This window comes from Nicotiana attenuata, unplaced genomic scaffold, assembly GCF_001879085.1.
Source record: "Nicotiana attenuata strain UT unplaced genomic scaffold, NIATTr2, whole genome shotgun sequence".
Classification (NCBI taxonomy): Eukaryota; Viridiplantae; Streptophyta; class Magnoliopsida; order Solanales; family Solanaceae; genus Nicotiana; species Nicotiana attenuata.
In genome coordinates, this window is record NW_017670817.1 from 83,110 (window position 1) to 154,676 (window position 71,567).

The 71,567-nt window shown below is 38.2% G+C and overlaps 4 protein-coding genes and 1 non-coding gene across 12 annotated transcripts; 3 read left to right on the forward strand and 2 right to left on the reverse strand.

The window, feature by feature from the left end:
• Positions 1-4,576: 4,576 nt before the first annotated feature.
• On the forward strand, positions 4,577-8,267 carry LOC109243617 (methyltransferase-like protein 23). Of its 4 annotated transcripts, none has more exons than XM_019410574.1 (7): positions 4,577-4,839; positions 4,966-5,070; positions 5,705-5,791; positions 6,544-6,594; positions 7,438-7,531; positions 7,663-7,706; positions 7,779-7,860. In XM_019410574.1, the coding sequence occupies exons 1-6, from the start codon at positions 4,708-4,710 to the stop codon at positions 7,698-7,700; spliced, it is 507 nt and encodes a 168-aa protein (XP_019266119.1). In that variant the 5' UTR covers positions 4,577-4,707; the 3' UTR covers positions 7,701-7,706; positions 7,779-7,860. The 4 variants fall into 4 exon arrangements, with proteins under 4 accessions (XP_019266119.1, XP_019266118.1, XP_019266117.1 ...); XM_019410573.1 differs by having other exon boundaries at positions 4,578-4,839; positions 7,841-7,931; XM_019410572.1 differs by having other exon boundaries at positions 4,581-4,839; positions 7,622-7,706; positions 7,779-7,948.
• Positions 8,268-15,715: 7,448 nt separating this feature from the next.
• LOC109243618 (L10-interacting MYB domain-containing protein-like) lies at positions 15,716-18,614 on the forward strand. Of its 4 annotated transcripts, none has more exons than XM_019410577.1 (4): positions 15,716-15,855; positions 16,381-16,434; positions 17,098-17,514; positions 17,807-18,614. In XM_019410577.1, exons 3-4 carry the CDS (start codon positions 17,149-17,151, stop codon positions 18,332-18,334), a joined length of 894 nt encoding a protein of 297 aa, XP_019266122.1. In that variant the 5' UTR covers positions 15,716-15,855; positions 16,381-16,434; positions 17,098-17,148; the 3' UTR covers positions 18,335-18,614. The 4 variants fall into 4 exon arrangements, with proteins under 4 accessions (XP_019266122.1, XP_019266123.1, XP_019266120.1 ...); XM_019410578.1 differs by having other exon boundaries at positions 17,149-17,514; XM_019410575.1 differs by lacking the exon at positions 16,381-16,434.
• A 1,397-nt stretch (positions 18,615-20,011) lies between these two features.
• On the forward strand, positions 20,012-20,085 carry TRNAI-AAU. The gene has a single exon. It is a non-coding gene; the product is annotated as a tRNA-Ile (tRNA).
• An 853-nt stretch (positions 20,086-20,938) lies between these two features.
• On the reverse strand, positions 20,939-27,207 carry LOC109243620 (protein EARLY-RESPONSIVE TO DEHYDRATION 7, chloroplastic-like). Its single transcript, XM_019410579.1, has 5 exons — positions 26,155-27,207; positions 24,484-24,650; positions 22,855-22,939; positions 22,235-22,473; positions 20,939-21,407 (listed from the first exon to the last, which is right to left on the reverse strand). Exons 1-4 carry the CDS (start codon positions 27,066-27,068, stop codon positions 22,272-22,274), a joined length of 1,368 nt encoding a protein of 455 aa, XP_019266124.1. The 5' UTR covers positions 27,069-27,207; the 3' UTR covers positions 20,939-21,407; positions 22,235-22,271.
• Positions 27,208-29,775: 2,568 nt separating this feature from the next.
• Positions 29,776-41,274, reverse strand: LOC109243621 (vacuolar fusion protein CCZ1 homolog). Of its 2 annotated transcripts, XM_019410580.1 has the most exons (10): positions 41,071-41,274; positions 39,942-40,138; positions 39,231-39,324; positions 38,041-38,221; positions 37,693-37,802; positions 35,925-36,020; positions 34,425-34,880; positions 31,988-32,143; positions 30,377-30,606; positions 29,776-30,050 (listed from the first exon to the last, which is right to left on the reverse strand). In XM_019410580.1, exons 2-10 carry the CDS (start codon positions 40,121-40,123, stop codon positions 30,023-30,025), a joined length of 1,533 nt encoding a protein of 510 aa, XP_019266125.1. In that variant the 5' UTR covers positions 40,124-40,138; positions 41,071-41,274; the 3' UTR covers positions 29,776-30,022. The 2 variants fall into 2 exon arrangements, with proteins under 2 accessions (XP_019266125.1, XP_019266127.1); XM_019410582.1 differs by lacking the exons at positions 38,041-38,221; positions 39,231-39,324; positions 39,942-40,138; positions 41,071-41,274 and adding an exon at positions 37,905-37,975.
• Between the last annotated feature and the right edge of the window lie 30,293 nt (positions 41,275-71,567).

The following is a 71,567-nucleotide window of genomic DNA, read 5'->3' on the forward strand; positions in this document are numbered from 1 at the left end:
TAGAGTAAAATAGATACATATATAATGCATGCTGGACTCATGGAGTCACGTTCTAAACCTTTTGGAGTGACATTAAGAACATTATGGACATCCATACCCTCAATATGAACCTTAGTAGGATTCAAGGATCATACACACTTGGTTAGAATAATTTTATAAGGAAAGAACAACATGGACAACCTTAGTTGCTAGGAGTAGATCCGTTATGATTAGCGTATTCGTTTCACTTTAGATCATGCCAAAAGAAAGAAGAGATTGCCTTAACATACCTTAACTCCATTGAGTCCTTAATACCTTCCAAGTAATTCTTCGAATAACTCAACCCAATCTATCATAGCATAAGGAGATTCAAAATTAGTGTTGAGTAAAGGCTATGTCCGCAACTTAAGCTAGTAGCTCGTTTATGTAAATTTGGGCAGCATCTCCCTTGTAACAAGGGCCTCCTCCAATACCATATACCAACAACAACAGCCAGGGAAGTCCAGCAACCTATAAATATCAATAACAAGACACCATATAACAACAACAAGTCACAACTACTTCACGACAAGCGGCAAGCTCCGATTGGAATCCGTATAACCCATATCACCCCTTATAGACTTCTTACATTAATTTAAAAGTATCATTAACATGATAATGAAGTCATTCATCAATGATTCCATCCTTATACCATATATTTATAACAAAGGAAACAATCCTCAACTCCAACTATCTTCAATTAGTAGCTTTATTCACTAGTTCATGTCTACTCCATCCATTTAACTTAATCAACATCAAGATAACCTTAAGCACATGCAAGAAGACAATACACACAACTCCTATAGTAACTTCAAGTCGAAATCCAAGTTATATTCAGCTCACAACAACCCTCAATAGCAATACAACACCATAGAAGTGACTTAAGCTAATCCAAGTACTATCTTGTAGTTTATCATCCTAACAACTTAACCAACATACAAGCAAGCTTAAGCACAATTAGTAGGCTGTTATACTCACCTTATACAGCGGCAACAACTTGGAATTTCATCCAAATACAGCCCACAACAATCCTCAATGACAACACAACCTCAAAGAGGTGTTGTTCTTCACTAGAACTAAGTTTTGATGTTGAAATATGGTGTAATCACTTTGGAATCACTTCAAACCCTTGTGGAATCTGTTTAGAAGGGTTAGGAGAAGTTTGGAGACGAAGTTGAGTTGAAAATAAGTGAAAAATAGGCGTCCAAATCGTTTATAAATTGAAGTAGGTCAACCACCGCCTAAGTGGGTCCCATTGGGAGCTGCTTGCGCGGTCTCGCGAAAATACGAATATCTCTCTACTCCGATGTCGTATTGACGAACGGTTTAATGCATTGGAAATTAGACTCGTAGATCTTCAATTTGATATGTAGATCATCCATTGATTCCAAGTATATTGGGAGAAAAGTGCATCTACATTTGACCTAAATTTCAGCACATTATGAATGCAACTTGTGATGACCTTTGCTAACTTTTGTTCCATAACTCGTTTGACTTAAAAACATAACACACGACTATCATACGACTACAATAACTCATAAATTAACCTCCTCATCATGTTAATCACCCTAGTCTCACCCCAAAAGAATATGTTGTAACATTCCAAACTTGTCGATTTTTGACGAAACTTATTTTCTTCAATTCGTTTAGCAACTAAGCTTTCCAACCCTTTTGGTACTTGTTATTCATGATATTAAATATTTGTAACCTCCAAGGTAACATGATTAACTTACTTTATTTGCTTCCAAATATAATCTCATTTTCGAGCTTACATCAATGACTTACGACGTACTCTCACGTATGAAAACTCGGGGTGTAACACTTATCCTCCACAGGGGCTACTCCTACCTTATCCATTTGAATTATATATGTAAGAACTACTAGTAATTAGGAATTTAAATCTTTCCATAACTATAATATTCTTAACATTCAGTAGAGGAAGGAATTACAATTGGGCGTTCATGACTTCTTTAGAAGTTCTTATTTTCCTAAAAAAATATTATTCCTTTGATGAAGATGAACTGATATACTGGCATTCTCTTCCAATTCCGTATCCTAACTCAGGGCAAACTATCTCTAGATGGCAAAGTGAAATGTAGATTTCAAAAATATATATAAATAATTCGTATTCTTTTATTTTCTCATAATAATAGAAAAAATTAATATTGGATAATTAAAGTGAAATGGAAAAAATAATAAATATTCTCTGATATAATAAAAAAAAGTTAATAATCTAAGCATCGAAGTTAGCCACCAAATATTTTTTGTTAACATATATATGGTTTTCTTAAAAAAACTTTAAAACTTACCATAGAGATAGTGTACATGCGTATCATAACACTAGTTGACCTATATGTCGTGTATTCATCTGCTTCTAAAGTCAAACAAGTCATAAGCCCCATTGTTTTTAAGATTAAGACATCTGAATCTGAATATACTTCTAAAAATCAAGATGTGTATTAAGATTAAAATATCTGAATTTAAATACACACCTGAATATTAAGATGTGTATTAAGATCTGAATATTAAATGATTAAGACAGTTAAATTTTTAACATCTGAATGTATAAATTTATCTTTATTTGAAAATTAATAAACATAAAAATCAAATAAAATACTAATTAATCTAATATTCTATTAATAAAATATATAGTTTTTTAAAATATGATAGTAGTTGGTGGTAATAGCTAACAGGTGAATGTCGAACAGAGAAGGTGTTTGGTGGTGATGGTTCAGGATAGTAGCTAGTGGTGATTGGTAGTGGTAACGATTTATGATTGATGATGATGGTGGTGGGTGGCCATAGTTAATAATAGCGGGTGGTGGTGGTAATTGTGATTGAGAAAGGTGGTGGTGGGGGGTGGTAGGTTATAATGATGGGCAGTGCCAGCTGTGGTTGTTGATGGCGATGGGATGGTTAGTTGTAGAGGTTGAGGTGGATGAGTGTTGATTGTGGCTGAGAATGATAGTGGTACTTATTAATAGTAGACGATCACGACAGTTAATAATGAATATGACTGATAGTATCTTAATAAAATTAAGTGTCTCTCATGTATCCTAACCATACAAACCTATTCAGACTAGTTAAGTAAGTCGCACCTATTCGTGACTGTGAAGTAAATAAAGAGGGCGTTTGGCTAAGCTTATAAGCTGGTCAAACTGGCTTATAAGCACATTTTGGCTTATTTATGCGTTTGGTAAACATCCAAAGTGCATATAAACTAAAATCAGCCATAAGTGATAAGTTAGTAACCCCCAACTTATGGCTTTTCTGCTTATAAGCACTTTTAGTTTGACCATGACTTTTACTAGTTTATCCTTAATAATATTTTTTAATTCACAAAATATTTTTCCCAAATAAATTTTCTAACTTTCTCTTCATTCCATATTAAATCAGCACTTGTACCCGAACACGTAACTGCTTATTTATTAAAGGCCAAGTGGCTTCGTGACCACTTAAACTTGTATCAGTTTGCAAAGTCGATATATGAACTTATATTTTTCCCAATTGAACACTCCAACTTGACAAAATGAGTACTAATAAACGCATCCACCAGAGCGTGTACATCAATTGCGCTGACATGCACAACACGTCATGCTAAGCTATTTATTACTTGCCATGTGTTATTTGTGGGTCCCATTTTTAAATAAAAAATCAGCAAAAAAAAAAAAAACCTGAAACATACCCATTATAAATCTGTACCCAACCGTCCCCCTTCTTTTTCGTTCACCCTCCTCCCTTCCTTTCCTTACTCTTCTTTCTTCTCCTTTCTTTTTTTCTTCATTATTCTTTATCTCTTATTTCTAAATCAAATTCACAACATTATTATGATCATGATTAGACCATAACCAAAACAAACAAACAAAAATTGGAATTTCAGAAAAAGATAACAGAAATCCATGACTTTGAAAGTGGAGGTCGCCTAATTTCATTGAAAATTTGCATTATTTTTTGCTGCTATTTTGACAAAGATGAATTCGATGATAGAACAACGACAAAGCTCAAGCTTTCTTCCGACCACCGGTGGTTAAGGCATATTGGGAGGGAAATAATGGGTGGAGACTAGCAAATGAAAGAAAAGATTATTGAAGGGGAATATGAAGGGAAAAAGAAACAGAGAAAGGTGAGGAGAAGAGAAATTAGGATGAGAAATGAAAAAAATTGGGTCGGAGTTTTGCTTGGAAGCGGAGAGAGTTGGAAGGGGAGGGGAAAAGAGAAGGGGAAGGGGAAAAGTTTTTTTTTTTTTCTTTTTTATTTTTCTTTCTTATTTATATTTTATTCTAACTCTAAGTTTTTTAAATAAAAACAATACTATTCACGCGCCTTGGCAGCGTGATTTGCATACAGTTTAGCCATATCAGCTGCACTGCTTCCACATAGGCATGGTCAACGGTCAAACGTGTTTATTAGTACCTATTTTGTTAAGTTGAAATGTTCAAATAGAAAAAATATAAGTTTATGTATCGGCTTTACAAACTGATTCAAGTTTAAGTGGCCACGAGGCCATTTGTCCTTTATTAAATAAGCTTCAGCAGTTAAAAGTATCTAATGATTATCAGCTAGTTCATATCGTCTAATCCAAACATGCTCAAAATAAAATGAGGCCACAATGTGCTATTTTACCGTTCACAAATCAGATGGGTCAAACAAGGAAAACAAAAATCAAATTGGGAGGTTCCAAACGGCGGCATGGAAGTGAACGGGGACGACGGCGAACCGACGGCGAAATCTTCAGCTGAAGAAGAAATGACTACATTTTCTCGCCACAACTTCGGAAATTCTGAAAACACCGACGACGGCTTCTCCGTCACCATCATCGAGGTCTTTCCTCTCTTTTAGTATATTTCTCTAATTTCAGCACTCTATTATATAAAAATTCAAACAACAACAACAACAGCGAAGGATAAAGAACTCCATACAGCTAACTTCTTTTTGGCATGTAAATAGAACATGAAAGAAGAGTACGGTTTATTCGTATGGCCTTGCAGTATTATTCTAGCCGAGTACATTTGGCAACAAAAATCACGCTTTACTGGCGCTTCTGTGGTTGAGGTAATGAACCTCATTTTATTGTTTTACTTATTGAAAATTTTATAACTTCGTTGCCTTTAATTTGTCTTTAGCTCGAATAAAGGAGGACGGTTGCACTAAGTAACTCTATTGTAAAACTAGTGGATTTATATTGTTGAGTTTAAGTTATACACACTGTCATTATTACTCTATCAGCTCGACCAAAGGATATTTACAGGGAAGTCTCCTTAAAATGTACAACATCAACAACCCACCCAGTGTAATCCCACAAGTGGGGTCTGGGGAGGGTAGTATGTACTCAGCGTTACCCCTAACCTGGAAGGGAAGAGAGACTGTTTCCGATATATAATTTGAAATGTGAGATATATAATTTGAAAATAAGACAGGTTACTTGACGGATGTTGTAAAATTCCTTAAACTGACGGTCTACATAACTTAAAAACTCTTATTGTTTGGTTTCTTCGATACGGACTTGGAACAGGTTTAAAGGAGCGAAATGAATATTAACGATTTATATAGCCGACTCAAACTAGTTTGGGATTGACGAGTAGCAGCAGCAGTAGTTGTTGTTTGTTTGATGCCTACTTTGCGTACTGTGCTTTAGATTTAGTTTGATTAGTGTTATATTTACTTCCTTTTGTTCATCATATTACAGCTTGGGGCAGGGACCTCGTTGCCTGGGCTGGTTGCTGCAAAAGTGGGTGCAGATGTAACTCTCACCGATGATTCAAGCAGAGTGGAGGTGTGATTTTTTTTTTTTTTTTTGAGTAGTTTTCTAATACACACCAGATTGAGAATTCATTATTTGATCATAGTCGCGGAGACAGTGCTCAAACCCGGTTACTAAACCATGGATATATTACATATCTATATTACTGGTATGCTAATTGGATTCAAGAACTGAGCATAGAATTGATGTGCAAAGAAGTTTGTGCAGCAGGAATTGAGTATTAGGAATTATTGATAACAAAGAAGTGCCTGGCCTTTTCTTTTCTCTTCTTTATTTTGCTTAGCTATTTCTTACCTTGGAGCATCCGTGTATCTTTGAGGCCATTATTGTCATAAAAAATATGTTGTCCTCACAACAATTCTGGTTACAACAACAACAACAACAATGCCTCAGTCCCAAACACGTTAGGGACAACCGTGCTGGTAACTCAAAGTAATATGCTTACAGAAACTGTTGGATTGTTCTGGGTTTTAACTTGTAGGTTTTGTCCAAGGATGCTATTTGGAAATAGAGCTGCCATTGACCCTGTTCTCCCACACTCATCTGCTGCTTCAATATTATTAAACAACAATCTGAACTTGCAATGGTGACTGATGTAATTGAATGACTAAGCTATAGATGTTAGTAGGTAAGCTAGGAAGCACCTACCCTGAATAAGAACGTCTCAAAATTTTGTGGGAATTATTAATCAGCACCTTGAGCTTCCAAAATTGCACCAAAATACTTATCAGTTTTACTATAACTGCATCTTTGTGGAACTACAGGTGCTCACTCATATGAGAAGACAATGCGACTTAAATGATATCAAGTGCAAGGTAATCCACACGCTTTTGTTTGCTATATGCAACTTGTCATTCCACATGACACATTTTGTGTAGAAGGGTAAAACTGTGTGAGTTTTACTTGAGTATCTAAGAGCGTGTAGAATGCCTTGGACAAAGGCGGCTCAACGATATTTGTGACCTAAAGCCGAAAGTTAAGAAAAGGCCTTAAATTTATTGTGATAAAATTATATATATATTTAATCTTTATTTGGTTTTTTTCTTTTTTCTTTTGTAATAATGGTTTACGGATCATCTTGTACGTATTTTGGCCCTTCAGTCGGCTACCTGCTAGCTCACACCATTGAAGACATCTAGTAACTCCACTCACCAAGGCTTCAAAGATCTTTTTATAAGAAACATCCACCTTTAAGATACAATTTTATAAGTTCCCAACTACTAAGAGATGTTAAAATAATTTAATATATTTGAAATAGTTTAAGTTTATTTGAAATTGAAAAAAAGACTTGATCTACTCTTTATAAGATAATCTACTTTAAAAGATATTACAAGAGACTTTGTTTTTATTTGTTTTATTATCATTGTTGTCATCAAACTGTTTTTTTGTCCATATTGCATATTTATTATGATTTTTTTTTTTATCTGAATAACCTCTATTTTTCTTCTCCTAAATAGTATCCAAAAAGCATAAAAACTTAAATCTGGTATTTCATAATATGAAAAATTTGGGCCTCTTGGAACATTGATAGTTTTATGCATTTCTCCTCCAATAGGCTTTATGAAGGTCTTGATTTTGCGTGTCATATCTATTTGAAGTCTTCCATTTTCACATTGCTCGTACTGTTGTTGAAGTGTTTTTTTTATTTTATCTTCTAGATACGTGGACTTACATGGGGTGTGTGGGATGCACAAACCTTCTCTCTGTGCCCAAACATTATCCTTGGAGCTGATGTCCTATATGACAGTTGTGGTAGGTTTATTTCTTTATATATCTTGTACTTTCCTTCTTTTCTGGATCTGCCAACTGAAGTTGAAATGTCTATCTTGCATGCTTACCAAGCCTTTGATGATCTCTTTGCAACTGTGACATTTTTACTCCAGAATTGCCCGTCATCCGTCTTTATTACTACATATCATAACAGAAGGTATGTTTCTGTCCTCTCTTCTCACTTTTGATTCAGCTAAGGATTATTTTCTTGTGTAATTTGCTCATTCAGATGTAGAGATGATCCAACTCCTGAGGGAAATGTTTCCTCTGACTGCTTTAAACCATGTGTAGTGGGCATCACCTAATTGGATTCTTGATGGTGAAATGGGGCCTGAAGTGTGTTAAGCTTCTTGATGGGTTCTCATTCATGCCATCACACAAGACGTCTAGTTTGAGTGGTAACATTCAATTGGCTGAGATTATTTTGGACACAGCAAACAGAGACGATACAAAATTGATGTGACTGAACTCAAGTGTGATGGTGCCAAATACTAGGTCCTGCTTACATATTTTACTTCTTCCATTGTAAGTGATCTAAAATTTGTCAACTATATAGCACTCTTTAGAAATCTTTCCTGCAGTCTTTTTCTCGTTTTTATTTTCTAAAGCATTCCATAGGTTGTAATCGTTCAGGTTTCGATGTAAATAACTTGTGATCAACTAATCATCACCTGCACATCAATAGAAGTGACCAGTGCATTTGTGTCCTCTTTATATATGCTTTCTGTGTGCTTTTTCCGGGGGGAAGGGAACTTACTATCACCACTGCATCTCTCGCATCAAACGCTAAAATATCTGAACATGAGACTATGCTGTGGCAAAGAGCTTCAACTGCTTCCTTCACATTATCAATGACATAGAATGCATGCAAAGAAGCATTAGAGGGACCATCTTTTTCTGCCAAGTTCTTTCCCTTGGAGTTCAGCATAACAGAAGCATCATAAACCTTCAAGAAGGTTCATGGGTTAAAATGAAGAATTTGCTTAGCAATGGGAGGGAAAAGTGTGAGAAAGTGTAACTATTATATGGATGGTTATGACTAAACAAGGTTTTTAGTTGTATACCCGAATGAAAATATCATGAAATGCATCCTAAGACAAGGCACAGTTTTCTCCATCTTTGACGGTGTATTCGGCCTGAGAACATGTTTTAGAGTAGTAATTTGAACTAAGGGCATTCCCTTGACTCTTTAGGGTAGATGGCAAAACAAGTAATGAGCTCAACTATGCAACAAAATACGCCATCGGCGCTATATGCCTACTACTACTAGGAACTCTAGACCAAAGTTGTGTAATTGCTTTGGAATTTGTTGATAAAATATGGTTGGTGAAAATAGTGAATTTGGTTGCATGCATGTTTGCTATTAAGGTTGTGGAGAGCTTTTCAAGCTTCTATTGTGAATAGATTAGATATATCATGTTACTTTTGTCTGCTCGCCTTTATGCCTAATGAACCTTGCCAAAAGATAATGATATAAACCAGGCATGTCATTTTTATCTCCTCCTTTCCTGTTTGTTGATGTCGACGAGAGACTGACATAGACTTTGAGAAGTAAAACTGACCACACCTAAGTATGAGGCTGTTGAGGATCTGAAAAAGAGGATTCACTTTCTGAAATTCCGAGTGACATGTTCCTCCTTCAGAAAGCTAGAATGATCGAAGTCTCCTTTAGGTTTAGCCGAAGAGATCGAAACGAAACCATATGCCTCTAACTCAGTTCATTCCCTATATGGTAAAGGTAGGTATCCCTGTACCCCTTTTTTGGTTCAACCAAGGTAGGCTCGTGCCGGGGTTCACTCGTGAAAGGAAGTGGTAAAGTAAAAACAATCTTTGAGACTGGAACAAAAATACTACTACTAAATTTAAGAGTTTTTTCAATAAAGGCAAACATCATTTTATTCTTGATGCCGCCCAAAGTAGCAGAAATTCATACGACACCATCTGTTAAAATGATTACACTCAATAAGAGGTGATAACACTGATGCCAGGCAAATTCTTATCAGAGTAATCAACAAGATTGACAGATCAATGGTACTGGACAGTTCAAGTAATTAACAATTACTATTAGTTTGGAGTGCTTCTCACTATGTTTATGTGCAAATTTTAACGAGTGAACAGCAAGCACTCAGTAACCAAGAAAACCACAAACTGTTCGTTTGTGTGTTAAGGCGGTTAAGCTTCAGAGCCAAGGATGTCGCTTAGCTCGATGTTCAAATCCTACTCGAGAACAAAAAATTATTGCGTGATATTTTTTATCTTGATAGACAAAGTTATTAGAGATACCTGTGATAGTTAGAGGTGATAAGCATCTGATGAAATAGTTGAGTGTTCGCAAGCTTACCATCCTTAAAAAACAAGGTGGTTAACCTTCATATAGCAATACCCTTATGCATGTAATAATGGTTCGTAATCCAAGTCTACTTTTTCGTTAGTTACCATTTTTGTCTCACCCGCCTGAGTATAGTACCAGTATTACAGTTGAGAAAACACAGAGGGAGATGTAGGGCTCGGTTTGTCTTGTAGGAGATGGAATAGAATTGTTTCAAATCTATTTACATCTCGAGTTTCCAGAAACATAACACATTTGTCCGAGTCCAGGCTTCCACTGGGTGCGTTGTGATTCGTAGCTTGAGAAAGGGTCTAATAATTCAGCTAAGTGGTTAACCAAAAGGGAACTTAACACTTGGCCTTTTCAATAGCCCGTTTGGCTAAGCTGCAAAAATCAGCTTATTTTGAGAATTGTTTTTCTCAAAAGTACTTTTTGGTGAGAAACTGTTTGTGATTGACTAATTAATTCGAAAAGCATTTCTAAGCAGCAATTAGTGTTTGACCAAGCTTTTAAAAACTGTTTGTAAGTGTATTTTTCTCAAAAGTACTTTTGGAGAGAAACTACCTTTTTCTGCTTCTCCAAAACTGCTTCTGTTGCTCCTCAGAAGCATTTTTTTTTTCTTCCAAAAGCTTGGCCAAACACTTTAACCGTGAAAAAAACACTTTAACTATGAAGAAAAAAAAACATTGTTTTTGAAAAAAAGTGCTTCTAGGATTGGAGAAGGTTGGCCAAACAGGCTATAAATCAAGTAGTAATAGACATTTTTATTTATGCAACAGAAAAAAAAAAAGATGGAATATTATTGTAATTGTTTCTGCTACTTCTGGCTATTTGATTGCTCCATCTCTACTACCAAAATTGAGGAGCGTATCGTTGAACTTGCACAAACTAGTACTCCTTTCAAAAGGAATGGTGGAATTCGGAATATGAGGATTTACACCTCTAATTTTTTGTTTGAATCAGATATCAATTATTGTTAAGTTTCTCGAAATAAAGATTATAAATTTTTAATTATAATAATGTTGTAGTTAATGTTTCTAAACTCGTACGAAAAGGAGCAAGTGTTTCACTTACCTATAGGGAAAACCGTGGATTACAACAATTCTACTTCTTTATTTTGCCTTTTCAATTTATAGAAAACATATCTTTACTAGAAAATTCCATTTTACAATTGACTAATTAAGCTTATCAATGATATTAGTGTTAATTTGATGAAGGTTTTATATTTAATAAAAGCAAGTACAATACGAATTGATCTTATAACCTCGATCCATTTCAATTATATTTTAAAGGGTGAACAAAAGTTTCATGGATACATGTCTATCTTCGTCTAAAAGTTTGTCCAATTATAAATAACAAAATTTACTCAAACGTACTTCATATATTCACACGCAAATGAACATCAATGAGATTATAAAATGAAAGAGGATGACTTCACCATATTAACTTGCATCCTACCAAGACAATGACTGAAAAACTCATTATTAATTTTTTCATTACACATAACAAATGTTCTACTGTTGCAACGATCATGTTGGTCGTTTTGAGAGTATTAACCCATATTCACCATTTACTGCTTTTCCCGTATCTATTTCAGCTTATGTGACTTGCCGGGAGATTTTGTTTTGGTTTTTGGAGTGTTTTTGGACACTTAGTCCCTAAACGGAAGCTTAAGTCTTAGGATTTTTTGCCGTAGTTGGAACTGTATGAAGACGACTCCGAAATACAGTTCCGTCAATTCTGTTAGCTCCGTTGGGTAGTTTTGGACTTAGAGGCATGTCCGGATTGTGTTTTGGAGGTTTGTAGCTGATTTACGCTTGAAATGGCAAAAGTCGAATTTTTGGAGATTTTGACCGGTAGTGGACTTTTTGATATCGGGGTCAGATTCCGATTCCGAAAGTTGGAGTAGGCCCATAATGATGAATATGACTTGTCTGCAAAATTTGGGGTCAATCGGACGTGGTTTGATAGGTTACGTCATCTGTTGTAGAAATTTAAAGTTTCAAGTTCATTAAGTTTGAATCGAGAGATGATTCGTGTTTTAGCATTATTTGATGTGATTTGAGGGCTTGACTAAGTTCGTAAGATATTTTAGAACTTGTTGGTATATTTGGTTGAGGTCCCAAGGGCCTCAGATTGATTTATGCTTAACGGATTGATATTTGGACTTAGGCAATGGTTGAGATTTGCTGGTTTCTGGTGTTTTCGCACATGCGGAGGGTTGACCGCAGGTGCGGACTCGCACGTGCGGGAGGAAGAGCGCAGATGCGATTTTGGTCAAGTTGGTCTATGGGCACAGGTGCGAGAGGGGAGCCGCATCTGCGCATCCTCAGATGCGGAGGAAGGATCGCGGGAGCGAGAATGGGCGGCTTGGGCAGGGTTGCAGATGCGGAAGGCCATCCGCAGAAGCGTGCCCGCAGGTGCATGCCTTGTCCGCAAAAGCGAAGTTCTGGGCCTTAAGTCGTTTCCGTACCTACGAGGGAAATTCTGCAGGTGCGGCATTGCAGGTGCGGCTGCTGGTCCGCAGATGCAGGATCGCTGGGCAGAAAAGATCAAGTTCGAGGGTTTGATTCCCATTTTCAATTTTGGGATTTGAAAGCTCGGTGTGAGGCGATTTTTTTAGGTTCTTCAAAGAAATTGTTGGGGTAAGTGATTCTAACCCGGATTGGACTATATTCCATGAATCTATTACTATTTTTATCATCTAATTAGGGATTTGAGTTGAAAATTTGGGGGGAAATGGAGGAAACTTCCTAGACTGAAATTTTGAGTTTTGAAAGGCGGTTTAAGGTCGGATTCGAGTAATTCTTGTATGGTTGGACTCGTGAGTGAATGAATGTTCATATTTTATGACTTTTACCCGATTCCAAGACGTGGACCCGGAGAGACTTTTTAGGGTGATTTTTGAATTTCTTGTTGAAGTCTCAGTTTCATTAATTAGATTAGTCTATTATAGTTGTATTTATGATATGTAACTACATTTGGCTAGATTTGGGCCACTCGGAGTAGGATAATCGAGGAAAGAGCATTCTTACGGATTGATTTGAGCTTGGTTCGTGGTAAGTAGCTTGCCTAACCTTGTGTGGGAGAACTCCCCTTACGATTTGGTACTATTGTGATATGTGAGCGCCGTGTATGTGAAGTGACGAGTGCGTACACGGGCTATTATTATACAACTTCATTTTTCACTAAGTAATAATCCGTCTCACTTTAATTGAGTTATACTAGCATGTGTAATTATCATGTTTAGCCTAGAATAACATGTCTACGTGTCTTAAATGCTTACCTGAACTCTGTGCAGCATGCTTAGTGGATATCTTGTTTCTTCTTTGACTTGTATTTAGTGTACACTGTAGGATTTCGTGTTATAGCTCTTATCTCCATTGTTTGAGCTGCATATTTACTTTTGGGACTACGAAACGGCATTCCGAGAGATCCTCCTGCATATTTACTTTGGGACTACGGGATGGTATTCCGGGAGATCCCCCTACACATTTACTTTTGGGAATACGAGACGGTATCTCGGGAGATCCCCTGTTATTGTTCTGTACATTGTACTGTATTTTTTCTGTGATTTCCTTTTCGTTACATTTCAGCCTTTTATTATATTACGATATTTCCTTCTGCCTTATTATATATATATAAACCAGTAGGGCCCTGACCTCCTCACTACTCGACCGAGATTAGGCTTTGCAATTACTGAGTGCCGTTGTGGTGTACTCATGGTACTCTTCTGCACATATTTTCGTGTGCAGATCCAGGTACGTCATTTCAGTCTCGCTATTAGTTGTGCATCTGCTGCTGTTACAGTGACTTTGAGGTACATCTGCCGTGTCCGCAGACCTAGGAGTCCCCCTCTATCTTTTGTGTAGTCCTTCCTCTATTACTTCTAAGCATTTATGTATAGAACTTTTAGTAAATTCGTAGGAGCTTGTGACTTATGATGTTTTTGGGTCTTGGGAAGATTTTGTATGTATTCTTTTTTAGAGTTGTTCTTGTATATGCCGAGCGGCATTTCTATCCATTACTTCATTATTGTTGATGTTAGTCGTTTAGATTTATGTTTTCGTTTTTGCTGTTCTTTTTTCGCAATATTAGACTTACCTAGTCGTAGAGACTAGGTATCGTCACGACGTCTTACGGAGGGTAAACTGGATCGTGACAACTGTTCAAGAGAGAAACATTAAACATATTGATACCGTGAAATGCATTTATCAAAAAATTATAGTAAGAGCAACATTATGATTTGTCAAAGTGGCACACATACTCCAGGATATTCGGGAGGATCCATTAGGAGGATCAATTAGCAAAATATGTTGAACACGGGAATATTAGAAGATCATAATTACAAAAGCGCTTTCATATCAGGAATTTAAAAGATTTGCTCAAGTCCAGTTATCCAAACACAGTAAAAACAACACAAAATAGTAGTAGCAATTACACCTTAAAATTTAAATGAAATATAGTATTAAAGAGAATTAAGCCCTAAGGTGTCTTTATATACCTACGAGTAAAATTATAATTTTGATAGGGCTTATTTGGTTATAGGTTAAACCATTAATAAGCTTGGGCAAACCGAGAGCTGGACCGATGGAAATCCAATAGTCTAATAATACTAAATCGGGGGAAAAAAATTAAAAATAGTCAAATTTACAACTGGTAATTGAAAAATAGCCGCAGTTTCAAAAGTAATCAAATTTAGCCATTTTTTCAGGTAAAGGTATAATCTGAACAAAAACACCCTTAAAAATTCGAAAAAATTCCAGCATAATATGCTGGAGTTCGAATTTTTTACATATGCTTCCAGTATAATGCTGGAATTTCATAGTGTGTTGGAATTCCAATATAATATGCGGAAAGTTTAAATGGAGAGCTCTATAGTTCAACATTTTATGCTAATTATTTCTGTGATGGAATTATAACATAATATACTAGAAACTTATGTGGTAGAACTCCATAATCCAACATATAATGCTGGAAGCAATGACAGATCTACGTAGATAGGTTTGGGTGCTTCAGCACCCATTACATTTGGAATACTACATTATTTATTTATATAGAGATACTAATGAAACACACAAATTTATTTTTGAGCACCCATCTCTCTTCATGAACTTCTCATTAAAAGTAGTTGAGCACATAATTTAAAAATTCTGAATTCGTCACTGGCCGAAAGTATTCATGTTTCAGTAAAACAGTGACTATTTTTTAATAACTTTACTAATGCTGGTTGTTTTTTTATTATCAATCCAAAAATTAAACTAGCTAGACCATGCTATTTTCACTACTAAATCACTACTGAATTATTAACCTAATAACCCATTAAGGGGTCGTTTGGTATGAGGTATAAGAAGGCATAAGGGTGGTATAAAAATTTAATACCACCTTAATACTCTCTTTGGTTAGGAAACCAGGTATAAGTTATCTCGGTGTTAATTTTAACACTGGGATAACTTATACCTTATAGAAGGTGGGGTAATTAGCACCGGTATAACTTATACCTTCTTCTTAGAAATTATCCAATTGTCATTTTTAATACAACATACCAAACAATGAATAAACAAGAATCTCAGCATAATTAATTCCAGCTTAACTTATCCCAATATAACTTATACCGGCATAACTTATACCGATATAAATCATATTCCAACCAAACGACCCTTAAGTTTTTTCGGTTCGGACTAAAGATTTTACCCGATATATGCCCAGCCCCTACAGGCTAAGTGACCAAAGTGGTGAACGTCGTAAAAACGTAGTAACCTCCGCCCATTTTTCACTACCGTCAAAAGTTTAGGGTATAAGTGCAAATTCATAAACGTTTGCGGGCTCTTAAACAAAACCGCTAAATATTTTCTCGAACCCGCACAAGGAGAAAAGGCAATGCCCTGTTTGGATGCCCAAAATTCTCGTTTAGGGAGAAATCAGTTCTTTACTGTAACCTAAGTGCGACAATTTTACAGCACCAGTTTCCTCAGAGGTAATTTTTTTTCTTTTTCTGTTTCAATAAATTATAATTACTATCATTCGCCTGCATTATTCATATAAAATATACAAAATCTTTCGCCAATTTCTAGGGTTGTCTTTATCGCCAATTATGGCCCTGCCATTGACGTTTAATTTGATTTTGAACCAACAAGGGTCTTGTTGTATAAACTGGCAACATTCACTGCAATAGGATCAAACCCACAAGCTGTTTAAATTCTAGAATTGTTAAGGCCTAATTAAAATGGAATAAGGTTTCTTTGATTTTGTTAACTTTTGGTGCGAGATCAGAGGGGTAAGGCGAGATTTGAACCATGTATCCAAGTGGCCAGAGTGAAGTTGTACTCATTGGTCTTTTTGAATGAAATAGATACATATTTATGCATGTATTACTTCTTTTTATTTTTTTAATGTCTAATGTGTCAGAATTACCAGATGGAAATTGTTGAAAAAGGTCAACATTACCCTGGGACTACAAATTGTTGTGGTAGGCTTAAGAGCTAATTGGTTTATTTTGCAGCTGTATATACATGAAAAATTAAAACTTGGAGGCAGAGAAGTGGGATAATACTGGGTATGTTGTTGTTGTTTTTTGGTTAACTAAAGGAGAGCATTTTCTCCTTTCAAGTAAAGTTACCTGTTGTATCTCAATTCTGATGCCTTTTGGATAACTGTTATACGAGTCCTACTTCTGAATTCTGTGTAGTTTGCATTAGAGGCGGAGTTAGAAATTTATATAAGGGGATTCAAAATGTTATTAGAATGAAACAGTTGGGATTCAAACTTGTGACTTTAAAGCCTTTTTAACCCGCTTTACCACTACACTAGAATTTTCCCGGGGATTCAACAATTTGTATATAACCAAAAAAATTTATTTTTACCCTACTTGCTCAGTATAATACTGGGTATGTTGTTGTTGTTGTTGCTCTGTATAATTTTTCGGCGAAGGGAAGTGAATCTCATTCCCTCTTACTAGCTCCGCCCCCGGTTTGGATTACTCTGTGAATAACCCCTGGGTAAATACTAAATAGTCAATGCAAGTGTCTTTGGTGATACCTCTTAATATCTATGAAGACAAAAAGCCTTTCTCTTGTGATAGAAGTTCGAAAGTTACTACGTAGGATTTTTGAACCGCTCTTTCAAGCTTATAAAGCTATACGAAAGAAAATGTAAATATTCATGCAGTCATATGCTTGAATTTCTGTGATCTGTGATCTGATCTTACTTGTCATTTTAGGTATAATACTGCTGTAACTTGTCCACATTGTATTTTTACTCAATCAAATAGATGGCTGGGAGTGGGAGGTCTACTCGTTCCAAAACACAGCAATCTATGCAGCAGCGGGAATCCCAGTGTAGAGCAAAGTGGACCACATCTCTTACCAAGACAATGCTGGAGGTAATGGTCGACCAAGTTCATGAAGGGCATATGCAAAACAAGTCTTTTAGTAAGAAGGGATGGAAATGCATTTGTGATGAGTTCCATAAAAGAACTGGTCTTACATGGGAGAAGGAGCAATTAAAGTATCGATATGCTGCACTAAGAAAGCAGTTTGCTACTATGAAGTTGCTACTTGATCATAGTAATTTCAAATGGGAGGAAATTACAGGTTTAGTAACAGCAACAGATGAAGCTTGGGACAAGTACATCAAGGTTTGTATTCCCGCGTTGTCTATTTTGAACAAAAACACCTTTAGCCGCTAGGACACATTTGTCATTTGTGTTTGCAAGTTGAAATCTCCTTTTCAATTTAGTTTTCTTTTATCTCCTAACGCACAGGTTGTGAATAAGACTTTCTTTTCCAATGCCTGTGTGATCTATGGATGGATCACTGTTTACCTTAGCAAAATTTTTCATGTCAAGGGCTTGTAATTTCTTAGTAGAGTCAGATGTTGTTCTTCAGAAATCATCCGTCACAAAACTCTCCTTGACATGTACTAATCAGGATAATCCAGATGCAGAGACCATAAGGAGCACAGGCTGCCCATTTTACAAGGAACTGAGCGTGATATTTGCTGATTCTGGAAGTAAAGGGACTTATAATGGATCTACTAGACACAAGGACTGTCTCCCTGGTTCAACACTGTCTCAGGAAGAGTGGTCATATTCAGAGTCTGAAGAAGGTCCCGATACCAATGAGCAAGAAATTCTTCACTCTGTGAGCTCACCTACTGATATAGTATGTCGAAAGAGAGGGCGTAAGGGGGTTGATGGTGCTATTGCAAAAGCTATATCTGAGATGGCTGCTGCTTCAAGACTTAGAGCATCTGCTATGAACAAGTGCAACGAAAATTTCAGCATAACCGACTGTATTAGAGCTTTGGATGAATTGGAAGGTGTCGATGACCAAGTATATTATGCTGCTTTGGATCTCTTCTACAATCGTGCTGCTAGGGAGTTGTTCTTATCTCTCAAACTTGAGAAGCGGCTGACATGGTTGGTTGGCAAATTGTCCCGGTCCTCCCTAAGTTAAAAGGACAAGTCCGACTAATCTTGTTATATATTCAAGTAGCAATATCCTATCTCAAGTGATTCATTTATTATTGGTTTTTACAAAGGTGGAAGCTTCATCTCTCTCTCTCTCTTTCTCCTTTTTTTCTTTTTTGATAACTAGGAGTAATACTAGATTTCAAAGAGTTGAAACTTGCTGTAGGAGGAAAGCATTTTGTTAAAAATTAAGCCCACTCATTATGCATTTAGATGCAAAGGTGGATATTGTTTCTATTCATCATAAGGCAGGACTTGCAGTTGGAGTTGCCGTTGCAGCAACAGTTGTGACATTTAGACTCTGTGTGGTGCGGACTCTCTAAAATGCTGTAGCTCCCGTGTCGGATCCTTCAAAAATACACTACTTTTAAATGATCCGACACGCACGCGACAATGTTTCTGGAGAGTCCGACCAACATAGCATTTAGTTACTTGTATGAAGTCAAAAGGAGAGCACGTAAACATCAGCAATATGAGTGAGTTCCAGATGTTCTGGTGAAAATGAATAGCTCCGTGGTTCAAAAGGCATCTAGTTGTTATGGATGATCCAACATACTGCTGGTCTTTCTTCACGTTTCATCAAATCCTGAGCAGTTGCAACTGTATTATGAAAAAAAAAACAAATCCTGATTAAACAAGTACTAGATCATAAAAGAAAAGATCCAAGATTTATATATGAGGGATTCAGCCTTTAACCCATTGTGCTTTTAAAATTATGGCTACATAATTCAATCAAAATATTTGTTGGATTTTTCACATTTATATCTATGCTCTATAGTCCATCCGCCTCTGGCAAAGGTACACTCCACCTTCCATGGCAAAGCCTATACTGAAGTAGAACAGAAGTATTGCTTGCTTGAGCCAAGGCATCTTCCTCGGTGTAATTCCAGTATTGCAAGACAGCGAAAAAGAAGAGTCCATTCAATCAGGAGAAAGACTCATCAGAGAAAAATCTCATGACATAACAGGTCAAATCCCAACGGAGACATAAAAGGTGTGATTTTTTTCATCTGTCAAAGCCAGAGTTACTTAGTACTTGTGGGAGGTAGCAGCTAACCGATAGAATTAGTCAAGTTCGCACAAGTTGGCCCAGACACCATCATTAAAAAAAAGTGTAAATTTATTGGATGTTTTGTGCTATAGAGGCAAAAGTTGAATTTATATCCTTTTGAATTCCAAAGGCACCAAATCAATTACTGCTCCTATGGACATTAGTACTACCTAGCACCCATATATGTACTACTTTCCCCTCCTTGAGAACGTATGGAACTAAAGGAGAACAAGTTTACGCTAACATGTATACTAACTTGAAAATGGAATTAGATTAAAGTTAAAATAATCCATAATGTTAGTTAGGCTCGTGGACTCAAAGACAAGGTGCTGTCTTGAAAAATCTTTAACTATTCATCATGGCTAGAATCTTGGTTTCTTTGAATACTTTTTGAGAATCAACTTTAACGTTGATTTTTCTACAGCAGTTTTTTATTCAATAAGGTAAATCTATGACTAACGTAGATGGCATCTGAATTAGGTTTAGAATTAAATTTTACGAAAATATTTTCATAAAAGTTCACGAAAAGAAAATTAAATTAGGAGTAAAAAGAGAATACTTAATCCGGAACTATTTTAATTAGATTCAAACACACAGGGTAAGTAGCATCAAGGCCCATTAGCTCAGTTGGTTAGAGCGTCGTGCTAATAACGCGAAGGTCGCAGGTTCGAGACCTGCATGGGCCAATATTTTATTTTCCTTCATATTTAACCTGCTTTCTGCCCTTTTGCAGCAGTAAACTAAGCTTTTATAGCTGTAAAAATCGAATAGATACGAGTCAGCGACATATGTGTTACACGGTTTTTTCTGAACAGATACAGAGCTTTTAAGCATTTTGCTTCATCTCTCTGATCTTCTTTTGCCTTTATAATTGCTTCACAACCATCCATCAATCTTTGGTATCTAAAAAAACATAATTTATGCAGCCAAAATATTTCTCTAAGTTTAAAAAGATAAATTAAGTGGTAAGAACTACAACCAAATTAAATATTATTACTAGTTTCACTCACAAATCTTCAACTTTTACAAACGTCTCTTCCATGTAAAATTCATATTTAAAAGCAGCTTCACTTCCACGGATTCTTTTCAACTCAAATATCATCCAAACACCTACTGAAATCACACATGTTTGTTTGTCTTTCCACAGAGATTATGTCGTTGGGTGCATGACCCGTTGACATCAGGGCGATTTTCCTAATCGTGTGCTGGTAAAAGAAGAAGAACTGCTACAGCTTTTTATGCATCTTAAAAAGTACTTATCTCACTAATTCTAACTAGTCTGGTATGATCAAGAAAAAACTTGTTAAACGAATGTATGAATGAGGTGTATATTATTTTATAGCGCCATTAGAAGCTTAGCTGATGGTGCAATCGAAAAGAAAAAATAAACGGTCCATCAATTGATTAACTATATCTCAATCACAAACTAGTAAATATTCACTGTTTCAACCCTTCGTAACGATTTTGCAATATAGGAACCTACCCATTTCAATATTGAATATAATTATCTTTTAGGACAAACTATAGGTTCTCTTAGACTAGAGATTCTTGAAGTCACTCATTTATTTACATTGCCATACAAGTATATAACAAGACTAAGAACATGCCTAACAAACTCCATATCTAATGTAAATGTAATAATTAATCAAATTTTAATCCCAACTGGTTGGTATCAAGTTCATGAGGAATTGAAACAAAATAAAAAGAGTATTCTTTCACACATTTTACAGCAGACTCCCACTTGTACACACATAGACAGACACAAAAATAATATGATGAGGACGGCCCCAATTGCCTGTTATCTCAATGTTTTCTTCTAATGCCCAATCTCCATTGCTAAGAGCTGCTCGTCTCCACTCTCCACCACTCACAACTTCCCAAATCTTTTTACAATTATCAGCTTGCTGATCAGAGCCACAGCCAAGTTGAGCCTTCCCATGGGCCACCACAACATACTGCTTCACAAGTAGAAAGGAATACCGCGTTGCTACCAATACTTCACACGAATCTGGGGCCGAAATATGCACAGAAAAGCAAAGATAGCAAGTAAGATCTAAATGGTGTCTATTTCATATATTAAATTTCAAACAAAATGCATTTTGGCATGCACTTCCAGATTTTGCTTCATATCTACATATCAAGCAAAGAGACTACATGAAGTAATTAAGAACACATTGAAATCAAAACAGAGCTTTCCTTATAACATCAAATATAAATCTACACCAGAGGACCTGGAATAGGACCTCTCACTAGCACAGGTACTAAGTAACTCTGCCCATCAAGGCTTAGAAAGATGCGAAGAAATCAAACAGTAGGCCATACCCTTAAGTAACCTCGTAAATCCATCTATTGCTTAGTTTTCTTTAATTATACTCCGAATCTACCCCGGTATCAATATTTTCCTTACTCCCTATGAACAATTTAATGTGTACATTCCTTTCCTATTGAATCGACATGAGTGTATCATCCTTGACAATACTATCATCATTAACAAATCTGAACTACTAACAAGCACAATACAAAAGTGTGCAGAAAGAATCAAAAGCTTGAGGATTCTCTGAGCAACAAAAGAGTAGCATGATTGCAACCCACTAACATTGTGATTTAACCTAATGATGGAAGCTATTGCTCAAACAAAATGCAAAAATTGCCTGCCAGCACTACCCACTATAAGAAATAGTACTTAAAACCAGAGGGTAGAAGGTAGAGATGGAGAACTTGGGTGGACAATTTAATCTACAACAGTATATCTACAATAAAGACCTATATTTCTTATCATGATTAATAACTTAAATAAAGCTGAAATATGTAAGAGTGGGTTCTAATTGGCAGCACCTCCACTGGAGAAGTCAACAACAATAATCAGCAGTGACTACTTGGAACTCTTAGCCTTCTTATCAGCTTTAGCAGCCGCAGCAGCAGCTTTAGCAGCAGATTTGGCTAAGGTAGTAGGCTTCAAGGCACTCTTGGGGTTCAGTGCCTTTCTGATCTTAAACACAGCCCAGGCAGTTCCAAAAGCATGCCCTGCAGCATCAAGCCCTTCACCGGTTGCCTTAGCTGCTTCTTCTCCATACCTACAAAAGGCAAATTCACTTTTAATTTATATCTGAATAATTAGAGCTGCATGTCTTCATTTTAGTGTGTTACCCCGCTGACATAGTGTATTAGCACTTAGTTGAGTGACAAAATGAATGAAAAGTATTGCAATGAAAAGATGGAGGTCAATTACCATATGAAAGTCCTAGTTTTCATTCCTAGTAAACATCAAAAAAAAGCATATGTAGCCAAGATAACTGATCATACACTCTATCATAAATGTTTGCAAAGTTAAAGTAGGAAAAAGGGAAAGGAGAGCTTTTTCTTTGATACACCTTTTTTACCCATTTGGACAATTATCCAGTTTTCTTCGGCAAGTTTTTCAGGTATTGGAGAACTGTACAACAACTGAGCTTCACCTGTGAGAAACAAATTCAGTCGTGACAGTGCTAGATGTAGACATCACATTCTTTCCAGCTACTTCAACAGCATCACATATTCTGCCTATTAACAACAACATCGGCATTAGACTTCTGCCAAATTTAATCATTAATTTTAAACAAAACAAATAAATTGCATCTACTTGTGCCAAATACAAATTGCATTGCTGTGAGAAGTAGCACAAATACTTATGAAGTTGAAACCACCATCTATCATCTTAAGAGTGCACAGTATACATATTGTATTCTAACTGTAACACCAGCCAGATGCATAAAGTTAATGTTCCATGTCCCCCTTGTGCCACTTGGACTCCCGTGTGAGAGGGAGGAAGCAGGAGCAACCATCTAAAAGCTAGGGTTACAACTAGCACTTCACTCAAACATAAAACAATTACTCAAAGTTGTCCGTTTGACAGCCCAAGTGAAACTGACTCAATCCTTTTTCAACGCAGAAAAGTGCTTCGACCAAGCTCGTCATCATATCATAAATTGACTACCGCTTCCTCACCTACTGGTAATCAACTCATTCTTGCCATGGAGGACAAAGAAAGAAAACATCAGAATCCAGAGACATATAAAGAACTGAAGTCCCCCTTATAGCAATGAATTATACTGCAGTCTCCTCCATTCAAAACATTGCATACTACCCCATTGTGCACGGTGGTAGCTTTTACTTAATTCCTGTAGCATGCAATGGTAATACTTTTCTGATATAGGAAGATTGATATTACGTCTGAATTGAATGATTAGGTGAGAAAGGAAAGGACGGGAATCAGAGAGATAAAAATTTTAAGTTCTGATAGATTTTAGAAAGAGAATTAAAGGAGAGATGGGAACGGCAAGGTAATGAAATAAAGATTGAATCTCATTTCCACCTATATTTAAACAGAAAAAGTAGGAAACTATACCTGTTTTATTCAAGTTTTTGTAATCTAAAAGGGGAACTTGGCATCATGAATAAAAGGGTATTTTTATAATGTCAAATTATGCCATAATAAACCCAAAACAAAACTTGTGTCATTCTCTTTTCTCCTACCTCCTTCCCTTTCCCTCTGCATAGTTCTCTTAGCTTATCAAAAGCAAAAGAAAAAAGAGAGGTGGCAGGAGGTTCTCTTCTCTTAATCCAAACATATCGATCAAGAATAGCTTAAGGCAGAATCAAATACATAAACTGGAATTCTTACCCTTTTCTCTCTACTCTATACCCGTGTATTAGGATTAGCAATTGCCTGATTAAACTCCTAATGGGACACAAGTGGTTAGATGTCCAAAATAGTTCAGGTGTGCATTGATAAACGGTGCCAAGTTCAGGGAGTCCCGAGGTATTATGCCTTTATATTAAAGACAATTGATGAAGACCTATACATATTTATTCTATTCCTGTCAGAATTGTCCTTGCCGCCATGAATCCTACACTGTTTAAAAATGACGTCTTAGCTAATCCATGTGTCTGTGATAATATGGGTATTATATCGCTGCGATTGAACTTTTATCTGACCTGAAGCAGTAGGGAGAAAAGATAGAAAAGCAAATAGCAGAACCTACGACATACAGATTCCAGAAGATATCAAAATGAGTCAGAAAGAGAGAGAAAGATATTTGACTTACTAAATCCATCAAGAGTAGCAAGAACCATTTCCCCAGGCAGGAGGCTAAAGAACTTTTTTCCTGCTTTGGTATTTGCAACTGACCTGGTAACGAATCCTGAAACCTTCACAGCTCCAGAAAGGACTCCAACCGCCACTTTCTCAGTCATCTTTGTTACTCTCTTAACCCTGAAAAACACAGCCGAACAAATAAGTCGCAAATATTACACCAACTATTCACATGAGTATTCCTTATCTTCTTAAAGAGATGTATTTGTCCATCAGCAAGTGATAGATTAAAAAAAAAAAGAACCCAGGTTTATGATATATTCCATTTCCCAAGAGTGGAAACGATGGGAAAAGGCAGGATTTTGAGTCACTTATTTCTGTATTTCTCTATCAAAGAAAGTCTCACATGGCAGCTTCTCACGCTAAAGTTTTAGTTATAGCAGGTTTCAAAATTTATAGGAATTTTACGTCGCAAGCTTCATTATTGGTAATAGAAACTAGATACACTCAGGTGAATCAAAATTATTTTGGTCCGTACATGCTCTTTAAGGATGCTTAACATATTCAAACCGATTAACAGTTTTAAGACATTTGTAGCCAAAATAGTTAAGAAAATCATAAAGTTTCATAGTCCAACAGCTCACCGGGATTAGCAAAATCACTATAACACCGAGAACATTTCCTGTCATATATCCTGGCAAGTGTAGATAATTACATCCCGTTTCTTTAGAGTCATAACTTTTTTTATTTTTTTTGACAAGGACATCCCCTTTCTTTAGAGTCATAATTGATTACCTTGTAATGAGTAAAAATATAAATTTCACTCCAACTGCCCTAATATCAAACAAACCATCTCTACCTTCTATATCCTCTCATTCAATGGAAGTTCATCACAAGAAAACAAAAGAGAAAGCCTTATGTGCACAAAAGAAGAGGCTAAATTTTTCTAGTTCAACACTTCCACACCTTTCACTGACTCAACATATCTTCAAAATATTAAAGGCGTCATGCATTAATGTCGACAAACCATCTCTACCTTCTATATCCTCTCATTCAATGGAAGTTCATCACAAGAAAACAAAAGAGAAAGCCTTGTGTGCACAAAAGAAGAGGCTAAATTTTTCTAGTTCAACACTTCCACACCTTTCACTGACTCACCCTATCTTTAAAATACTAAAGGCATCATGCATTAATGTTGGGCAGTAAGAAATATCCTCTACTTCAACTTTCCTGCTTTCCCATGTGAAGAGGGGGAAAAAGCACTTCCCTTCACATTTAAACTTCATAGTCCATTTTATTAGTTCCTCATTTATGTAACACCCTTTCCTTGTTAGTCTGTCTAAAAAATGATGACACCTCTCTATTTAGAAAGAATTCAACTTTACAATTTTCATTTTACTCTTGATAAGATGATTTATCGAGACAAATGTCATGACTTGTTTTAGACCACAAGTTTCACATGTCTTTCTTTCTTAAAATATGTGTGCCTAGTCAAAGATCATCAGATAAAATGGGATGGAGGGAGTAGCCCATTTAAGAATTCAACAGGTAGTCAGTCTCACTAGTCACTATACTTGATCTTACTTTGCAAAATATTCAAGAACTCACAAGATTGCTAATCAAAACGATAACCAACAATTGCAAAACAAAGATATTTAGCTGACAATCAAGCAAAAGACCATACCTTTTAATCCTCTTCAATGTCTCAGGACTAACCTCAGTTTTCGAACCTGTCTTAAACCTATTCTTCAATACCTCATTCCCCCACTTCAATCTATCAGCAGTCACATCTCCACACCACAAAATCCCCTTTATCAAGTGTCCTGACCCCGAAGCCACGTACTTTGCCGCCGAGGCATTATACTCCTCCACATTAGGCGCCAATGTGGTCCAATATGCCGCGCATCGCTCTTCCAACACTTCCTTCTTCTTCTCCGACTTCAAATCCGCCGGAGACAACTCCTTCGCCACCGGTCCGCCCAACACCTCCGCGGCCTTCTCCTCCACTTTCTGCACCGCAAAGATGCTATAATTTTCCAAAATGCCATCCAGCTGCTTTAGTAATTTCTCCTGACCTTCGTAAGCAATCGTCAAACCATAATTCAACGATTCATTCGCCAAGTCATTAGCCGATGATTCCTTATCCGATTCGTCATCTTTAGGAGCTTGAAATGAGAAAAAGTAGCGCGAATCGTCGAGTTTTACTGCGGCAAGGTCCTTAGTCAACGGCCACTGGATGTCGTTTCCGACACGAACGAGGACAGCGACGACACTGTTGTCTTGCCGGAGACGATGAACGGATAAGTCGCCGGCGGCGAGTTCGACGGAGTAGTGTGTGTCGATCAAATGGAGAATGGAACCGGGGATAGTGAGTAGGGTTTCTTCGAGGGTTTCAAGAGGGGCAGAAGGTGAATAATGCTGCTCGTTAGGGGTACTTTGGTCATTTTCAGGAAAGAGGTTTTCTACGAGGTCGTTCATGTCAATGGTCGGGTAAAGATTTTGACGGGAGGAGGAGGAAGGGGGAAAAGGGGTATTTTGGTCAATGACTACTTGGGGATACATTGGAGTTCGAGAAGTATTAGGGTTTAGAGAAGCCATTGGAGAAGAGATCAGTGATCAAAGTAAAGCTGAAAATGGAGGAGTAGAGTAGAGTAGAGTAGAGAAGATGAGAGATGAAGGTGAGACTTCAGAGAGAAGAAGAAAAGGTAATAATAGGCCAAACGCGTAAAAATACGCGTAAAATGGTTAGTTTGGATATTAAATTCTGTTAACCGTCTTGGGAATTTCCCGCGTAAGTACCCATAAGTGTACTACTGCTTTTCGATTGGATAAAAATATATTTTATTTGAAAAAAAAAAAAAACATAAATTTTAAGTGGTGCAAAAATATGCTATATAACATTTTGCTTCCTTTTAAGTAACTTGATTAGGCATGCGAAATTTCTTCTTGATCCCACTTATAGATTTCTCGTTTGTTAATTTGGAGGGAGACAAGGATATCTAGTCTTAACAATTAGTCAAATGAAAGTCAAAGAAATCAAACAATTTATGTCTTAATCAACAACCTGATTGTGTTGTTATACTCTTATGATTTTTAAATTTCAAAATTTAAAGTATAAAATAATGTTTGTAATTAATTGACAGGGAACAAATCCAAAGGTTGTGGACCTTGTAATAGGAAAAATAGGATCCCTGCATCCTTAAATAAATGTCTTGACTCTTGAATTCGAGTCCTATGAATAAAAGAATTTCTGGTTAAGAGTGCTTCCTCATTAATGACCTTTGCACGATGCGAATCTGAATTATTCCGACTTACAAAGTAAATATCATACACCGGGTGGGAAGCTAAAATAATATTGTAATAAATAAAAATGAAAAAAAAAGAGATAGAAAAGGTTCTGCCTGAGTTTGCCTTAGTTAACATACTCTTGTCGCACATGAAAGTTATGAAGGGATGATTTTTTTTTTCTTTAAGATTTTTTTGTGAAGAAAAATAAACTTAGGGAAAACACCAAAGCAGTTGTCCACTAGACAAATTATTCTAGTTCTTGTGTAGAAAATAAGAGAAAAAACTCCATTAAAATCTTAGAAGAAAAGTTTCTTCTCCAATTGGTACAGACTCACTGATTCATCTTCAACATTCCAACTAGCTCATCTTCTTCGTCTGATGAGTCCTGTCTTGGTATAACATTGTTTCCTTGATTGGGTTATCTAATGAAGGAAAATTGTAGCTAGGAGGCTAATATGGCGAGCAGCTTCAACAGGAACTAGTATATATCTAAATTTTTATCCAAAAAGAGAACACGTGTATCTATACAAATTTCCATGAAAAACAATAGGGTCGTCAGGTTTAGATCTAAGTTATACAGAAATTGTAATGCAAGGATTAATAATGTAGGAATAAGTAATGCAAGAATTATAATGAAAGAGCGCTTAGGTCATTACATTAATAATTGGATATAGTATATAACTTCCAACTTTTGTTTGGTTTAAAACTGCACAAGGGTTTGAAAAAGGGTCTTTGGAGACTCTCAAGGGCAGTTTTGTCATTTGAATGCTTTATCCATGTATCATTAATCAGTGTTTTAAAAGGCGTGGGCGTAAGGCGAGACATTTTATATATGAGAACTAGGGGTGTACATAGGTCAGGTTGGTTCGGATTTTGTAATTACCAAACCAAACCAATTGTGTCGGGTTATTACATCTAAAGACCAAACCAAACCAATAAAACTCGGGTTTTTCAATCTCGGTTTTTCTCGGGTTTTCGGGTTATTCGGATTTTTCGGGTTTTTTTCCGGTAAAATCTTCGTAACACAAAACATATGACATGTGCTCAAAATATTTCTTTAATCCTAGTAAGATACAACTATATAAGGTATTTTCCAAGAAAATAATACAAAATATGAGATGCGTCATGGCATTATCCTAAAATATTCAACAATAAAGACAATAAAATTATGTAATATAAATATTGCTAATTATAAAAATAAACATAATCTAAAAGTACTAGGTCATACTAAAATAAGTAGACTAATAAGGGAGTATTAATTACATGACTAAACGCTAAAGAAAAAATAAAAATAAGTTATGCACTTCTATCTAAATTATCGCAAAATAAAAAATAGATATTCAATACATTGTCGTTGGTAGTATTGAGTTGAATATCTTTTGTTAGCATTAATATTGATTTGATTTTGGTTTGGGCTTTTGTTAGCATTATTTAAGTTACTAATATTAATGGCTATAAACTTATTTGAACATTCAAAAGTTCTAAGTCCAACCTTGAAATAACACATTAAAAGATAAAATTATGAAAAAGTTTAAGAAATATTTATAAATTACAACACAATAAGTATATTTATATATTAAATCTATCTAAAATTTGTATATATGTAATATCGGGTTGGTTTGGTTTGACTTTCTTTAGTTAAAACCAAACCAAACTAATTATGGTCGGATTTTTTTCTCCAACACCAAACCAAATCAAACCAAACCATAGTCGGATTTTTTTCTCGGTTTGACTCAGATTATCGGGTTGGTGCGGTTTATCGGTTTCCTTTGTACACCCCTAATGAGAACATTAAGCATAAACAACATTGGGAGTGACTGACCTCAAATATTTCACCACTTCGTTCGACAGGCACCTTTTATTTTATTTCATTTCGAACTTCAAAAATTAAACAAATACAGAACTAAAATACTTGTGCTTCTGTTTCCTTTTTATGTGGTGGGGAGCGACAGGGGGTAAAGAACGATGAGAGGGGAGCAGATTTCAATTGTAAGAGGATAATATTAAATATATAATATAATCTCCAAATTGGTGCTTGAAATTACAGGGAGAAAAAATGCATACACTATACAAGTGATTTAGATTTTCAAAGTGGAAGAGGAGAGGATCAAGTTTTTATTTATTTATAAACAGTACAAACATATTTGAAATAACAACAACATAAGATATGTAGAACATATTTGAATTAACAACAACATAAGATATGTAGCTATGTCTTTTGTATGAATCCTGTGTCTCGGCAATACCAAAAACTAGTTTCCCTGTTACAAAGAAAAAGCGCCACTGCAATACCTGCATAGTTTAAGAAAGTTAACATGAGACGAACACTATTCCAAAGGAAGTTTTAAAGACTCGTAAGATCGTCCATAGAAAGTGAGATTAGTAACTGAAAAATAAGCCAGGTTACTGACTACAAGTTAAGATATTGACTTTTACATTGTCAATGTATGCAAGTTAAATCCTATTGGAAAATGATGAAAACAAGGAATTAAAGGAGGACATGTTGAGGCACATGTAGGGTTCAAAACACCTTATGATGCAGTTAAGTAGTTGGTGGTTAGACGTGAAAATTTTCAGTAAAAATGCTCAATCTTAGACCTTCCTTGGGCAATTTTTACCTGTCACTGAACTTTTCAACAGCTTCAGAGGCATAAAGAAGGGTCTCATTGGCTTTCTCAAGTACCATGTAGAGTTCCTTCCCTCGCGTCAACCGGGAAATCACCCAAGCACCATTTTTTGCTCTAATACAAATTTCTTGGTCTTTCTCACTGTCTGAGCCATCACATTTAGCTCTGCTCTTTTCTAAGTCAACCTCTTCTCGGAGCTTATTCATTGCAACTAAAGAATCCTGTATGCATTATCAGATTATTCAGAGCAACAGTCAAATCTAGTTATTACAGTACACAAACTTGATTACCATGGCTAAATCGTTCTATGAGAAAAGAATATTACCAGTTAATGACTACCTTATCAAACAAATGTTCACGAACTTAACAAGAAAACTGGTCACAAGGTAAATATATTTAAAGTAAAACTGGCCCTCATGCAATAAGGTAAACATCAGAGAATTTTATTTAACACTCGTGTTTGGTATGAAGGAAAATGCTTCTTGAAAAATGTTTTCTTGGAAACTGGCCCTCATGCAATAAGGTTCACTCATTTTGTTGAAGTGAAAGAAAATACTTTTTCTATCACAAGGAAAACATTTTCCAAAACATTCAAACCAACCAAACATGGGAAAATTGAAAAATATTTTAAATATTTTCCTTCGTACCACACACACCCTTAGAAGCAGTGTGCTATCAAATCACCTTCGACAAAAGATTGATTGACATGGGGCTTAATAGGTCACCTAGTGCAAGTATCCTAGGTGCAGACTCAGTATATCTTTAAAAGAAACTACTAAATAAAACTTGCTTGTCAATAAATAAATGAGAATTTTCAAAATAACAACCAACCAACCATCCAAATACATGAAACTGTGTACCAAATAAATTCAAAATTGTTAATGTCTAATTGACAAATTTATTATAGCACCCGTTTTTTTTTTCTTTCTAGTTTTCAGTTTTACTTGCTTGTGGCAGAGGGCTCACATTAAGGGTGCAAGATAGCCAAACACCTCACTGTGAGCCATATGCAAAAACTCTAAGCATCATGGTAACCACAACAAGCACCTCACCGCCAAAGGAAGCTAAGAACAAGAAGTCTCCAACATATCAAATTATTTGGATATAACATATCCAAAGAAACATATTCCATGAAACTATATTAATTTTACTTTGCCTTGGCACCAATATTTAATTTTGTATAAAGGTTTCTGATTGCAAGCAACAAAAAGATGCCAACTTGGTCAAACTTCGTCAGCTATACCCCCACAATTGCAACTCCAATAAAAATCTTATCTTCGCAAATACAATAATAATGAGGTTCTAAAAGCTTTCATCTTCTCTGATGTCCTGCTGCATCTGTTAGTAGCAAGTGTGTTGGAGTACCCATATAATGTGACTAAGTGTAATTGAAGTTGAGGAGCAAGAGCAGCCGCACTTAGAGAGACGAATTAATCTTTAAAATCTTTACTATTTTCACATGGCTGTTAAATAGGCACATATATTGGAACTTCCACTATATTCAAAAAAGCAAAGCAAGCATTACAATAGGTGGATTCTCGAATGAAATGAAAGCTTTGAGTCTTTGACAACCAAAAGAAGGAAAAAAGGAAGTTATCTAACCTTTGTAAGAGTTGTTACTTTTCCAGGCGGAGATGCCCGAGAGATGCATCTATCACCGTCTACAAGTAAGTAGCGGTAACCACTCACATGATATGCATTCTCACCACCCCATCCTCTGGATAGTTTCTCTTCAACTTTGAATATCTTGGGTGATGCCTGAAATTAACAAGATATGTAATGAACTGACCAAGATAATAATTTTATATATCATATTATGCTCACCAGAGAAAGGCTATTAATCTCAAAATGAAAATGGAAGGGAAAAACCACAGAGAACACACGAAACATGATCTTGATAAAAGCACCATAACTAATATTTATTTGATTCATTTTCGCTTGAGGTCGTATATTTGTTGCATCAATTCATTGTCTCTTCTACTAGTGCCCACTCGACTTATGAGGAGTCAAATCAAACACTAGCTTGGCTAATACAACACAAACCACTTAGAGCCACCATTTTAAGTCTTTGAAGAAGTCTTGTAAAACCTAAAGCAACAATATACAGATTGTTTAGTGTATTTGTCAACTAAAAAACACATAACCACCACGGAAACCCAGGATCTACAAGGTGAGCTTGTTACTGAGGATTTGTTCAGGCTAGAATGCAATTAAGTTAATGCTAGTAAAAAAGTTTGTCAACAAAATAAAAGGTACACATGAGGATTAAACAGCTTATTCCCTTCCTGGTCAAGAGAATTCACGGGGGAAAAAGCATGAGATACAGAATGTCTATGATTGACTCTAGCTTTTGTACAGCAAAGAATTTTGTTAACCAATCTTAATCACATCAGAACGATTTAGTCGTTGGTAGCTTCTAATTTTGCCAAGGAAGAACATATTACAAATCTCCTTTCATTTGTATTTGCAGTAAGAATGACATCAACGTGTGAGTCTCAACCTATAACAAAGCGCAAGATTTCATATAATGAAACAAAAATGAAGAATCGGTGAGATGATTTAGTGTCCGTGACAACTAAAACTTCTGCGAGATAAACTGGCCTGGGAGTTGCTGTAGATTGCCATGAAGGAAAACTTTCTATTCTCCTGCCAATATAAACAAAAAAAAGAGTTCCCTTTTCCTGCTCACAAAAGACTGGCATTTCCCATTTCTTTGTTCATCCCGGCTGTAACAAGACAATAAACATTTATTTCCTTGATTGACTATGCTGCAGCAAGATAAATTAGGGTTTAACCCATTTCCTTGCCAGCAACTACTCCAACATCCTCCTTCCCACCGTTGTTAACCCTCTACCCTTGTAGATATCTTCTGGCCCAACAAAAGCGAGAAAATAGAGACACCTTCCTCCTTATATAGGAAGCGTGAGGCATAAAAGGTCCAAGCTGCTAACTGGCCCACCATAGCGACTTTACGCCAGTGTTGTCAAAGGCTCATTTAAGGCGTGCTTAAGCCCTGAAGCTCAGAAAAGTTCAAGAAGGGCGCTTTACCTCGCTTAAGTTGTGCTTCGGAGTAAGGCAAGCAGTAAGGCGTGGAACTCATAGCCCATGAGTTCTCTGTTGAATCAAGCGGTAGTAAACAACAAGTATAACCGAAAATATGTGTATTAGCTGCTAAGGGAAGCATTATGAATGAATTTGTTACTTTGTTCTTGAATTACATATATATTTTTATCTTTTTTCCGTCATTGCGCCTTTTTTTACTAAAGCCCACAATTTAAGTATGCTTTGAGCTTAAAGCCTCAAGAGACCTAGAGCCCTTTTTAGAGCTTTCGCCTTTGACAACACTGCTTTATGCAATCACTACGCACAAGCATCATTGTTAACATTTACCAAATGCAGAAATCAGCAAGAACCAGGCAGATACGAATATTTTTCTTAACCCTTATCTGCAGCCAATGCAAAATTAAGTGGGCATTTGGACACAAGAATTGTAAAATTCCAAAAAAAAGTGAATTTTTTTTCAAGTAAAAATGGTATTTGAAAATTAGAGTTGTGTTTGGACATGAATACAATTTTGGGTTGTTTTTGAATTTTTGTGAGTGATATGAGTGAAAATTTTGAAAAACAGCTTTTTCGAGTTTTTCAAATTTTCGAAAAATTCCAAAATTCATCTTCAAGTGAAAATTGAAAATTTTATGGCGAAACATTGTTTTCGAAAAAAGTGAAATTTTTTCGAAAGAAAATGAAAAAATTCTAATGTCCAAACGGGCTCTAAGACGTGATGTTATAGTTTTATCTCACCGAGGTCTCTCTTTCAATGTTTCAGAATAGGTCATAGAAAAGCTTTACATTATGGAGCTAATCGTAGATCCTTTGCAAACCCTACTGTGATAAGTTCCATTTTACATAGAAGATGCCCTAACAAAGAGGTCCTCATTAGGAGGTTAGGGTAGATCAAGAGAAGAGCCCACGTTTAACAAGAACCAACGTATATTTCAACAAAAACAAGAATATGTTTTCATTTGTTGTATCGACTTACATTCTCCAGAATTTGCTGCTTCACCACCGACAACCCTTGCTCCCCATTGTGTACAGATGTGACGGGAAAGAAAAGTATTATGGTGAGGCTCCTATGCTGAAAAGCACAAAGATACATCCTCTCCTCTGTTTGCTTAAGCCAAATTGTTGGACTGCTGGGACTCAAGCTGCCAACTTCTGTGCCCCAGATATCAGTAACAAGGAAACCATCCTTCCCTTTGGACCATTTGTCATGCTGTAAGGGCCTAACAACCTGATAGTTACGAACTCCAACGGGAGAAGTATCCCGTGAGCTGTAGTGCCGGTCCAGAACAGAGGTAGAGCTTGCCAATAATGAACCAGAAGCATTAGAAGTAGTGCTTCCTTTACGTAAATAGGACCAGGAGCCAGCACCAGCAGACAGAGCATTTGGGGTCAACCTCATGACAGTATAGGTGAATAGGTTAATCAAGTCATCCTGAAAAGGCGAATAGTAATCGTTCATGGTTGGAGCAAGACATGACCATTAACATCAAAGGTTCCCCATAGATAGTTTGTCAATGCAGATAATATTCGTTTTATTCAGATCTTTCTTTAGTTTTGAACGACTACTGCTTCTATAACAAAATTACTAAAGATAAACCGGCCACCGGGCTTAACCGAACCAGGACGGGCCTAGTTAAGTTGGGCCTGGCCAGGCTTGAACTGGCCCAAACTGGTTTCGACTTAGCCGGGCAGGGCCGGTTGAAAATTCTTGGGTTTGAGAACAGCCCAGGACCAGGACCACCAACCAATTATACCGATTCTTGGTGGGTCACCCCAGTCCAGCCGGGACTTTTACCTCTTACAATTGCATTTATTTAAATGGAATTTTAAGAATAATTATTTTGAAGCATGTAAAATATAACGTTTTAAATTTTAAAAAAAAATGTAAATTTAACATTGTGTTTGTTTGTTTGTTTAATACTTTGTTAATTACAACAAGAATATAGTGGAGGAAACCATGTAATCCCAATCTAATATATTATTCAAATATACTCATAGTTTGTTCATGTTCAGATATATAAGTTCTTTTGAGTTTGAATCATTGTCGACCACTTGAATTCTTACTTAGCTTTGACCCAATCTTTTAAGAGAACAACCACCTCTGAAGTATTTCCTGAGAGTAAGTTCATTTGGCCCCGACTAGAAGTATAATCAGATGCAATGGTATAAACTAGAACCATTAATTTCAGTTTTTTCCTACTAATTAGGGCCGGTCGGATTAGGAAGTTGGTCCCTATTCGAGCCACTTCATGAGCTAGAATCCTGAACTGGCCCAAACCCAATGTTTAGGCCTGGACTAGCCCAGCCCCAGTTAACCTAACTGGGCCTATTTTTTGTGGGCCAGTTTCCTCTCCAGTTGCCAGGTCTAACTAAAGACAATATAAAGATGGAAAGTACAAGTGAACCAGAGAGAGAGAGAGAGAGAGAGAGAGAGAGAGAGAGAGAGAGAGAGAGAGAGATAGAGAGAGAAGCCTACAGGAGAAAGAGTTGTGGAAACCAGCAGGTCCTGGAACATGATCAGTGAGTAGCACTGTGTGCAGCCGGCACATGATTCTAGCACTCTTACTAGTGACTGAATGCCAAAAAATGCAAGAAATTGTGGTTAGAATGATAATATCTTCACCAAAAGATTATGGCATCTACACAATAACATCAGCCTTATTAACAAAATTCTACCTTCAGGCATTGGATTTCATACCACATGTCAATCAAGAGGGGACATAAAAATAGAGTTCAAATCATCAGTCTGGCCATATATTAAGTAACACCCTTTCTGTAATTCCTTACGGTACATATACTCGCATGTTTTTGTTATAGTTGGTCAAAAAGATTTTGGGAGAAGATATATTGGTACTAAAAGCACAATCTTCAAATTAATTCGCAAGCATTTCCGCCCCTAATGCAACAAGTAAAAGTCGGAGCAGAAGTGTGACAATATAAGAAGAATCTATCCAAGATTAAACATGAATACTCATTATCAGAATATAGATTAAAGAATAAAAAATGAAATTAATGAAATAATAATGGCGTGTATTAGCTAATTTCACTCTTACGACAAATACCCAGCTTGATTTAATATTGCTTCATGACTCAGAGATCCCATTTTACACGTTATAAATTGATTTTTGAACTGGGCGCCATTATCCCTCGGGGATCTCTCGGTCATACAGAAAAAAAAAAAAAAAAAAAAAAAAAGGAGAAGAAAACAAGAAATGGGAAGAGTGGAAAAAACATGAAAATGTCCAAAGATTTACCATCTAAGATTAAACCAAATTACATCCGATTGTCTATTCTACTGTAATGTAGTATACCAGCTGTAGGCAACATCCTTTAAGCAACTCAAGATGAGAGTTTAATATTGAAACAGTCATCTTATTGAGAGAGAGAGAGAGAGAGAGAGAGAGGGAGGGGGGGGGGCAGCCCGGTGCACTAAGCTCTCGCTATGTACGGGGTCCGGGGAAGGGCTGGACCACAAAGGTCTATTATACGCAGCTAAACTACAGTTGTTTAACTCTAAAGCTGCTATTAGCTAAAGTTTTACCTTCGGAGTTCTAAACATTTATAATGCTAATGAGGCTATAGTCTATATGATATTGGTGGAGGATAAAAGACTCGGTTTCAAGTCCACCAGATGTTTGATATGCTGATAACTTTGAATTTTTGGGTAACTATTCCTCCAACTACATATGGGCAACCAAATTCTTCTTTTATTCCTCAAACGTAAATTCCATTACAACAATGAAGATCAATGGCAATCAAGTATGGACAGGTAAAAGCGTAAAAGTAGTGAACAAACATGTTAAGTGTAAACCTGAATGCTTGGGTTAATAATCTTTACTTTGACCAAGACACTTGATCTTTATTCAGCAAATGAAACAGTACAAAGTGTTTCACATAAGTACGTCAGGACAGATTTCTAAAAAGATAATAGCTGGGATTTTGCTTCTTTATTTTTTTGGGACATTTAGATGCCATGAACTTTTGGCAGAAGCTACCATGTGAAAAGAGTGAGGTATGGTGTCTTTGTCAAAGAAGCCAAAACTTGATCCTATCTAGGGCAACGCAAAGCAACAGTGCAAACCCCATCCATTTTGCCAACAAGACGAGCACGAAGACACACAGATCTGAGCAACATAATGGATAAATCCAGCAAAACAAATAAATCCAAAGTTTTATCTTTTCATCTCCAGTTTGCCCTGGGCTTCAACAAACTGAGTGTATGCAATAAACTGCCAACAACGAACCTGAACTTCAAGTGCTGCTTCCCTCCCAATAGTCAACATCTGTACTTTTCCACGCTCCTTCAGACAGTCACGGAAATTTGGCAAGTGAAGCTTCTTGCCAGAAAGAAAATCTGCCACAGGGAAAAATTAATAAGTGAAGCATTCAAAAGGCTGTTTAATGCTCAAATTGCACAAACTAATGGAATTATTAGATACAGAAGCTATAGTATTACCCCAGCAGCACAAATCCAATGAAAGCCGCTTTTCAAATGCTGGCGATTATGACTTGCAATGAAATAATTTGAACAGGAATATCTTCTTATAAAAGAGATGAAATGCAAATTTTCAAGGTACGTAATAAAGCCTCACCACTTAAATAATCCATAACAAAATAATACAAATGCGTCCTGGTAAGCCCTCCACTCGGTTCTCTATCGAGTAATGCTCTGATGGACCCATGAAACATCACAAAGAGAGAGTGAACTTCTTTAAGAACATTTCGTAAAGCATCAGTCCGCCATATGGCTTCTGACTCACTTTTCTCCACCACCTAAACATGGTATACCACCAGAAACTAATAAATAACATAAAAGTTACAAAGCATAACAAATTTCTTCTGCAATGGCAATAAAGACGTGAGGAAATTTGAGTTAGTCCGAGAAATTTCTGTATCTGAACTTTCTTGTTCCCATTAAGTCATACTCAGCTTTTAACCAACAAGAAATGATAGTCATGCTTAATCATCCTATCTTCTCCAGTAAAATTTTATTCAAAAAATTTTCGGGAAATCTATCTAAGAGCCAACTGCATATACAAACCATAGTAGTATTATATTAAGCACCCTACAGAATTTGAGATATTATACTCATCAAAAGCATAGAAATATAGATACAAATCCATAAAGCACTATGTGTATCTCAAGGTTGTTGGTGCCTATGTCCAACATGAGATCCATGTTACTCCAATGTTTGAACCACATGCCTGAGCATGCCACGAAGTAGGGACCCGCCTATGGTTCGTTAGTGCAGTTCGCCAACTATGATATTTAACAGTTCATTTAGACTTCAAACAGCAATATTATGGAAGGAAATTTCCTGAGCTACCACTTGTCTTTTCATTTTTCCTAACCTAGTCCTCAACCTTCTATGCTTCAGTTCACCGCAGGTGGTAGTCCTGGAATTGTTCATTGAACTAAAACTATTCAAGTATGGGCAAAAAAAATCCAAGAAGCAAGTAAGGATGTAGCATCAGATTTAAAACATCTGTGAGTTACGTATCCACTTATATACAGCAACAATTACATCAGTGAGCTTATATCAAGCCTCTATATTGATCATCCTTTCAAATTTAGCAGGTAGAAGGACAGACCAGCATTGTACTATCTCCCAAATCAGTACAGATAATAAGTGATCACCACACATTATTATCTAATCCGATTAGTGGCAGAATTATCCTCCATACAGTTCACCAAAGAATTAAAATTCAACCACGTCATCAAGTGCCAGGTAAAGTTTATTGGTTGAAGCAGAAAAATGATATATAAGTGCAAGAAATCATACCATCACCATCCAAATATCACGCTCTGCCTCATAGAAAACATGTGAGTGCATCTCTGCGTCAATAACCTCACACGGAGCCTCTGGGGAGAATATTCTGCAAAAAAAAAAAGTATAGAGGATATTACCATATGACTTGAAAGATCCATGAATCGTAAAAATGCAAGAAGTTGACAACAACATCCAGATGGCACAGTAATACGTATCAAAGATTACCTATCTTTCAGAAAAAGAAGATAAATGGAGGATGAACGAAATCTTAGCCTTAAAAATTAACATTTCCACGAAGAATCCCATTGCTCTTCATTAAGAACAACAACTTCAATCTAGGAACAAGCTTCAAGCTCTTATTTCTTTACCTCTTTAATGCCTCTAATATGAGAATGCACAAACATGAGCTCAACTATCTATCAACCTAATGATATGACTGAAGAATCCTTTGGGTAAGAATGAATGTCTATTGATAAAAAGATATGAACAGAGGGAAAGATCTTCCTCAAACTAAGAACTAAAAGCTCTATCCAAGAATACAGACTTCAATAGCATTGCAGATCAGTTATCAAGACAGCGTGAAAGAAGTAATGTGAAAGTTTAAAAATCATAGCAACCAATCTGGTTATCCCATATTTAAGAAAGAGCTTTAAAAAGAATCACATGAATTTCTACTCATTAATAGATACAGGTGCAGATATGTGAGTGCCAGTCACAACACACCTGGTGAATGTTATGAGCCCTTCACTAAGCCCTATCACAGAGAGTTGGGTGGGGAAAGGCAAATCAGCAGGAAAGAAAAATAAAATCTTGTCCAACTCCTGCCCTTCATGTTGTCCCCTTCTCAAGTCAAATATGCACAATTTCATAGCTTCATTGACAGAGCTTGCCGCCGACATGCCCATTTTTCCGCTCCCTTCCTATCACCAAGATATCAAGTTTCCAAATCAAAACTAGACTAGGTTCACAAATATGACACATCTAATATAGCATACAAGATTTTAATTATCTAAATACATCACGCATGCATGACTTATCAAAAGTCTTATTGAAGAAGAACAACAAAAGTATTTCTAATACAAATTGTCTCTTTCTTCTTCTCTTATCCTTCCATTTTCTTTCTTCTTTTTACCGGTGGAAAAATTAGTTTCTAGTACAGCTAACAATATGATTGCCACAAAAACAAAAAAAACAATAATTTTACATGCAATCAATAAAGCCACAAAACATTTCATAAAACACTAAATTTACATTCAGTTTGTTTGCTTAATGCTTATCTGAAACTCACAGGATTTTGTGCAGTCTGCTATTAAAAACCAGAACAACCATCAGAGACAAAAAAAAAAAAAACAAGAAGCCCCGAGAAATCTCACAAGTGTGGTAGATGATTTCTTGTCATCTGCATAAGCATTGGTGGGCAGTTACCCAGTGGGATAGTCGAGGTGTGGGCAAGCTGGCCCGAACACCACAATTATTCAAAAAAAACTTTTACGATCAGATGAATCATTTTGTTTTCTCATCATAAGAAACAGCAAAACACACAGTAAAAAAACGTTCTTTGAGTTGTTTATATAATGCATTTTGTGCTTAATTCAGTAGAAAGTCATTACTAGGGTACTATACTATATCAATGAGCAGCATCAAATGTGCTCTTTTCTCCATGATCTCCAAAATTAGTAAGTTAATACAACATTAACAAACATGAATGACTGCTCTATCCGTTCACAAATTGATCCTTTGTTACTGTAGAGTTAGGGATATACAAACCTAAAATTAGCATTACAAAAGAATCTGAATTAGTATTAGGGTTTTTTATTTTTTCCTCACTGAGTTCGATTTAGGAGATACTTACAGAGGGTCTTGCCGGAGCCGGACCGCCGAGCTGTTGTGTTGGGTCACGCCGGAGCCGGACTTGGGGTTTATAGTAGGGGAGAAAGGAATTAAACAAAAATACAACAACAATTTTACATCATCACTTTAGAATTCTTAAAAATGTAGATTTAATAAGAAAAAGTAAATATTGTCAGTTCTTTCTCATTTTCAGATGAAATAGAGAACTATAATTGTAATATTAAAATCAAATAATTAGAAATAGATGAAAGTTCAAATTAATTCTTAAAAAATTGACGACTTGGTTTTAAATTTTAGAAAGACATTTGATAGAAGGTTTAAAAGTTCTAGAAGGTATTCCAATTAATTTGATTGTCTTGCTTTCAAATAAACATTTGAGATAATAAATATGGTGAAGAAATAGTTGTACAATTTTTAATTTGAGAAATCAAAATCATAATTTTATTGTAGCTTGAATTCATGACTACATCGTTTTGTCATGGTAACTAAGTGTAGCTATCGTTCGAGACAACTATTGTTACGATTATTATAAATTATGTTCATTTAGATATAAAAGTATTTGTGATTAAAAGTTTATAATTGTTCGGTTATATGGCAAGAATTTATGATTAGTTACAAAAACGATAAACTTGTGGTTATATTTTTTTTAATGACAAATATGTAACTATTAGATAATTTAGGTTGAGATTCGTCGAAAAAATCTTGTTATTATATATTTAAATGAACATTTTCTCATATGGCTTTAGTTGGTAATTTTTTCACATGAGAATTTAAGTGGAGTTTTCTTGATACATATTTATATAGGACAATTGCGTTAAAAGTCATTTTGTTAACGTTATTAGCAAATGCTTTTTTTTTCCTCCAATTTGATTTGAAGCTATAATTTTTATGTCGTGATATAAGTCACTAAAAGAACTGAAAATTACCACCATATTCACCAATAAACTAGATTGGTTGATAATTTAGCAATATATTACCAATATTCTTTTTTCATGCATTACCAATAGATTAATAACTATTTATTTGACAAATTTAGCAATGATCACTAATAGGTTATTAGATTAGCTTTGATTATTCACCCCTTCACCAATATCTTTCGGTATTTTTTTGTATAAATATAACGTTTAAGTACAACAAAAGTTGGTTATCTCTCAGCAGATAATATAATGTTAGTATCAAACACCATCATATAAATGGAATAAGGATGAACCAAATTATCCATCACATAAGGCCATAACAATGTGCAAATTTTTTCATTTCACATTGAAGCTCAAAGCAAAAATAAAAGAAAAGATTAAAAGAGAAAGAAGGAAAGAAAAGTTATAGTTGGATGTTTTAATAGTTGCAATCTTAGTATTACACTTGATCCCTCATATATTTGCTAAAACACAATAAGATATTAGAAGACCCATTGTAGCCAAAGCGGGCGTTAAGGTTTTTGTGGGGTTTAGGTTTTAGACTTGCTTGATAGGACTATTGGCTTGACAGGACTGTATCTCTGTAAAACTTCCATGTAGCTCCATCGAAACGATCCTGTAACAACTATAGTGGTGTACATTTCTATCCAAATTTATATTTGATTTCCGCTATGCTCCTCTATAGTATTAAGTATGTAACAAAAAATTCAAGTTCATGCATATATAGGGACAAAAATTGCATATTAGGGTTCATCCAGTAATATGTTTCTCATCCATACCTAGCCCCTCAAAAATTCAACTTCAAAAGGCGCAGCCACAAACACTGTCACAACAAGAAATAAAGATGAACCTTTTAGGAAAAAATAAAACATAATGAGAAATCTAACGTATGAATTACTAAGGAAAAACTTACTTATCTACATGAATGCTATCACTCCAGGAAAGCCCTTGTGGCATGGGATAAATTATGCCTGCCTAGATCTGCTGGGAACTCAATATTATTGACATCTTCAAGTCGAATAAAGCTGCTTTGTGCAAACTACTATGGGCAGTAGCATTAAAAGAGGACAGATTATGGATACATGGTATTTACATCAAGGCACAAGATCTAATGCACATGAAGACACCACAACAAGCTAGCTGGCTGGTTAAAAATATTTTTGAAGCAAGGCAATGGCTAGCTGAAGCAGGAGATCCTATCACAACGTTAGAAGGAATGGTTGACAAAGGTAGATTCAGCATTAAGAAAGCTTACAAATCTCTTATGCCTCAGTATGAAAAGGTCTCATGGAAAAGTCTGATGTTAGCTAGAGGCTTACTACCTAAGTACCAATTTATATTATGGTTAGCTGTCCAAAAATGATTATCCACAATAGACAGACTAAAGAGATGGGGGGAGGGGGGTGTAGGTTTCTCAGAACAGTGTGCAATGTGAGACTGATTCTATTGAAGATCTTCAACATCTGTTCTTCTCTTGTCCATATTCAAACAACATGTGAATGATCCTAACAAGATGGACAGGGATAATAAGACCAATGGCAACTAGGATGGGGAGGTGACATGGCACTCCAGGAAAGTTAACAATTGCACACCAATTGCAAGTATCCTGGACTCTTATTTGCAGCAACAGTCTACCATATCTGGGCAGAAAGAAATAGATGCAGGTTTACCAACCAGAAACTGAAAAGCAAACAGCTCATCGGAGAGATCATACTACAACTGCATATGAAAGGGCAGAAGATACACAAGTGGAAGAAAGAGTTAGCACAATTAAATAGTTACCCTGTATAGCTCAAGTGGAATTAGTGAGTATAGTTCAAGTGAAATTAGTGAATACATAGTGAAATAGCGGTTCTAATTGTAATTGAGGAATGACTCTATAGACCAGGCGAGTCATCTTGTACATATTGAGTTACTTGGTTAAATAAAATTTTGCAGTTTAACAAAAAAAAAAACTTAAAATTGGTTCATATTTTGTACAAAGAAACTAAATATTTCTAGTAGACTTCCGTATTCCATTACTCGGCCTTCTTCAGCTGTTTTTTTGTAATCTGCCCAGTTAATGCCTTAAAAAACATGATAAATAGGTTAAGCTTTGGTTTATCTTTCTGGTGGATCTAGACATTTACAGGCATTTTACATTTGCATGTTTGATATGTGAAAAATGATTGACACATTTCTAACTTATCTTTCCATCTCTTTCGGCAAGTGAAGTATGTCATCAATTCTACTTTCACCTGCTTTGTACTAGCCAGTATTTTGTGTACTTCGGGGCGCTGACTAGCCCTGCTCAACGCCCTACACCCTTCTCTTGAGCGCTTCATTGAGCATTTCTCTTGAGTGCACACATGTAAACAAATGTGTTGTCTTCCTTGAGTAAAGTCCATAGTTCTTGAGCATTTTGGTTTGGATGTATATCTTCTCGCCTCTCTCGTTAGTTTGCTTCCTGCTCACAACAAAGTCTAGTCTGAAGTTTACCGGTGCCTCTCCTTCATTTTCTTGAATTCCTACGACAAAATCCCCAAGTTATAAATCTTAACCTGCATTGCTACATAATAACTTTGATGCAGGAGAACCTGCAATGTGGAGATTGAGATTACCTCCTTGTAAACAGTCAACTGCTTGTTGGAACACACAAGAAAAGCCAAGCCAAACTATTGAACTGCATAAAATCAAAGCCATATTTAAGGAAGTAATAAGAAAACACAAAATAATGCCGCTAAAAGTCGAGTCATATGACTCCGTCAAGAAATTCTGCTAGCAGCAGTGTAATTTGAAAAAGAGGCAAGTGCATAATCTAGAATAGTGGATTTAGAATGAGGTGTGCTCTTTTTATAAATATACAATTAATTTTTTTCTGCATAAGCATATTCATCTGTAACACATGTATCACTTAGTATTTCTCCATTACATTCATCTCTAGTTCCACTTTTATCCTAATTGCTCGTGAATAGATAAAATACTCAATGAAGCCTTTTCCTTCCTCAATGCGTTCATGAAACCAATAATGAAAGATGACGGGATACTAATGGTTTCTCTGGTGTACCTTATAATCCTTATGCTTCTCAAAGAACATTTTCCGCAAGGAATCCACGGAAAGGAGCAATGCCAGTTCTAGTGGCAAGCTGCAAGATGAAAAGATCAAAGTCTAATTATACTATGCTTAGCCATTTTGAAGGGGAGCAAAGTTCCCTGATGGTGACAACAAATGTGATGACTCGAAAGGTCATCTTGTGTTTTAGAACTCAATTCTGCGCTTTTAAGCCTTAAAATCTCATTTTTACCCTCCTCTATTTGCATCCGGGCGTGTTTTCCGAAAGCTTTTATGGTAAATGTTGTTGAAAATAAGAAATTTTTCCTAAAATCCAAATTTTTTGATTTTTTTTTTCATTTTTTTTCATTTTTCATTTTTTTGTTTTTTGTTTTTTTTTTTTAAAAAAAATTACTACACTAAGAACTAGTACTATAACTAAGCTAACATAGCACAGAAAATCACCCAGACAATCTCCTCACTCCACACTTAAAATTGTGCAATGTCCTCAATGCACACTAAAAATAACAAGAGGGTAAAAGAGACTCCCTGGTAGGCCAAAGGCCGAAGTATTAGCAGCTCACGGGATACTCAGACTTCTCCCAGGTACGATCCTTTGTGCGGTCACCCCACACTTATTTCAACCACATAGCTCACTTTTGTACACTTCCAGTGGCTTTTCTTCTATGCTCATAATCCTACAAAAAATGCTACATAGATAGAAAAATAAAGTAAACAAAAATAAATAAAAATAAAAGAAAGCAGTAAAGCTAGGTTGCCTCCCAACAAGCGCCTAATTTAAAGTCGCGGCACGACTTGAACCAATTTTTGTCTCCACCTTGAACTTATGAATTGTACCCCTAACATGGCATCCAGTCTGTGGCTATGCACCTTTGGTGGGGCTATAAAGATAACCAGGCCAAGTAATAAATTTTTCACTCTGCACCTCTCGGCCTTTAGATGAGGAATGTAATTTTTGCTTTTTGGCACAACAAATTCAAGAATATAGGCGCTCTCATCCTCGCTCTTTGACCCCTTCATTGGCTCAGATGGCTCGATTACTATCTTACTATCTAAACACAATGTGGAAAAATGATTGGAATGAGGTCTAATGCGCTCTAACTCATGAATTTTACTACTATTTGCATCCCTATATTTACACACACTCAAGTCTCTCAAAGTAATGTTATCTACTCCCTCACATGACTCTAAATCACTCTTCTCAACATTGGCATCCTCAAGAAAAATATGGTCTAATGATTGATATTCTCGTTTTAGCTCCTCAATTTGGTCTAAAAGATTTTTTCAGCTTCACACAACTCATTATTAAATTGTTGGGCATTACACGCATCAACCTTTGCACTCAAATCTGCATCTAAGTTATGCACAGCCAAGCTAAATTTATCAATTTTATGTGCAAGATCATCTCTCTCCTTAGACCAATCATTCACCAACGTTGTTAGAAGACAACGTCGTTCCTCATATTCCCTTAATCGTGAATATTCCCCCAATACCAACCCTTACTCCCATATTCAAATTCAGACCTCCCAGAGTTCAGGACATGACAAGCCCAAAAAGACGGGCCATAAAAGTCTTCCGTCAACCAAGCGTCTTCATTAATAACCTTACCTCCGGTTATTTCATCCCCAGATGTCATGTTGAGAGAACTATGAACACAATAAGAGAAAAATTAAATTGTTATAAAAATAAAATATTTACAAAAAGAGAAGGAATAAAAAAAAAACTTGTAAAGATACAAGTAAAAGTCTAATCTAGAAAAATAATTAATTTCTAAGTCCCCGGCAACGGCGCCAAAAACTTGTTGCGACCAAACGCACACGCAAGTATACGTGATCGTCAAGTAATAAAGTAGTGAGTAGAGTATCGTTCCCACGAGGACTTGTGATTAACTATTAACTAAATTAGACTATCCTAATTATCTATACAAGAATTAAACCTAGACGTATTTGGTTCTATACTAATTAAATAAAGAAATATAAATAATGAACTTTAAACAGAGGAAGAGCAGATTTTTATGATATCAATGTAAAGAAAACGATCTAGGGTTATGGGCTATTTAACATTTCTATTATATTCTTCAATTGAATTATCTAATTAATTTATCTAGTTTATTGGTTGACAGGGTTAATACTGCTCATAAGAATCTGTCGAGTTCTTACTCGCCTATTCAAGCTAACCTAACGCCTATATGTCTATGGAGTTAGAATCAACAAGAACGCATTTATAATTCCTGTAAATCAACCAAGCAAGGCAATTTGGTATATGTCTATCCTAACCGCGAATCCATTCCCCGATGCCCAGGTATATGCAATCTAGAATTCCCACTTTCGAGTTCAATTCAAGATTCGTAGATAGTATTCAATTGGTGATCAAGCAATCAAATAATTAAGCGCAGGATTGAATAAATAAACTAATACGATAAATCAAGAAATCAAAATCAATATTCGAATAGCAACTGTCATGAAAGAACTACAACCCTAGAACGTTAAGTTTAGCTCCACATAGACATGGTAACCAAACAACAAATCATACAAAGAAACATAAAAAGACTAAGTTGGTGGAAGAAAAGATGAAACCCGGCCTCCACGGCGGCTCTGTGCTTGTGTTTTCCTCTAAAAAACGTCCTCCTCCTTCAAAATACCGTTTTCCATGTATATAAACCAAGTAGGGTTGGAACCAAACAATTATACCTTCTCCAATGTGAAAAAGGACACTTTTTCCGGGATTGACTAGCGCGATCGCGCTAGTGGCCCAGTGTTCTGCCTGACGAGCGCGACCTGAGCGCAATCGCGCTATTGACGCGCATTTTTCACCCTGTTTCGTTTCGAATTTAGAAAAACGTCAAACATGAAAGTTGTAGCCCTTTGAGTTAGCTTTCCAACCATATATTGTGGAGCCCAAATGGAGTTTTGAGCAAAAAATTATATCTATTTTACTAGACAGTGTGCAATATGCCTACTGGAGTCTTCGTTTGTTCTAACTATCATCCGTTGACCCCAAAACACGATCCCGGCTTAATTCCTTGAACTTTTACTCAGACTTCAAAGCTCCAAATCACTTGAATTCATTCCATAACATCTATATAGCTCGAAATCACTCCTACAAGGCATAAAACACACCATTAGTGCAAAACACTAGCGATTAAAGCTCAAACTCAATAAAAGTGCAGTAAATTGGAGTGTAATAATCGACTAAAATACGTAATTATAGCCTATCATCATCTTGTATGTTCATGTAAATGTCCATCTTGAGCCCTAAGATGCAGGCTTCATATTCGGCCATGTTGTTGGTGCACGGGAACCTGAGCTTAGCTGACACCGGATAATGTTGACCGGTTTCTGACACCAGGACTGCTCCTATGCCAACTCTTTTGAAATTAGCTGCTCCGTCGAAAAACATTCTCCAGTCATCATAGGATTCTGCAATGTCTTCTCCTATGAATGATACCTCTTCGTCAGGAAAATGCGTCTTAAGGGGCTCGTATTCTCCATCCACGGGGTTTTCAGCAAGGTGATCTGCTAGTGCCTGTCCCTTGATTGATTTCTGAGTCACGTAGACAATGTCAAATTCACTCAACAGGATTTTCCATTTGGCCAGCTTGCCAGTGGGCATGGGCTTCTGAAAGATGTACTTTAGAGGATCCATCCTTGATATGAGGTATGTAGTATAGGCACAGAAGTAGTGCCTCAGCTTCTGGGCCACCCAAGTCAGAGCACAACAGGTACGCTCTAACAGAGAATACCGGGCTTCGTACGGAGTGAACTTCTTGCTGAGATAATAAATGGCCTGCTCTTTCCTCCCCGTTTCATCATGCTGCCCCAGGACGCAACCGAAGGAACCATCTAATACTGTAATGTAGAGTAGTAAAGGTCTACCCGGCTCGGGCGGGACCAATACTAGTGGAGTTGATAGGTATTCCTTAATTCTGTCGAAAGATTTTTGGCAGTCATCAGTCCATTTAGTAGCGGCGTCCTTCTTTAACATCTTAAAGATTGGCTCACAGATAACTGTAGATTGTGCTATGAACCGACTGATGTAGTTGAGTCTCCCCAAGAAACTCATCATGTCCTTCTTGTTCTTTGGCGGTGGCAATTCTTGGATAGCTTTGACCTTTGATGGATCCAGTTCTATTCCCCGGCGACTCACAATGAACCCAAGTAATTTTCCAGCAGGAACCCCAAACGCACACTTTGCGGGATTCAGTTTCAGGTTGTACCTCCGCAGTCTATTGAAGAATTTCCTCAAATCTTCCATGTGATTAGTGGCCTTCTTGGACTTGATGATAACGTCATCTACGTACACCTCGATCTCCTTGTGTATCATATCATGAAAAATGGTAGTCATAGCCCTCATGTAGGTGGCCCTTGCATTCTTTAACCCAAACGGCATCATCTTGTAGCAGTACATTCCCCACAGCGTGATGAAAGCCGTTTTCTCAGCATCCTCTTCATCCATCCAGATCTGATGGTAACCGGCGAAACAATCCACAAACGATTGCAATTCATGCTTGGCGCAATTGTCGATCAGGATGTGTATATTTGGCAAGGGGAAGTCGTCTTTCGGACTGGCCCGGTTGAGATCCCGGTAGTCGACACAGACTCTAACCTTTCCGTCCTTCTTTGGTACTGGCACGATGTTAGCTAACCATGTCGGATACTCAACTACCCTGAGAACTTTAGCTTTGACCTGCTTGGTGACTTCTTCCTTGATTTTCAAACTCATATCAGGTTTGAACTTTCTGAGCTTCTGTTTTACTGGTGGACATGTCGGATCAGTTGGCAGTTTGTGTGCCACAATAGATGTACTCAGACCAGTCATGTCATCATACGACCAGGCGAATATGTCCTCATATTCTCTTAGAAATTCTGTGTATTCCCTCTTTTCTGATGACGATAAGTGAACGTTGATTCGTGTTTCTTTGACATTCTCTTCATCCCCCAGGTTAACAATCTCAGTCTCGTCCAGGTTGGACTTCGGCCTGTTTTCAAAATTCTCGACTTCCTTAACAATCTCTTCTGGTATGTCATCTTCCTCTGAGTCTATGTCTGTTTGTTGCGTTGTCTCATTGCATGTCAAAGTCATTGGTTCATCAAGACAAGTAATAGTAATGTTGTATAAGTAAAGTAATGAGAGAAAATAATAAGATGTTGATTTATAGGGAAAATCGAAATGCTTTGACAAATTCCATAACTGTTTTGAACATTTGAAGATCTTATTGCAGGAATTTTAAAATGCGAAAGAAAAATTTGATTGACAAAAAAATAAAAGATAGTGCATGATGCTTGTTCTTGCTACCTCGAGGCTCGCCGGGCTCTGGTGGTTCTGATGGTCCAGTTATTGAGGCGTGCTCCTTTGCTTATAGCCTGTATGGAAGGGCCTTCCTCCCCCTCCTCCTCGAAAATGACACAACAATCCATATCATTGTCTTCCAGGAACAAATTCCTCACTGCTGCCAGTGCTTTCTCTTCTTCTGACCCATAGATAACTTCGGCCGGTTGGAAAGTGTGTTCCAAGCGTGGTATTGGCTGCTCCAATGATAGTAAGGACCGCACCATGGTGGCGACCAGTCGTTGAATTCTTTCCAGGTATACTCATATCCCAGACCGAAGGTGGTGCCATGCTTCTTTAGTTTTATAGGCTTAGCGATTCCTTGGAGGTTCTTGCCAAGCCCCTTGCCAGGTTCGTATCCGCTCCAGTTCAATATGCTTTTAATTTTGTTGTCCCACCATTTGTCTTTATCAATGGCGTTGACCCGCTCGATGTGGTGATAAGTCTCCCCGCCTATCTTTCTTCTGCCTCCTATTGCCGGGATGGTTTGGCGACTGTATATGGGATTGCTACCGTCGCCGTGAATGATCACCTCTTGGTGATTCCACTCAAACTTCACTGCCTGATGTAGCGTTGACGCTACGGCCCCAGCGGCATGAATCCATGGTCGTCCCAATAACAGATTGTATGATGTCAGCACGTCTATTACTTGAAAGTCAACATCAAACCAAGTAGGCCCCATTTGCAAACACAGGCTAATTTCCCCAATGGTGGACCTTGGGGAACCATCGAAATCTTTGACGTTGATGGCCCTGTCCTTGATCTCATGCAGTCCCTTTCCCAATGTCCTGAGTGTTACCAACGGACAAATGTTGAGACTGGACCCTCCATCAATCAGGATTCTGGTGATAAAGTAATCTTCGCATTGCACGGTGATGTGCAACGCCTTGTTGTGACTCAACCCTTCTGGTGGCAGCTCATCTTCATGAAAAGTGATCTTGTGACTTTCCAATACCTGGCCTACCATGTTAGCCATCTCCCTGCCAGTGATGTTGCTCGGTACATACGCCTCACTCAGCACCTTTAACAGGGCATTCTTGTGTGCATCGGAGCTCTGTAGCAAAGCAAGGATAGAAATTTGCGTCGGTGTTTTGTTCAACTGATCAATGACCGAGTATTCCTTGGCTTGTATCTTTCTCCAGAGATCGTCGGGCCCGGTTTCAGTGATGGTTGGTCGACTAGAGGCCTGCTTACTTGACTCAGCCAAATGTTCCGGGGTATAAACCCTACCAGTTCTCGTCATACCCTGTGCCGCAACAGCTTCTCCGAACATGACCTTGCCTTTTCTTCTTGCCTCGGCTGTGTAGTCCCAAGGTATGGCTTTTGTATGGAATGGTGTTACGGCCGACATTGCCACTGGAATTGGCGTGGCTATCTTTACCTTAGGCGGTAAAACTGCAACTTCGAAGGGTGTAGGTGCATTTGCTGGTGACATAAATTCAACCTCAATCGGCGCTGGCGTCTTTGTAGAGGATGGTGCTTCAAACTCAAGTGGCATGGACATATTCACCTCGGCGATCCCAGAGGGCTGAATCTGGACTACAATCGGATTAAGGGTGACTATTGGCTTCTTTGGATCGTCACCTTCTGTGATCAAACCGATCGATCCCTTGGGGTCACAATCGTCCTCTATTTCAATCATGTGGACGCCTCCACCCTTGTGATCTGGCAGCAAGTTATTGCGGACATTCGGAGCAGGCTCCTTTGCCACAATGATCTTGTTATCAATTAAAGTCTGGATCTTATCTTTCAGAGGATGGCATTCGTCAATGGTGTGTCCTTTCATGCCGGAATGGTAAGCACAGTATTTATTTGGATTAACCTACTGAGAAGGGTTCTCAGGAGCAGTAGGGATAGGGGTGACGTAACCAGCAGCTTTGAGTCTTTCATAAAACTGGTCAATAGGTTCAGCAATAACTGTGTATTATTTCGAAGGCCTTCGGTCAAAGTTTGGTCGAGGTCTAGGGAAGTTTTGGCGTGCGGGAGGGGATTGATAGTGGGATGGTTGAGCATTGTAGGCTTGGTAAACATGTGCGGGTTGGGAATATCTGGGTGAAGTAGGCTGATATGTGGGGGGTGGAGGTAATTGATAAGTGGGTGGTGGAGTTTGGTAAGAGGGTGAGGGTGCTTGGTAGTTTGGGGTAGGCTTATATGTGAGTGGAGGCATTGGGTAGGTTTGGCATTTGACGGGACATTTGGTTCTTTGTGCCACCATTATGGCTCCTACGTCCCTTTTCTTGGACACACCGCCTGACTGTAAGGCCTTGTTTGTAGCTTGTAAAGCGTCGAAATTAGTAACCATACCGCTTTTGATGCCCTCTTCGATCCTTTCTCCCAGCTTGATAATGTCAGAAAATTTGCGGCCCTCGATCATCATCAACTTCTCATAATGCTATGGGTCTTGAGCCCGAACGAAGAATTTGTTCATTTGTTCTTCTTCTAAGGCAGGTGTAACCTTAGCAGCTTCGGACCTCCAGCGAGTAGCATACTCTTCTGTGGGCTTCTTCTTTAGATTTTGAATATAGAACACATCTGGCGCATTCTCCGTGTTGAACCTGAACCTGTCCATAAAGTCGGACGCCATGCTTACCCAGTTCGGCCATTTCTTTGGATCCTGGCTAATGTACCAAGACAAAGCATCTCCCTTCAAGCTCCTCATGAAAAGCTTCATGCGGATTTTCTCGTCTTTTCCTACTCCAACCAGCTTGTCACAGTATGTTCTCAAATGGATCCTTGGATCCCCTGTACCATTAAACATCTCGAACTTAGGAGGTTTGTACCCCTCAGGCAGTTCGACATCGGGCTGTATACAAAGATCATTGTAGTTCAGCCCTTCAATTCCCTTACTTCCTTCAACGCCCTGGATCCGGCTAGTCAATTTCTTAAGTTCTTCAGCTAGGTTCCTGATAAGCAAATCTTTATCATCAGACTCGGGTGTGCCTGAGATGGGTTGGGTGGAGAGTGGCATGGTCTCCACATAGATAGGGGTGTTATGGTGGGTGTGGCAGTGATCATTTGTGGAGTTTTGTGGTTCTGGGATGAGCAGAGGAAGTATGGCAGGTGTTGCAGTGGTGGTGAGGAGCTGGGTGGTTCTGTTGCTTTGGGAGATTATGTGGAGGTGTGGGGTTCTGAGCATTTGGGAAATTGATATCTGGAGTAGTGAGGGAAAATGACAGATTTGCCAAATTCCGGACTTGATCAAGTTCTTCCTGAAATTTTAGCAGCTTTTGCTCCAGTTGGGAGGCATTCTCCTTGGGGACCAAAGTACCATGACCGTGAGTAACCTCTACCCGTTCAGTTGAGTTTTCCTTTTTGGCGTTGTTCAAATCTTCCATCTTTCCTTTGTTCTTGTTTTTCACGGGGCTGAGAGGAGGAGTGGGTGGAGGGCCGTTGGATCTTGTGGAATAGGATGATGTTGCCAGAGTGCTCGAACTAACCTTTGAGGAGGGGAATAATCAAAGACAAAAATAAAACAAAAAGGTAACCAATTAGTGAGGTTCATGAAAGGTCGATGCAATATTTAAACACATAATGCAGGAATATAAATCGCGTCCTAATTTGGGTAGGCCTAGCGACAGATTGATTTGGAGAACTTGGAATGCTAAATGCCTCATTTTATTGATAGAAAAATAAGACGAATCCCAAATTGACGCTAAATAACCGGAAAATAAAGTCACTAATGGCCATTGGCCTTATTACATTTTAAATAGCGAAAAAATAAAGTCCTATCTACTTGGTCCCTGAAGGACCCTCCCCAGACTCGGCATCCCTGGCTTCATCAAATAACTTCCCCAGCTCGCGAAGTCCCAGCAATAGGTAGGCCCTGGCTAGATGTCCGCCTTCGTTTCCCTCAGCATTCTGACAGTCTTCGACCCTTTTGAGAAACCTTCTTTCCAGTTCCACTATGCCTCGCTCCAGGTATCCCAATCGCTTGTTGGCATTGATGGCCATGTCCTTCCATTCCTCAATTAACTTTTGATTGGCTTCTTGTATTTCACGGTGCTCACTTTCGCACTCCCGGATTCTTTTGCATAGCTGATTGTATTTAACCTGCGCCTCAGCCTTTTCATCTATGATCCTGTGACCCCGAAGAAACCCAAGTTGACTCAGAACACTTTGATTATCCTCCAACCAGCCGGTATAGTAGGGAGTACAACTGGCATGGTATCTATCTAGTTCAATGGTATCTTTCCCCATGACGACCTTGCAGTGCCACATATGCTGAGCTTGGCACTTGTAAGGACTATCGTCAGCCTGGAAATCAGCCCGGAAGTGACTCATCTTGTCGACCCTGGGTACAACCTGCTTCCTACCAGCTTGCCTCATAACTCGGAGAGGGACGTAAAGGTACGTTCCTCTCAGACCGATCAATATCAGAAAAGGTGCGTCTCAGGATCGGGCGATGAACTCTTCAGTCAGAAACCATTCGAACATCCATTGTACTTGCTCCTCTGTAATTATCAAATAGTTCGAACCATCCTTTGGCATCCTCTGGCTGAGCAAACATATCAGGGATATAATTCATTCACTTTGGGTGATGGAAAGCGATATGATCGTCCCAATCTCTTCGTTGAATGCCTTGTCGGTATTCACCCTTTTGTAGGTGCTCCACGAGCCACAGCTGAAGTAACAAATTGCAACCCTCGAAGTGACTAGCTCCCCGTTGACATTTCTCTAGGGCTCGGTATATTTCTGCGACGATCATGGGAACAATGCTGAATGGTTGCCCTCCAATTCCTTCCATTAAGGTTTTAGTGACCATGGCTAGTCGGGTGTGGACTCTTGCTTTCTTCATTGGAAACACAACCCCAGAAAACAGAACACGAATACAAAGACCCTTCGATAGATATGTCCCAATGAGGTAATGGCAAACTCATCAGGATAGGTACGGTAGGATTTGCTGTGAACGTACCTCTCGTACAAATAATCAAAGGGGATTAGGATTCTTTGAGGCATGTCAGTTCTGGATTCTTCTTCAGACCCATCATTTTGAGGAAACCCATGCCCTTGCGGTTCTCAGGCATCAATAAACCTGGAGTCTCCCATACCAAGCCGGCTAATCCTCCTATTTCTTCTAGTAAGGGTGTCATCTTAATCTCCCCGAAGCGGAAGACGGACCTTTCACAATCCCAAAAGAGAGTAGCAGCTTCGATAATCTTGTTGTCTGGTTGGATTTCCAGGAGGGAGGGTAGATTCCCTAGATATTTTCGGACAAGAGTCTGGTCACTGGAATGAAGATTTTTCCACCATCTTAGCAGTCTCGGATGGATGTTAGTAACCATGCCGAATCTGGGGATTTCGTGCCTCATTATCTGCAAGAAAATAAGGTTAGGCCCTTTCCCCCACCGGACTCGACTATTTACCATCAATAATTGGCATAAAAGCATTTAGTTCTCCAAATAAATGCACAGAACGTGATAATGTCCGTTTGGGTTTCAGGGGAACCCAGTGGACTTTGGACAAGGCTATCTTAAAGAGTCATTATGTGGACAACATAACTGACTCGGCTAGGTTTGACCATAATGCATGCCCAGTTAAATAGAGTGAGGTTTCTATGGGGTTTTAGACTGGTACCCTTGAGCGGACAACTCAAGGGGGAAAGGGACGGAACCGTCGACTACACCGTTGATCGACTGGTTTTACCGCAAATATGTCGTTTCCGGATTTAGGGGGTGATAATATCGGAAGAGCGCAACCACTCATTATAAGCGTTGCTATAGGATTTTGTTTGGCACGAGTGGAATATGATATTGAGCATGATTATGCAACAGTTAAAGGCATGTAGTCATGTATTTGTATGTTAAGAAAGCAGTAAATACAACAGTTTTCATAATTTAAAGCAGTAGTAAAGGAAAGCAGTAAAGAAAAGAAAAAAAGGAGACAAGTCAGTTTTGCAATCGAAAAGAAAATTGAATGCTTAAAAGAAATAAACAAGTAATTGTGCGTGAAGAAACATAAATTCACAATAAAGGTCTGAAATGGTAAAAGCCTAAAAATCCCCAGCAGAGTCGCCATGCTGTCGCGCCCCCTTTTTCTCGCGAAATCGGGTTTATGACTTTTGGGAGGACAACTCATTCCTTTTGGGAATTGGGTTTGATTTAAAGAGTCGCCACCTAATGATTAGGGTGCATTAGGACACCAAGGAGATTTGATTTGAGTAACCAGAGATTGGGTAAGGGCTTGAAAAATTCTAAGGGGAAGGTGTTAGGCACCCCTCAGAATCCACTAGTGTGGTTCCCGGCCAGACTATTATTGTGAATTTGGGTACAATTATCATATAGACAAATAGGGCTCAAATAAGAGGGGATTTTATCATATAAAGGTTTGAAAGTAAACAAGGTTTGAAAGAATAATTAAGAAAAATGATTTTTTTTAAAATAAAGAGTTAAAATGCTGAAAAGAAAGAAATAAAGGGAGAAGGGTCCTAGGTTTATTAATAATATGGATCACCCCACACAATGCCCGGTAATCACTCCTCAGTGAGGGGCTACACGTGACATTATCGCGTACTCATCATATCCATATCTACCCTTCCCACCCCGTTAAGGTATTAAAGCGCGGAATGGTCTCGTTTACCTATTGCATGCTACTACCTGTCCCAATCCTATCAGTCCCGGAGGTATGAGGACTACTAATCCTAAAGGGAAGGGATGTAGGGCTTATTTGTGGTTTCAAAGGCAAAAATTCTAAGGCGACATACAAAACATGTATAACAAGTTTTGGGGGAAAACACATAACAAGCAGAGGCTCAGATATACCTCCTTGAACAAAGAAACACGTAATTAGCATGACTTACACATACTAGTTAAGGTCTGATTAAGTATTGAACTTGCAAGAGCTTAAAGGTTGAGGCAGACTGATTTATTACACAATTCAGATAAGAAGCCCGAATCAGGCCTGCCAGCTGGTTGTATTTATTAACAGAACTGATTTAATTTGTAACTTTACCCTAAGACTTGCCTAAGTGTTGGACAAGGATCCTATAGGCATGGTATCTATTGAATTCAGAAAGCAACAAAATAACAGGGTTTAAAGTAAACTGGACACATACTGATTAAAAGAGGAGTCAGATTGTTAAAAGAAATGCCAGTTTTTAACGAAGATTATTAGTTCTACAACTGACAGTACCCGTTGTTACTGATTTTAGTTCCATATGTGAATAAAGTGATTCAGATTCGATTAGGAGTTCCTATAGACATGCTTTCTATGCCTAGTTGATTTTGAACATGGTATAAAATGCAGAAGACTCATTTTAAACTTATGAACATGATATCTAGGTGCTGAATTTTGTTTAAGACCTATGAATATGACATCTAAGTGCAGAAATTGTTTAAGACCTATGAACATGATATCTAAGTGCAGAAATTGTTTAAGACCTATGAACATGATATCTAAATGCAGAAATTGTTTAAGACCTATGAACATGATATCTAAGTGCGATTGAACGTACAGATTTAGATAATCCTGTAAGCATGATTTCTATATGAATGTAGTAGTCCTATGATCATGATTTCTATGTGAATAATGGATATACAGAATTTAGAAGGACCTATAGGCATATTTTCTATATGCATATGCAGAATTCAGATTTCCAGATACTTATGGACATGATTTCTAGATGAAAATGGATATACAAGATTCAAAAGGACCTATAGGCATATTTTCTAGATGCATATGTAGAATTCGGATTTCCAGATACTTATGGACATGATTCAGAAGGACCTATAGGCATGATTTCTATATGCATGCAGATTTAAATACCTATAGGCATGATATCTACCCTTTTTTCATACATAGTTACCCGTCCCTTTTCACTAACCATCCCCAAGAGTTATTACAAATTATTACAGCCCGGAATAAGGTAAAAAAATTAAATAAATAAAAGTACAACCAAGGAGAGCCTGATTCAGACTTCATGTCTGAAATATGAGGTAAATCAACTCCAAGAGATCATGATCCAAAGCCTTTCTCCCNACCTATAGACATGATTTCTACCCTTTGCATGCAGAGTTACCCACCCTTTTTCACTAGCCAGCCCCAAGCGTTTATTATAGCTTATTACAAACCAGAATGAATAAAAATTACATAAAAAAAATAGTAAAATAAAAGTACAACCAAAGGAGAGCCTGATTCAGACTTCATGTCTGAAATATGAGGTAAACCAACTCCAAGAGATCATGATCCAAAGTCTTTCTCTCATTTGAGTGTGTCAAAGTTCCTTAAGAGCCTCGAAGGGACTCCGGGCAATGCTCACACCCAAATGTATTATCAGGTCAGGGACAAGTGCAGTGTGGAAGGGCCAGCCCTCGAGTGTCCAAGTTCAGAGGGAGCTCAAAGGGTCCCAAGTCAAGGCTCACAAGAGGGGGGGGGGGCCAACGTTAAAATCTAAGAGAGAGTGCAAGTGAAGAACATAATTTTAAGGAATAAAGGAGAGGAAACAACCACAAACATGTGCGCAAAAGGGGTTCAGGGAATAGGGGAGTTGCAAAGAGCCTATGCTTAGGCTAGNATTGTTTAAGACCTATGAACATGATATCTAAGTGCGATTGAACGTACAGATTTAGATAATCCTGTAAGCATGATTTCTATATGAATGTAGTAGTCCTATGATCATGATTTCTATGTGAATAATGGATATACAGAATTTAGAAGGACCTATAGGCATATTTTCTATATGCATATGCAGAATTCAGATTTCCAGATACTTATGGACATGATTTCTAGATGAAAATGGATATACAAGATTCAAAAGGACCTATAGGCATATTTTCTAGATGCATATGTAGAATTCGGATTTCCAGATACTTATGGACATGATTCAGAAGGACCTATAGGCATGATTTCTATATGCATGCAGATTTAAATACCTATAGGCATGATATCTACCCTTTTTTCATACATAGTTACCCGTCCCTTTTCACTAACCATCCCCAAGAGTTATTACAAATTATTACAGCCCGGAATAAGGTAAAAAAAATTAAATAAATAAAAGTACAACCAAGGAGAGCCTGATTCAGACTTCATGTCTGAAATATGAGGTAAATCAACTCCAAGAGATCATGATCCAAAGCCTTTCTCCCATTTGAGTGTGTCAAAGTTCCCTAAGAGCCTCAAAAGGGACTCCGGGCAATGCTCACACCCACATGTATTATTAGATTGGGGATGAGTGCAGTGTGGAAGGGCCAGCCCTCAAGTGTCCAAGTTCAGAGGGAACTAAAAGGGTCCCAAGGCAAGGCTCACAAGAGGGGGGCAGAACTTAAAGGCTAAGAAGGTGTGCGCAAGTGCAGAACAGAATGCCAAAGGGGAAAGGGAGAGGGAACAACTACAAGTAAGCACACATAAGGGGTTCAGGGGAGAGAGGAGATTGTAAAGAGCCTATTGCTTAGGCAAAGGCAGACATTAGGCATGCCCAGCAATGGAGAGTGCTAGCACACCTATAAGCCTGCTAGAACACATACTATTAGAGGCTAGGATCCCAGGGGATCAAGTCTGATTCATGGACAATAACTTACAGTATTGCCATGCATCAAACCATAGCTTAAACACATATGGGGTAGGGGTTTTGGATTCATAGTAGAACTGACAGAAAGAAATCAGTATGCTAGAGTAAGTGTTGAACTATACAGAAACAGTAAGTAGACATGGATATAAAGATAATAAATAAACACATTGTTGTGGTGCTGAAACTTAAATCAGGACATACCAGTTTCAAAGAAACAAATAGAGAGAAAGCAAGCAAAAGGTCTTGTAACCGGCCACAGTATAAGCAAACAAGAGAAAATAATTTTTTAGTGTGAGTATAAGTTCAGAAAGACTATGAGGGATGGGTCCTGTGTTAATGAAAGAGTCGTGTACTTATAGTGTGAAAAACAGGCAGAAATAAGGTAAGAAAACAATTAAGAAACTGGGTATCAATTAAAATCAATCAGTACAAGACTTCCTTTAATTAAGGAATTCAAACTTAAACGGTAATGAGCAAAAAAGTTATTTAAGGGAAGAGATCAAACAAACATCTTGTGCCAAGTAGGCAATTAGGGGTAGGTACATAAGAAATTACTTAAGGGCAGAGTTTTGAAATACACGGTTACATAAATAAGGTAAGAAAATCAATTAGTAGACAGTAAATCAAGGATCAGAGATTTTGTAATCACTGGTCCATGAATGAACCAAGTCAGAAAAGCTGAGGAAAGTTTTTATCTTAAAACGAGTCACAGGGAAATCAGCAAACAAGGAAAAAATTCAATCAAACTTATACAAAAGGAAGTCTGAAATTAATCAAAATTGAAATCCATTTTAGAGGGAAGTCCAGCACATATAAAGAGCACACAAACATGCTAAGCTGAATTTAGGGCAAAGAAAGAAAATGTCATGTCATTGCAAAATCAGTAGGTAATAGGCTGTAGGATCATGGTAGTCACATAGGTCAGCAATGTAGAAGAGAGATAGTATCAAATAGCATACAAAAGGTCAAGTGTAAAGACCTTAGAAGAGCTTAGTGGAGAATCAGAATTGCTTAAAGAAACAGAGGTTGAAACAAAGATTTCAAGACTCAGTTGAGCAGCAGATGAAACAAATTCAGAAACTTGAAATAGTTAGGGTTTCTGAAATCAGACAATTTCAAAGATGAAGTCATATCACATAGCCAATGTTCTCAAACTTGGATGAATCCACAAATTCTAGGGTTTTACCATCAATCGAGTGCAGAGATGAGAGGACAAGTAATCAAGGAAAAAGATACTAATCGGAACAGGTTCAGAGGTCTCAGAAAGGAACTGAGACCTTTAACATGCTCTTTCAGTAGCAGGCACTCATGAGAAGCATAGTAAAAGAACAACATGTGAAACACAGTAGAGGAACTCACAGAAACATAGTAGAAGAACTGATAAGAAACCTAATGGAAGAAACTAATAAGAACAGTAGGAGAAGCATATTAAGAAGCATATTAGAAGAAACTTAACTAGAACACAGTAGGAGAAACATGTAAAGAACACAGTAGAGAAACATATAAAGAACACAGTAGAGAAACATATGAAAACAGTAGAGGAAACTGATAAGAACATGGTAGAAGAAACAAGAAACATAGTAGAAGAAACACACAAAGAACACAGTAGAAGAAACATCTAAATAACTCAAAAAAAGAAAACCCTAAATCGGAAAAAATATAAAGGTTTTGAAAGCATAACTTTGAAAGAAATTGTTTAAAAGTTTAGGGAAAACACGGATCTAGAACAGATCTAAAGAAAAATAGAAGAACCTCGAAAACTAGGGTTTCAGAGGAACCCAAATGGTGAGAAAGGCTTGGATAGATTTAAGCAGGAGGAGTCGAGGCCAGGCTCGAAACAGACATGGCTTGCCGGAGCAAGGTCGGAGATGGACATAAAACTTGAATCCAACAAAGTCTGGAGGAAGCTTCTTCGTGGTCGGACCATGGAACCTCAGCAACCAAGCGTGTATGCACCATGGAAGGCTGGTAGGTGGTGAGACCACCATAGATTCAGGCCAGGAGGTGGCCGGAGAAGGTGAGTGAAACTCATCGGAGTGGAGGGGAAGGGGGAAGGTTCTAGAGAGAACCAGTGATAGAGAGATAGAGACGAGTGAGGAAATGAGAGAGGTCTTGGGGGGTCGTTTGGTTTAATTTGGTAAGGGCGGATCTAGACCGTTGATCAAAATTGATCAACGGCCTAAGAGTTTAATCCGGGGTTGGGTACGGGTAGATTTAGGATTGGGCTTGGGTATTTGGATTGGTTTAATTTGGGTTGGGGTTTGGTTTAATTATGCTAAATTAAAAAGACAAATCTGGCTATAAGTTAAATAGCCCTTTTTCCCATTTAATTTATAGAAAATAATAAACAAATTTCTGAAAATAAATTGAAAGCACTGAAATAATTTATAACATATAATTATCGATTTAAAAATATAAAATCCCGTTTTATAAACATGAGACGAATTTAAACCTAAAATGGCTAATGTTGCAATTATGCAATTTTATCCTTAAAACTGCTAAATAAATTTATAAAAATATGTAAAATATCTTAGCTATATTTTAGTATAAATATGAGAATTCAATAAATGAATCACCAAAAAAGATAATTTTGGTGACAATTATTGGGGTTTTCTTGATAAAATAGGGCAGTAACTTGATTTAAAAATCTTTGAAAAAATTAAAGAAAAATAATGTAACCTTGGAATATACTTATATATGCATATATAGGATATTTTGAAGGTATTTTGCATATTTTTAAAAAATACAGGGAAAAATTGGGTATCAACAAGTAGTAGTCATACCTAAAAAAAGGAACAAACTTAGGATTTGTGTAGATTTTAAGGATCTAAACAGGGCGTGTCCCGAGGATTCTTTCCCTTTTTCTAACATCAATCGAATGATCGACGTGACGGCCGAACACAAGATACTGAGATTTCTCAATGCTTATTCTAGGTACAACCAAATTCGGATGAACCCGAGCGACCAAGAAAAGAGTTCTTTCATAATGAAATTCGGCACCTACTGTTATAATGCGATGTCGTTTGGGCTAAAGAACACCGGTGCCACGTACCAACGCCTAGTTAATCGGATGTTTGACGAACAAATAGGGAAATCAATGGAGGTTTATATTGACGATATGTTGGTTAGTCCTTGCAAGCAGAGGACCATTTGAAACATTTGCAGGAAACATTCGACATATTGATGAAGTATAACATGAAGCTAAACCCAGAGAAGTGTGCCTTCGGGGTCAGTTCGGGCAAGTTCCTCGGGTTCATGGTATCTAACTGGGGAATAAAGATCAACCCCCCCCCCCCCCAAAAAAAAAGCAATAGAAGATATCACCATAGTTGACAATGTTAAGGTGATATAAAGACTGACTGGGTGGATAGCCGCATTGGGCCAGTTTCTTTCGAGATCGCCGGATAAGAGCCATCAGTTTTCTCATTATTCAAAAAGAAGAACAACTTCTCTTGGACCCCGGAGTGCCAGCAAGCTTTAGAAGAACTCAAGTGATACCTGTCGAGACCTCCCTTGCTGCACACTTGAAGGCGGACCAACAACTATACCTCTACTTGGCGGTTCCCGTGTGGCGGTAAGTGGTGTCCTGGTCCGGAAAGAAGAAGGTATACAATTTCCTATTTATTATTAGTAGGACCCTAGGCAATGCCGAAACAAGGTATCCACACTTAGAAAAATTAGTGCTCGCCTTATTAAGCGCTTCTAGGAAATTAAAATCGTACTTTCAGTGCCACCTCATATGTGTCTTGACCTCGTACCCACTGAGAAATGTCATGCATAAGCCCGAGCTCTCGGGCCGGCTGTCCAAATGGGCCATAGAAATTAGCGGGTACGATAATGAGTACAAACCTCGTACCGCCATAAAATCTCAAATTTTGGCGGACTTTGTGGATGACGTTACGCCGGCCTTGGTCCCCGAGGTTGAGAAGGAGTTACTGCTTACTTTGGGGATTAGCTCGGGGGTCTGGCCCCTATTCACAGATGGTACTTCCAACGCGAAGGGGTCCGGGATAGGCATCGTATTAGAACCACCTACGGGTAACGTAATTAGGCAGTCTATTAAAAATTTGAAATTGACTAACAAGGAAGCCGAGTATGAGGTTATGATTGTAGGTCTAGAACTCGCTAAGAGCCTGGGGCCGAAGTGATCGAGGCCAAATGTGACTCCCTCCTTGTCTGAACCAAGTCAATGGGACGTTTGAAGTAAAAGAGGAACGGATGTGTAGATACTTGGATAAGTTACAGGTGAACTTACACCAATTCAAGGAATGGACTCTACAGCACGTACCTCGGTATCAAAATAACGAGGCCGATGTATTGGCCAATTTAGGGTCGTCGGTCGACTCCGATGAATTCGACTCCAGAGCAGTAGTACAGTTGATGAACTTGATGGTAGAAGAAGGTCACGCGGAGGTGAACTCGACAAGCTTGACTTGGGATTAGTGAAACCAATACATTGACTACCCAGAGAAAGAAAAATTGCCATCGCACCTCAAGGAGTCAAGAGCCCGACGTGCTAAAGCTGCCAGGTTTAGCTTGGTCGAGGGGAAATTGTTTAGAAGATCCTTTTTCGGGCCACTGGCTAGATGCTTGGGTTCGGGGGAGACCGACTACGCCATGAGAGAAGTACACAAGGGCACTTACGAAAACCACTCGGGAGCGTAATCCCTGGCTCGGAAATTGATCAGAGATGATTACTACTGGATCGAGATGGGGAAGGATGCGAAAGACTTCGTACGAAAATGTAACGAGTGCCAAAGATACGCCCTGATGATTTATCAACCAGAAGAAATGCTTCACCTGGTCCTATCACCGTGGCCGTTTATGAAATGGGGGATAGACATCGTCGGTCCCCTACCATGGGTGCCTGGTAAAGCCCGATACATACTACTCATGACCGATTATTCCTCTAAGTGGGCCGCAACTCAGGCGTTCGAGAAGGTTCGGGAGAAAGAGGTCATCGACTTCATCTGGAATCATATAAAATGTAGATTCAGAATACCGGCCGAGATCGTTTGCGACAACGGGAAGTAGTTCGTCGGCACTAAAGTAAGTAAGTTTCTCGAAGACCACAAAATTAAAAAGATCTTATTTATACCTTACCACCCTAGTGGGAACGGACAAGCGTACAAACAAAACTATACTCCAAACTTGAAGAAGAGATTGACTGATTCGAAGGGGGAATGGAAAGGAATCTTGCCCAAAATCTTGTGGGCATATCAAACGACTTCGAAGTTAAGTACCGGTGCGACCTCGTTTCTTTAGTCTACGGCGCGGAAGCTCTAATCCCGATCGAGGTTGGGGAACCAATCCTAAGATTCATTATGCTACTGAGATGCCAAACAGCGAGGCCATGGCCACGAGTTTGGACTTGTTGGACGAAATTAGGACTTGTTGGACGAAAGGCGAGAAGCCGCCCTGGTCCGGTTAGCTGCCCAAAAGCACCAAATGGGGAGGTACTACAACCGAAGGGCTAACCTTCGGTATTTCCAAGTCAGGGACTTGGTATTAAGGAAAGTTACGCTGCACACCAAAAACCTAAATGATAGGAAACTAGGCCCGAACTGCGAAGGTCCGTATAGAGTTGCCAGAATAATCGGGAAAGGTTCATATAAGCTCGAGTCAGGGAATGGTGTGCAACTACCAAACAACTGGAACGTGGCACACTTAAAGAGGTACTACTGCTAAGGTACGAACACAATTTCCTTTGAAATTTGTTATTCTTTGGACTAACTTATGCAGGTTCTCGGTCGAAGGTAAATTTAACAATTAGGTCTGAAAGCATGTGTATACTCTTTCCCTTGGACCGATTTTCCCAAAGTGGGTTTTATGTCAAGGTTTTTAACGAGGCAACAGTAAAACGTGCTACCTTATCTTTGAATATCAGCGTGCGGCCGGAATTCTTGACCACCCATACTGGACCGGCATTATTCGAGCTCTCACAAGCTCAGTCTCAAATACTGGGGGGCATTAAGGATCCTTAGAAGGTGTTCTTATTTGATATTAAAAGCCAAGGCTCGATTATTAGAATTTGTTGTAAGGGTCAAACGGTCAAATGAACCATACCTGCGTAGCTCATTCTTGCCATGGCAGAAAGCTTATACGCCTCTGATTATGTACTCTACATGCAAAGTAATGACAAAAATTTGCCCTATATATTTTATCACGACGTGTTTGCACCATCGATACATTCGTTGAGTTACTTAGAACAAATAACAGATCCTAAGTCCTAGAGCCTATGGGCCTCCCCGAGTCGGGGACTGTTGTCCGATAATAAGATCGGACAGCTCGGGCTATCAAATCACGGAGGCACCAAGCCTATTAGGCAGGGCTAAAACATGAAAGGCTACGACCAACTCAAAACGGCTCGGAGACGTCCAAGTCCGTACTCAGAAAGTAAGGTCCTTTCATACGATTAAAACCTATTAAAAGGTCACCCTTGGCAAAACACCATCGTGTACGATTAAAACATTCAAGTATCTTAAAGTCTTCATTTTTTATTGGGTATTTCGAAGCCTAAGCAACTCAAAGTTATTATCGGAACCAAGCCTCATTCGGGCTTCAGGAGAACGAGCACTCTAAATATTGTCCAATTTTATGCGAAGACATTAATGACATCCTTAAAATAAAGAGTTGCAAATGGATACTGAAAAGTAAAAGACACATTATGGCCGAAGGGAAAATTTTATATTTATTTCAAAAGTATTTACAAATGGTAATAAAACAACATCAAAATAAACAAAAGAAAACCAAAAAAAACTAAGGCGTCTCCGCCTAGTCTTCACCAAAGCCCGATTCAGTACCAAAACCCTCAGGCTCATATATCTCTTTAGCCTAGGCCTCTTGGCCTCTTCAATCTCAGCCAATAGATCGAACCCCCGGGCGTGAATATCCTCAAGGGTATCCCTCCAGGATAACCACTTTATGTACTCGGCCTTTGTTATCGAGCGGGTCTCGGCTATTTCCACATCATTTTTGTATTGGGCCAGCATCTCCTCGACCTCAGAGGAATCAGCTGAAGCTGCCTCTATCTTGGACTTCAACACGGTATACTCCCGGCCGAGGTCGTCCCGTTCCGAAATGACCGAACCTAGTTGTGCTCGGAGCTCATCATTTAGCTAAGACAACTTGTCGGCCTTATCTTTCATCACCCTGAGTTGGTCCTTGAACGATGCCAACTCTTCTTTGATAGATTCCTTTTTCGAGTCTAGGAGGTCCATCCTGTTCCTCAACGTCTCGGCCGAAGCTTTGAGCTCGTTCGTCTCGGCCTGGAGCTGGTCAATTAGGTCTACCTTCTCTTGGACATGCGAGGTTGCGTCTTTAGCTACCACACTTAGCCTCTCATTTTTAATCTCAAATATCCTTACGTTCTCGACCAGTATGGCATGCTCTCGTTTCACGGACGAAGCCTCCCTTTGAGCTTTTTCCAGCTCAGCTTGGAGAATGGGGAGGCCATTGAGGGCCTTGTCTTTTTGCTTGTTGAGAGCCTTGTACATGTCCTTCTGCCGGACTTGCTCCTTCAGCTTGAACTCGAGCTTGCTAACTTCCATCCGAGACCAAAGGAAGCTTTCATGATGAAGCACCGAGGCCTGAAAAAATAAAGTGGTGAGATCACGAAGAAACGCTAAGGCTAAATAAGCTGCGCGAGGGTCACAAAGAAAGAGAAGCATATCCGGTTCAGCAGATGTTGTGCCTCATTGAAAAGGCTCGATGCGCTCGCCTCATTCATTTTCGCCTGGTCCTCTTCGGTCACCAAGCAGCAAAGATAACTGGCCATGCCAATCGGTCCGGACAATACCCGGGTATCTGCCAAGATTGTAAACACGACCATTCTTTTGCGGTCGAGATCCATGCTCGGAGCAGGGAACTGCTTCACCAGCTTCGGGCTAGAGTTCGACCCGCCTGCTTCTGATAATATGTCTTTTTTTCAGGATCTCCAAGTGACTGAACCCGAAGTAGTCCTCTAATGCGCCAATGTCCATGCCCTCAAAGAACAGGTTGAGGGCCTCATCTATGGCGTGCGATATCTCATTCGGCTTCTTTTTGATGGCCAGAGCCTCGTCAAATAGATACTCTGTGTGGGACGGCGATCCCGTGATGTCAATGACACCGACGACTTCCCTTAGAGCAGGAGTAGCTTCTCGGGAAGCCCTAGCCACTAGTTTTCCTTCGGGCTCCTGAGCCAAAGAAGGGTCGACCTCTCGGTTACTTCTCCCGGCCGCTGCTCACTTTTCTTCATCAACAGCCGGCCCATGGGCGACGAACTCCAGGTTGTTATCTTCAGGATAGTCCTTGAGCCGGTAAAGGGATTCGAGGTCCGCTACCCTAGCACGGGTACTCTTCTTGTTACTCTTACGGGCCCGGGCAACTACCCTCTTCTTCTTGGTCTTGCCGTCTAGGGAACCCGAAGACTTCCTCTTTTTCTCTTTTTCTCCTCCTTCTTCGCAGCAGCCTCGAGCTGTCCCGAAGCGGAGGGTTTATCGGGTGAGGATGATTCCCCGTCCTTGTCCAATTCCTGGAGCTTAGTGGTCTTGAGCAAACCTATGAAAGAAAGTGAGTTTGCGCCATTCGTGCTTGAAATATGACACCTATGTGCAGATCCCCTCGACCCACTCTTTGAAGCTGGGAACTACATTGGGGACTCGGGCAACCTCTACATGATGATAGAATTGGGCAACGGAAAAGAACAAAAATCCAAAAGGAATTCTAAATATTCAGAAAGGAGATGAGCTTACGGGCTAGGTTCCACTTTTTAGGGAATGGCAGGAACTCGAAGGGAATGCGATCCTCAGTTTTCACCTGAACGAATCTCCCCTGACAGCCTTGATCCCTATCTTCGTTAATTCTCGAGAATGGATCTTTCTTTGCCCAACGAACGAGCTTTATTAATCCCCTCGGAAGATTCGGGGATTATAGAGACGAAGTAGATAGTCGATGGTGAATTGGGGTGCCTCAGTGTTATTAACAAAGTGGCAGAGGAGGATCACAATCCTCCAAAAGGACGGGCAAATCTGCCCGAGGCACACCTTGTACCTTTTGCAAAAGTCGAGGAATATGGGATCCACCGGGGAAAGTGTGAAGGGGTATGTGTAAATACTTAGATACTCCTCCACGTGTGTGGTGATGTCATTATCAAGACCAGGGACGACCACTTATTTGCCCTCCCATTTGTAGTCCTCCCGAACCGTAGGGAGCGTGTCCTCGATGATGGAGCATACGTACCTCCATACCTCCTTGATTGATCCTGTTGATTGGAAGCTTTGTTGACCTTGAAGTCGTTTTCTATAGAGCAGCCTCCGGGGATGAAGTTCTTCAAAGGAGGTTCCGGGGCCAATTCAGGTACGGCCACCTCAGCATCCGTGGTCGGTTAGAAGTTGAAGGGATGGTCTGTTGAGGTACGGATTTCGAAATCTTCGCCGTCGAGTTATGGGAAATATGAATATATGAAGGCGAGTATGAAGATTTGAATATGAGAATGAATATTTGAAGGTCAAACTTAAAGGTTCAAGGATAAATTATGAAGATTTGAAGATAGGAAGATGAAGATATGAAGGCGTGAAGAACAATGTACGAAGATTTAAAGGGGTTAAAAGCAAGTGAATAGTTGGGGGTAAATTGAGGAGTTCTGGAATCGAAAAGTGAAAAAGAGAAAAAAGGACCGAAGCTTTTATAGAGAAGAGGTAATTAATGCGTGACGTTTAGCATTCGAGGATGGTCAACCAGTGGTTGACACATGCCCAAGTTAGAACGACGTGACTGATGGGATATTTCACTGACCCGTCGACCCAGTTGTAGCGTACGAAAGAAGAAACCGGGGTCAATTAATCACTTCTTGTCGCTTCAATAAATCTGCTCTCCGAAAAGTGAGGGGACTATTTGTGTATGGGTAAAATCGGGGACAATGTTACCCTGATTCCCTGATAAAGAGATGAGAGGGAAGTACGGTCCAACGCAACTTCAAAAGAAGCCGAAGTGTCCTCGTGTCAGAGCTCGGGAGAAATGAACGATGTATATGGGATCGGGCACGGCTAAACAATGGATCTGGGCAAAGTATAGTTTCGAGACTACGGGAAAAATAAATGGTTGAGCGTGACCAGTAGGGAGCCATAATATTCGCTCTCAACCGGATTTTATGGCGCAAATCCCGTCTGATATCAACTGCGGATCGATATTTACCGAAAAAGAAGATTTTTACCTTATTTAGACTTATAATAGGATTGAAATTCCCCTACTATATAAAGGGGAGAACTTTTCCATTCTAAAACACTGTTGACACGCATATCAGAGTAATAAAAGTTTATTTTTGTCTTCTAGCTATTATTCAAAGTGTTCTTCAGTTACTTTCTTCTTTAATTGCAACCGAGCCCATATCGAGGGTTCAATCGAGACCGGATTTCAGTGTTCAACTTAAAACCAGACTTGATTATTCCATTACGATTGGTTTGATTGTTCATTCTCCCTTTAATCTAATTATTTGTTGTTCTCAGATCATTCGTATTGAATAAATCACATATCCTTTAAACCGCGTACAAATTTAATTGTTACTCATTATTAAGGGTAAACAATCTGTATCTAAAATGTTATATCTATTCTACAAAATACTTTCACAACTATAATTTTTTTATGACATTCAACTGTTGAGGTTATTCCATGCCAATATTTGTGAATTTAACAACACTTAGAGTCATGTGTCTAACATCTTCACTCTACACCATATAAACTAAATAATTGTTGGGTGCGTGAACAAAGTCTTACATGAAAAGCAGAAAAGAAAAATAAGCTACTTATAAGGATTGGATACTTTAACTGGTGTGAGGCCTTTTGGATAAAACCGTGCAGGCTTGGCCTAAAGCGGACAATATTATACCATGTTAAGAATATCTTTGGACCGCTGTAGCCCAACAATAATTGCAGCACTGCATGTCTACTGAATTTGATTTCTTTCAAATAATGGGGTTGATCTGGCTATTATAAGATGAAGGCTCAATGTCACGACCCGGAATTCCTACAGTCGAGATCCTGATGGCGCCTAACAATTCACTTGCTAGGCAAGGCAACGTTAGAACAATTTACTTCTTTTAACAGTTTAAGTGATAGCATTAATAACGAACTGAAATAACATGTATGTTCTAAGTATAAATGCGGAAGTTAAACAACCAAACGTCTATTACAATTCCCTGAACCTGGTGTCACAAGTGCACGAGCTTCTAAAGTAATACACATAAGAGTCTGAAATAAGTACAAGCTGTTTGAATGAAGTTATACAGCTAAAAAGAACAAGAGGATGGGGACTCTAGGAGCTGCGGGCGCTGAACAGTCGTACCTCAAGTCTCCAACAATGTACAATCTGAGCATGCTAATATCCGTTGTTGGGACCGACTCCGAAATCTGCAGAGTGTAGTATCAGTACAACCGACCCCATGTACTGGTAAGTGCCGAGCCTAACCTCGACGAAGTAGTGACGAGGCTAAGGCGGGTCACTTACACTAATACATGTACGCAGTACAAAATAATGACAGAATAATTGAAATACAGTACAGAATTAAACAGCCAACAGGAAATGATAAACACAACCTCGAAATAAACCAGTGTCGTCAAGAATTTACCAATCGTTACTAGTTCAAATAAAATACCGAAAAGAACAACGCAACTCAAGAAATAGAAACATATAGGTTGTTGCGGCGTGCAACCCGATCCCA

Excerpts from the sequence above, each read along its gene's own strand:
- LOC109243617 (XM_019410571.1), top strand. The coding sequence starts at position 4,708 with ATGGAAGTGAACGGGGACGACGGCGAACCGACGGCGAAATCTTCAGCT. Across the intron at positions 5,792-6,543 it reads ATGATTCAAGCAGAGTGGAG|GTGCTCACTCATATGAGAAG; the intron begins GTGTGATTTTTT and ends GTGGAACTACAG. Across the intron at positions 6,595-7,437 it reads TAAATGATATCAAGTGCAAG|ATACGTGGACTTACATGGGG; the intron begins GTAATCCACACG and ends TTTATCTTCTAG.
- LOC109243618 (XM_019410577.1), top strand. The coding sequence starts at position 17,149 with ATGGCTGGGAGTGGGAGGTCTACTCGTTCCAAAACACAGCAATCTATG. Across the intron at positions 17,515-17,806 it reads CTTGGGACAAGTACATCAAG|GATAATCCAGATGCAGAGAC; the intron begins GTTTGTATTCCC and ends TGTACTAATCAG.
- LOC109243620 (XM_019410579.1), bottom strand. The coding sequence starts at position 27,068 with ATGGCTTCTCTAAACCCTAATACTTCTCGAACTCCAATGTATCCCCAA. Across the intron at positions 24,651-26,154 it reads ACATTGAAGAGGATTAAAAG|GGTTAAGAGAGTAACAAAGA; the intron begins GTATGGTCTTTT and ends TGTGTTTTTCAG. Across the intron at positions 22,940-24,483 it reads TGCTACTCTTGATGGATTTA|GCAGAATATGTGATGCTGTT; the intron begins GTAAGTCAAATA and ends TGTTGTTAATAG.
- LOC109243621 (XM_019410580.1), bottom strand. The coding sequence starts at position 40,123 with ATGGGCATGTCGGCGGCAAGCTCTGTCAATGAAGCTATGAAATTGTGC. Across the intron at positions 38,222-39,230 it reads GTGATATTTGGATGGTGATG|GTGGTGGAGAAAAGTGAGTC; the intron begins GTATGATTTCTT and ends TACCATGTTTAG. Across the intron at positions 30,607-31,987 it reads AAGTAACAACTCTTACAAAG|GATTCTTTAGTTGCAATGAA; the intron begins GTTAGATAACTT and ends TAATGCATACAG.